The sequence below is a fragment of the Dromiciops gliroides genome, chromosome 2 (assembly GCF_019393635.1).
Source record: "Dromiciops gliroides isolate mDroGli1 chromosome 2, mDroGli1.pri, whole genome shotgun sequence".
NCBI classification, from domain to species: domain Eukaryota; kingdom Metazoa; phylum Chordata; class Mammalia; order Microbiotheria; family Microbiotheriidae; genus Dromiciops; species Dromiciops gliroides.
In genome coordinates, this window is record NC_057862.1 from 11,396,545 (window position 1) to 11,458,046 (window position 61,502).

General features: G+C 44.0%; 3 protein-coding genes and 1 pseudogene across 4 annotated transcripts; 2 read left to right on the plus strand and 2 right to left on the minus strand.

The window, feature by feature from the left end:
• The first annotated feature begins 13,383 nt into the window (after positions 1-13,383).
• Positions 13,384-26,688, plus strand: LOC122743162 (ornithine aminotransferase, mitochondrial-like). Of its 2 annotated transcripts, XM_043987926.1 has the most exons (11): positions 13,384-13,503; positions 15,216-15,273; positions 21,608-21,834; positions 22,798-23,022; positions 23,138-23,233; positions 23,399-23,526; positions 24,089-24,211; positions 24,851-24,979; positions 25,063-25,176; positions 25,561-25,705; positions 25,823-26,688. In XM_043987926.1, exons 3-11 carry the CDS (start codon positions 21,636-21,638, stop codon positions 25,981-25,983), a joined length of 1,320 nt encoding a protein of 439 aa, XP_043843861.1. In that variant the 5' UTR covers positions 13,384-13,503; positions 15,216-15,273; positions 21,608-21,635; the 3' UTR covers positions 25,984-26,688. The 2 variants fall into 2 exon arrangements, with proteins under 2 accessions (XP_043843861.1, XP_043843862.1); XM_043987927.1 differs by lacking the exon at positions 15,216-15,273 and having other exon boundaries at positions 13,396-13,503.
• Positions 26,689-41,920: 15,232 nt separating this feature from the next.
• Positions 41,921-45,858, minus strand: LOC122738166 (ornithine aminotransferase, mitochondrial-like). Its single transcript, XM_043980232.1, has 9 exons — positions 45,777-45,858; positions 44,602-44,826; positions 44,398-44,493; positions 44,107-44,234; positions 43,513-43,635; positions 42,762-42,890; positions 42,564-42,677; positions 42,221-42,365; positions 41,921-42,081 (listed from the first exon to the last, which is right to left on the minus strand). The coding sequence occupies exons 1-9, from the start codon at positions 45,856-45,858 to the stop codon at positions 41,921-41,923; spliced, it is 1,203 nt and encodes a 400-aa protein (XP_043836167.1).
• Positions 45,859-48,786: 2,928 nt separating this feature from the next.
• On the minus strand, positions 48,787-53,277 carry LOC122738167 (annotated as a pseudogene).
• A 2,362-nt stretch (positions 53,278-55,639) lies between these two features.
• On the plus strand, positions 55,640-58,311 carry LOC122738168 (interferon-induced protein with tetratricopeptide repeats 3-like). The gene is given in 6 exon segments (XM_043980234.1): positions 55,640-55,776; positions 56,676-56,785; positions 56,788-57,168; positions 57,171-57,918; positions 57,920-58,178; positions 58,180-58,311. Coding segments are annotated over 6 exon segments (1,767 nt in total).
• Positions 58,312-61,502: the final 3,191 nt, after the last annotated feature.

The window sequence follows — 61,502 nt, forward strand, 5'->3', positions numbered from 1 at the left end:
CTAATATAGGTTATATATGTACAATCACATTAAACATATTTCTGCATTAGTCATGTTGTGAAAGTAGTATCAGAACAAAATGGAAAAACCTCAAAAAAGAAAAAACAAAACTAAAAGTAGAAACAGTATGGTTCAATCTGCATTCAGAATCCACAATTCTTTTTTATGGATGTGGAGAACATTTTCCATCATGAGTTCTTTGGAATTGTCTTGGATCATTGCATTTCTGAGAAGAGCTAAGTCTATCACAATTGATCATCATACAATGTTGCTGTTGCTGTGTACAATGTTCTCTTGGTTCTGTTCACTTCACTCAGCATCAGTCCACTTAAGTCTTTCCAGGTTTTTCTGAAATCTGCTTGCTCATCATTTCTTATAGCACAATAGTATTCCATTACATTCGTAGACCACAACTTATTCAGCCATTCCCTTGATTTCCAATTATTTCCCACCACAAAGAGAGCTGCTATAAATATTTTTATGTGGGTCCTTTCCCTTTTCTATGATCTCTTTGGGATACAGACCTGGTAGTGGTATTACTGGGTCAAACAGTATACACAGACAGTCCCATAGCAATTTGGGCATAGTTCCAAATTGCTCTCCAGAACAGTTATATCAGTTCATAACTCCACCAACAATGCATTAGTGTTTCAATTTTTCCACAGCTTCTCCAACATTTATTATTTTCCTTTTTTGTCATATTAGCCAATCTGATAGGTGAGGTGGTACTTCAGAGTTGTTTTAATTTGCATTTCTCTGATCAATAGTGATTTAGAGCATTTTTTCATATGGCAATAGATATCTTTGATTTCTTCATCTGAAAACTGCCTGTTCATATCCTTTGACCATTTCTCAATTAGGAAATGACTTGCATTCTTATAAATGTGATTTAGTTCCCTATATATTTTAGAAATGAGACCTTTATCAGAAACACTGGCTATAAAAATTATTTCTCAGCTTTCTGCTTCCCTTCTAATTTTGGCTGAATTGCTTCTGTTTGTACAAAATCTTTTAAATTTAATGCAGTCAAAATCATCAATTTTGCATTTCATAATATTCTCTTTCTCTTGTTTGGTCATAAATTCTTCTGCTCTCCATAGATCTGAGAGGTAAACTATTCCTTCCTCTTCTAATTTACCTATGCTATCACCTAATCAAGTATTTTCTAGCCTTGTCCTGGGAATAAAGGAAAGAAGGAAAGAAGGAAGGAAGGAAGGAAAGAAAGAAAGAAAGAAAGAAAGAAAGAAAGAAAGAAAGAAAGAAAGAAAGAAAGAAAGAAAGAAAGAAAGAAAGAAAGAAGGATGGAAGAAAGGAAGGAGCAAAGGAGGGAAGGAAGGAAGGGAAGAAAGAAGGATGGAAGGAAGGAAAGAAAGAAGGATGGGAAGAAGGAGCGAAGGAGGGAAGGAAAGAAGGAAGGAAGGGACAGAGACAGAGAGAGAAAGAGACACAGAGAGAGAGAGACAGACAGACAGACAGAGGCAGAGACCAAGAAGAGAGAAAGAAAAGAAGAATACAATTTTAAAACACTGCTTCTCCCTGGTTCAAACGGTATTTCTTTGCTTGGAGGCTGAGGCTGAGCAATCACGAGTTTTGTCATTCCTGAACATTTGTGAAAGCCTTTGAGCAGATGAACATGAAAATCTTTATGACCTTTAGCCCTTCCTCGGGCCCTTTCAGCCTTCACTCAAGTCATGCCTCCAAACCAACTGCTCTGATTCCCGAAGTTGGGGCGTCTGCCCAGGCTGAGCGAGACTAAAAGACGACTGTTGGCCCAGAAGCCATAAAACATCGCCCCTCCTGCCCTTCTTGCTCAGTCCTGATAACAGAGGAAAGATTAGGCCACCACCTTCCTTCTTAGCAGCTTCTGGCTGCCAACAAAACTGTCTTCTCTGAGTTGAAAGGGCACCTCATCTGGGAGCCTCAAGGCATTTCCACTTGTTTTAATGTTCAACTTAATACCCCATTCTCTGGGACCTTGGCTACCCACTCATTCATTGCCCAGACACACCTGCCATAGCTAGGAATTTCTGCCTCCCTGACTGGTACAGCCTCACCTTGGAGGGCTCATACCTGCCCCAGTGACCAGACTAGGGTGGCCCCTTCTTCTCTGCTGCCTGGGCAATGAACCAAGTCTCGGGTTGTCCTGAGTATAGGCCCAGTGCTCTACCCACTGGGCTACTTCAGTTACTACAGGTTGTAGCCAATGTCATATCTCTTGGTTTTTTGTTTTGTTTTGTTTTGTTTTGTTTGTTTGTTTTTGGTTTTTTGGCAGGGCAATGAGGGTTAAGTGACTTGCCCAGGGTCACACAGCTAGTAAGTGTCAAGTGTCTGAGGCCAGATTTGAACTCAGGTCCTCCTGACTCCAGGGATGGTGCTTTATCCACTGTGCTGTCTAGCTGCCCCACCGATGTCATATCTGGATCCAGGTCCTCCCGACTCCAGACCCAGTGCCTGTCCACTGTGCCATGATGACATGCTGGGCACAACTAGAACAGGCACTTGGGTGGTTAGAGGAGCAGGCAGGGAGAGTGGGTGAAGGGTAGAGAGCAGGGGAGTGAACCTTTCCCTCCCTCCCCCTCCCTCCAGCTGGAGAGGAATGAAGAAAGGAAGGATGGCTGGGGACACAATGGTGCTTTGCACTGGAATTTCATAGTCTCACTAACTCCTGAAGCTGCTGAGTCTGGTGGGTCAGCTCTTAGCTCCAGAGCGTTTCCGTTGGCCCACACAGTTTTGTCTCCCTCCCCTTGTCATCTGAGCCGAGACATGTCTCATGTCAGGAGGAACGGGAAGCTAGTTGGGGCAGTCAGGAGGATGTGAGTTCAAATCTCACCTTAGCTTACTAGCTGTGTGACCTTGGGCAAGTCATTTAACCCCAGTTGCCTTAAACATCAGAGGCCATTTCTAGTCATCCTGATGTATATCTTCCTACTGGACACTAATGGCTCAGGAGGAGAGAGTGAGTTTGGAAACCTTGCATAGCCCTCTCACTTAAATCCAATTCACTGCAAGTCATGACATCACCCTGATGCCATGGACCTCAAGGAATGAAGAACAAACAACAACAACAACACAGAGGAATTGCCTGGTCTTCCCTTTTGCCTTGTCTTGGCCACAAAGTTTCTGAGTGGAAAGAACTTCTCCCAAGGTCAGAAGCCTATCTTGGAGAATTCTGGGTAAAATGTATCTAGCCCCATTAAATCTCCATTACAGTATCTCTGATAGAGAGGCCATCCCCTCATCAATAAAATGGATAATTGGACTTGATTACTAAGGCACCTTTCAAAATACATACTCAGTGATGATAATATGATACTAACATTACAATAACAAAAACATTCTCTCTGACCCAGTTCTTAATTCACACTGAAATTAAGCCTTTGCCTTACCTCATTAGCCTTGAACTAAGAGGTCCAAATTTTTAAAAGCATTGTGTTGGGGAAAGAGTAGGGAGAATAGGATGAGAGATGGTTGGAGCTGGAAGGACCTTTAGCATGTATAACAAGGTAGAAGCTGGGGGGAACCCAAGTTACCATCCAATCCAAAGTCTTCACATTTTGCATATGGGAAAATTGAGGCCCACAGAAATTCTTTTACTTTTGTGACAATCCTTGCCTTTGGTCCTAGATTTACCATCAAAGTGGTCTTGAAATCTACCAAGTCTCTCAACACCTTCCTGAATCTGGATTAGGTCTGATATCCCTTTGTTTAGATAGGAAGCTGAGCTTCTCATCAGCAGTATTCTTTCTTCTCTTGATGTCTGACCCCACAAAGTATGAGCATGCATACTACCTTTCCTTTTGCTGGATTGGAAAGATGCTAGAGCACATGGAGATGACTGGAAGTATTCTTCTCAAAGTATTTTGGTTTTTGATTTTACAATTGTCTCCCAATTACACGTAAAAATATTTTTTTGAGTTCCAAATTTTTTCTCCCACCATCTTTTCCCTTCCCCTTCCCAAGGCCAGCAAGCAATCTGATACATGTTATACATTACAATCATGTTAAACATATTTCCACATTAGTCATGTTGTAAGAGAAGAATCAGAACAAAAAGGAAAAAAATGCAAAAAAGAATAAACAAGAACAATAACAAAAAAGCAACAACAAAAGTGAAAATAGTCTGCTTCAATCTGCATTCAGATTCCACAGTTCTTTTTCTGGATGTGGAGAGTATTTTCCACCCTAAGTCTTTTGGTATTATCTTGGGTCATTGTATTGCTGAGAAGAGTTAAGTCTATCACAGTTGATCATCACACAATGTTGTTGATACTGTGTACAATATTCTCTTGGTTCTGCTCATTTCACTCAGCATCAATTCATGTATGCCTTTCTAGGTTTTTCTGAAATCCATCTACCTACCATTTCTTATAGCACAATAGTATTCCGTTACATTCATATACTGTAATGTGCTTAGTGTTAAAAATTAATGTGTAGGGGCAGCTAGATGGCGCAGTGGATAGAGCACCAGCTCTGGAGTCAGGAGGACTTGAGTTCAAATCCGGCCTCAGACACTTAACACTTACTAGCTGTGTGACCCTGGGCAAGTCACTTAACCCCAATTGCCTCACCAAAAAAAAAAAAAAAAATTAATGTGTAGTTTTCATACCTACCCTCCTAGGAAACAAATTGAACCAGAACTCACATAGACCAATCAGAGAAGGCAATCCCCACTTCTCCTATGACAGATGAGCACCTGAATACAACCAAATCAGAGAACATGATATATCTGCCTGTCTCCTAAGAACAGATCAGAGAAATAATGTTTAATTTCTCCTATGAAAACAAATCAGACACAGAAAAAACATAAATATCAATTTAATATTTTATTGTCTCAAGAAGAAAGTTAACAAACATGATCATGTGAAGACTTCCCTCTTAAGAGAGAAGCTCAGAGGACTGCCCATTTCTGAGGGTATATATGGTTTTAATCCACTGATTACAGGGATTGTCAGTTTCAATAGTATGACACCGAAATCAACCCAGAAACAAAAAGTATTTCAATTACAAGTATGGAGGAAATACAGAAGCATCATAATAAGACTATAGGATTCCAAAAAAGGGTTTGGCAAGGTTGAGGATCCCTAGATGTTACCATAAGATAGGTACTTACTATCCTGAGGGAAAAGAAGTCACTAGGTAGGGTCTTTTATCTGCTGGCTATCTGGGTTCAGGTTTGGAGTTCAGTTGAAGGACATTTTGCTCCTATTAATCCTATTAATCCAGGGTTTCATAAAACTCCCCTTGGATAATACGGTACCTCCATCAAATCCAGGTGATCCATATATTCCTTTTAACATTAGTCATTCCCCAATTGATGGGTATCCCCTGAATTTCCAGTTCTTTGCAACCACAAAAAGAGCAGCTATAAATATTTTTGTACATATGGGTCCTTTCTCCTTTTTAATGATCTCTTTGGGATATTGACCCAGTAGTGGTATTGCTGGGTCAAAAGGTATGCACAGTTTTTTTTTTAAGTAATAAATATTTTTATTTATAATTTTGGGTTCCAATTTTCATCTCTCCTTCCCTCCCTCCTCCCTGAGTCAGTAAGCAATCACATATGGATTATACATGTACAATTATATGCACACTTTTAAAGCCTTTTGGGCATGGTTTCGAATTGCTCCCCAGAATGCTTGGATCAGTTCACAACTCCACCAACAGAACATTAGTATTCCAATTTTCCTGCATCTTCTCCAACATTTATCACTTTCCTTTTTTGTTATATTAGCCAGTTAGGTGTGAGGTGGAAATTCAGAGTAGTTTTAATTCGCATTTCTCTAATCATTCTAATCAGTAGTAATTAGAACATTTTTTCACATGGCTGTAGATAGCTTTAATTTTGTCATCTCAAAACTGCCTGTTCCTATCCTTTGACCATTTCTCAACTGGGGAATGACTTGTATTCTTATATATTTGATTCAGTTTTCTATATATTTTAGAGATGAGGCCTTTATCAGAAGAAACACTGTCCGTAAAAGTTTTTCCCCAGCTTTCTGCTTTCCTTCTAATCTTGCTTACATTGCTTTTGTTTGTGCAAAAAACTTTTAATTTAATGTAGTCAAAATTATTTCCTCTGCACTTTGTATTGTTCTCCATCTCATCTTTGGTCAGAAATTCTTCCCCACTCCATAGAACTGACAAGTAAACTATTCCTTCCTTTTCTAATTTTTCTAATTTCACCCATTATGTTTAGATTTTGTACCCATTTTGACTTTACTTTGGTGTGTGATGTAAGATGTTGGTCTATGCTTAGTTTCTGCCATACTATCTTCCAGTTTTCCCAGAAGTTTTTGTCAAATAATGAGTTCTTATCCTGGAGGCTAGAGTCTTTGGGTTTATCAAACAGGAGATTACTATATTCATTTATTGCTGTGTTTTGTGTTTCACGGATCCACCCCTCTATTTCTTAGCCAATACCAAATATTGTTGATGATTACTGCTTTATAATATAGTTTTAAATCTGGTACAGCTAGGCTACCTTCTTTTGAATTATTATTTTTTTTTTTTGCGGGGCCATGGGGGTTAAGTGACTTACCCAGGGTCATACAGCTAGTAAGTGTCAAGTGTCTGAGGCCACATTTGAACTCAGGGACTCCTGAATCCAGGGCTGGTGCTTTATCCACTGCGCCACCCAAATTCTTTTTATTATTATTATTAATTCCCTTGATATTCTTGACCTTTGTTCTTCCGTAGGAATTTTATTATTTTTTTCTAGCTCTATGAAATAATTTTTCGGTAGTTTGGTGTGGCACTGAATAAGTAAATTAATTTAGGTAGAATTGTCATTTTTATCATGATTTTTCTTGATTTTTTCATTTTTTTATTATATTAGTTCTGCCTACCCATGAGCAATTAATATTTTCCATTTGTTTAGAACTGATTTTATTTGTGTGAAAAGTATTTTGTAATTGTATTCATATAGTTCTGAGTTTGCCTTGGCAGGTAGACTCCCAAGTATTTTATATTATCCACAGTTACTTTATTTTTTATTTTTTTTGGTGGGGCAATGAGGGTTAAATGACTTGCCCAAGGTCATGTAGCTAGTAAGTGTCAAGTGTCTGAGGCCACCTAGCTGCCCCCACAGACACTTTAAATGGGATTTCTCTATCTCTTGCTGCTGAGCTTTGTTGGTCATGTATAGAAATGCTGAAGATTTTTGTGGATTTATTTATTTTATATCCTGCAACTTTGCTAAAGTTTTTAACTGTTTCAAGTAGTTTTTTAAGTTGATTCTCTAAGTATATCATCACATCATCTGCAAAGTGATAGTTTTGTTTTCTTCTTGCCTATTCTAATTCCTTCAATTTCTTCTCTTATTGCTAAGGCTAGAATTTTTAGGCTATATTTAATAATAGTGGTGATAACGGATCCTTGTTTCACTCCTGGTCTTATTGGGAATGACTCTAAGTTATCCCCATTGCATATAATGGTTGCTGATGGTTTAAGATAGATACTGTTTATCATCTTAAGGAAAGATTCATTTATTCCTATGCTCTCTAGTGTTTGTTTTTGGTGAGGCAGTTGGGGTTAAGTGACTTGCCCAGGGTCACACAGCTAGTAAGTGTCAAGCATCCGAGGCCGGATTTGAACTCAGGTCCTCCTGAATGCAGGGCCAGTGTTCCATCCACTGTGCCATCTGGCTGCTGGGCTAGTTTTTTTTTTTTTTAATAGGAATGGGTGCTGTATTTTGTCAAAAGCTTTCTCTGCATCTTTTGAGATAATTATATGATTTTGGTTAGTTTTTTTATTGATGTGGTCAATTATGTTGACAGTTTTCCTAATACTAAACTCTCCCTGCATTCCTGGTATAAATCCCACCTGGTCACAGTGTATTATCCTGGTGATAAATTGCTGTAATCTCTTTGCTAATATTCTATTTAGAATGTTTGTATCAATATTCATTGGGGAGATTGGCCTATAATTTTCTTTCTTTTTTTGCTCTTTCTGGTTTAGGCATCAGCCTCATATTTGTCTCATAAAAGGAATTTGGCAGGCTTTCTTCTTAACCTATTTTTCCAAACAGTTTGTATAGTATTGGAATTAATTGTTCTTTAAATGTTTGAATGTTTATTTGTAAAACCATCTGGCCTTGGAGATTTTTTCTTAGGGAGTTCATTGATGGCTTGTTCCATTTCTTTTTCTGAAATGGGTTTATTTAAGGATTTTATTTCCTCTTCTGTTAATCTGGGCAGTTTATATTTTTGTACATATTCATCCATTTCATTTACATTGCCAAATTTATGCCATAGAGTTGGACAAAATAGGTCCTAATTATTGCTTTCATTTCCTCTTCGTTGGTGGTGAGATCACCCTTTTCATGTTTGATACTGGCAATTTGGTTTTCTTCTTTTTTTTTTTTAATCAAATTAACCAAAGGTTTATCTATTTTACTGTTTTTTTCCCATAGAACCAGCTCTTAGTTTCATTTATTAATTCTATAGTTTTCTTACTTTCAATTTTATTAATCTCTTCTTTAAGTTTCAGAATTTCCAATTTGTTGTTTGATTAGGGATTTTTGATTTTTTGTTTTTCTAGCTCTTTTAGTTACACACCCAATTTATTGATCTTCTCTTTATTTTATTCATGTATGCATTTAGAAATATAAAATTTCCCCAAAGAACTGCTTTGGCTGCATCCCTTAAGTTTTGGTATGTTGTCTCATTATTGTCATTCTCTTGGATGAAGATACTGATTGTATGTATGATTTGTTGTTTGACCCACTCATTTGTTTGTTTGTTTGTTTGTTTGTTTGTTTGTTTTGGGTTTTTTTGGGCAGGGCAATGAGGGTTAAGTGACTTGCCCTGGGTCACATAGATAGTGTCAAGTGTCTGAGGCTGGATTGGAACTCAGGTCCTCCTGAATCCAGGGCCAGTCCTTTATCCACTGAACCACCTAGCTGCCCCCTACCCACTCATTCTTTAGGATGAGATTATTTAGTTTCCAATTCATATTATACATAATTCTAATTGCATCATGATCTGAAAAGGATGCATTTATTATTTCTGCCTTTCTGCATATAATTGTGAAGTTTTTATGTCCTAATACATGGTCAATTTTTGTGTATGTGCCACATACTTCTGAGAAAAAGGTATATTCCTTTCTACCCCTATTAAATTTTCTCTAGAGTTCTATCATATCTAATTTTTCTAAAATTCTATTCACCTCCTTAACTCCTTATTAATTTTGTGGTTAGATTTATCTAGTTCTGAGAGGGGGAGGTTGAGGTCTCCCACTAATATGGTTCTGCTATCTATTTCTTACTGTAACTCACTTAACTTATTCTCTAAGAATCTGGATGCTGTACCACTTGGTGCATACATATTTAGCATTGATATTATTTCATTGTCTATGGTACCTTTTAGCAAGATGTAGTTTCCTACCTTATCTCTTTAGTTAGGTCAATTTTTGCTTTTGCTTTGTCTGAGATAAGGATTGCTACCCCTGCATAACATATTCTGATCCAGCCTTTTACCTTTACTATGTGTGTATCTCTCTGCTTCAAATGTGTTTTTTTTAAACAACATATTGTAGGATACTGGTTTTTGATCCACTCTGCTATCTGCTTCTGTTTTATAGAAGAGTTCATCCCATTCACATTCACAGTTATGATTACTGTGTATTTCCCTGCATCTTATTTTTCCCTTGTTTGTATATTTCTTTCTTCTCCCCTGTCTCTTTTCACTAGGTGTTTTCTTTCTGGCTTCCTCAGTCTACCCTCCCTTCTATCACCCCACCTCCTTTTGTCCTTTCCCTCTTCAGTTCCTAGTTTTGCCCTCCCTTCTATCAACCCCACCTCCTTTTTTGTTTTTTCCCCTTTCCCCTCCTAGTTTTCCCCTCCCTTCTATCAGCACCCCAACCTTTTCTTTCCCCTCTTACTTCCCTAGAGGGTAAGATGGAATTCTATACCCAATTAAGTCTGTATATTATTCCCTCTTTGAGCTAAATAAGATGAAATTAAGATCAAAACAAGGCTCACCCCTTCCTTCTTTCCCTCTATTGTAATAGATTTTTTGTGCCTCTTCATTTGATGTGATTTACCCCATTCTGCCTTCCCTTTCCTCTTCTAGTATAATCCTTTTTGTTTCCCCTTATAAGTTTTTTCTTTAATAACATCACATCAGAATACACTTATACCCACACTGTCTGTATGTACTCTTCCTATCTGCCTTTTATGTGTAATTTAAATTTCTAAATGTAGGTTCAAATCTGTCCCCCCAGTTTTGGGGGGAAACCGACTAAAATCACTAATAAACAAGTTTAAGTTTAAGGGTTTATTGAAAGATAGTAAAAGAAAGAGAAAGATTGAGAACAGAATTCCTACAATCTGGCAATCCTATCTTTCCTTAACTTCTCTGTGTAGTCCTCCTTCTGGTCCCCTCCCAGAAATGGGAAGTTCTTCAAGCTGGTTGGTTGACTGGGCTGGAAGTTCAAAGTTTTTAGCTTCTGAGAACCATGCTTTCTTAAGTACTCTCAAGTACTAGTCAGATATGCTTAGAATCTAGTCAACTAGTAATCCAGTCAAATGAGCCAGTAATCCACTCAGGTAGGGGGCAGCTAGGTGGTGCAGTGGATAGAGCACTGGCCCTGGAGTCAGGAAGAGTTCAAATCCGGCATCAGACACTTAACACTTATTAGCTGTGTGACCCTGGGCAAGTCACTTAACCCCAATTGCCTCACTAAAAAAAAAAAATCTACCTGCCCCACCCAACACAGATTTGAACTCAGGTTTTCCTGACTCCAGGGCCCATGCTCTATCCACTGTGCCACCTAGCTGTCCCTCCAATTTCTCTTTCCATTTTTTCCTCTACCTCTTACTTTATTTTCAAAGTCCTTTTTGAGCCCTTCTATGGCCTGAGACCAATTCGTATTTTTCTTGGAAGCCTTGGTTGTAGGAACTTTGACTTTGTTATCTTCTTCTGAGGGTGTATTTTGATCTTCCTTGTCACCATAGACATTTTCTATGCTCAGCATTTTTTTTCTGCTTGCTCATTTTCTCACCCTGTCTCTTTTTTTTTTTTTTTCAAGGGGGGAAACATCACTGAAAAACTTTAATAGTTTGCCAAATACATAGTTATTAGGATTATCTATGTCACTTAAATAAATAAAAAAATTGGTATAGATGATTCTATAAAATAATCAACACAAGTTACACATCAACAACCCCCTCACCCTATCTCTTGACTTTTACCTCTTTGTTACAGTGGGACACTGCTTCCAGGGTGGAGGGCACACCATCCCAAGCTTCAGGGGTTTTTCAGAGATACTTCTAGGTATTTGTATGTTTTTAGTTCTTCCTAGGTGGTATGATTTAAGGAGAGGTATGTTTACCATTCTCTTGGCCTGTGCTCTGGTCTGCAAGCAACCATAGGCCTGCTTTTCTGCCCTGGAACTATGAAGCTTTGCTCCACTATGGCTGCAAGCTCTTGTGTGTTTGTGGTCCTCCCCCACCTGGGACAACCACCCAAGACTGTGACCTGGATCCAGTATGAGCAAAACAACAGTCCTGCCTCAGTGCTAGCAAAGAGATCTCTGTAATGTCCTTCTGGCCAATTGTTTGACCCCCCCTTACTGTTTGTGGGATGAGTTCCAGAAGCAGTTGCTGCCATTGCTGATTCAGAAGTTCCTGAGGCCTGCTCCTGGTTTGCTGTGGCTGTGGCTGGGTCTGTGCTCCACTTGCACTGGTAAAACAGACCTTTCCTACTGATCTTCTAAATTGTCTTTGGCTGGCAAATTATTTCACCTTGTCCTTTTGTGGGTTCTGCTGCTTATGGCATTATCTGAAGGTATTTGGAGGGATCTTGGGGAGAGCTCAGGCAAGTTCCTGCCTTTCCTCCACCATCCTGTCTCTGCCCCCTGTGCCTCCCTTTTTTGTAGTGATTTTTTTTTTTTGGTGAGGCAATTGGGGTCAAGTGACTTGCCTAGGGTCATACAGCTTGTGTCTAGTGTCTGAGGCCGCATTTGAACTAAGGTACTCCTGATTCCAGGGTCGGTGCTCTATCCACTGCGCCCCCTAGCTGCCCCTATAGTGTTATGGAGTGAAGAGCATCATTCCTTTTTTAGAACTGAAGTAATGGAGTGGACACACCAGTGGGGGCTCACAAGCTACAGAGTTAGGACTGCAGACTCACAGGGTTTACTCCTTCCTGTCTTTTAGGGTAGCTGTCACCCTCTGGGGAGGGAACCATCAATTCCCATTTGTGGGAGCACTATCCTTGAATGAGCCCCTACAGTCCTAGTGGTCAGTAGTGTGGGGTCATGGCAAGGGCCTAGAGGCTGGGCATCTGGATAGACAGGTCTGTCAGGGTCCTTGGGCACCTTTCCCAGATGTGAAATTAGGTAGATGGACCAGAAGCTGCTTGCTGTTTGAGAGAGGATTCCTATCTCCATCTTCTGGCTCTAGATTCTCCTCCCCAATCCCAGCAGCATGTATTATGCACCTTCTGTGTGTAAAGCCCCCTGCTAGGTGCCAGAAGACTATCTTTGATTTCCGAAGTTCCCGGGCTCCAAGTGAGCCGGGTAATCCTCGCCTAAGAGGGGAGGCCTTTGATGCGAAGCTGACCTGCGATCCATTCCTTGGTATGTCTTTTGCTGCTTTGCCTACGCACGCCTTGAATGATGGAGCCCTGTTCGGATCTCTGTGACCCTGGGCAATCCCCTCACCTCCGCTTGCCTCAGTTTCCTTAACTGTCAAATAGGGATCCAGAGGGTTTCCGTCTTACAGACCGCTTGGCAAATAGTAGATGCTTAACAAGTACTCGTTTCCTTCCCCTCTCCCCACAGAAATGGGGACACCCGAGATTATTGGTCGGGGGCAACGTGTCCCCAGAGAAGGGCCCGCCCTGGGATCTGTCTCTCTCCCGGTCAAGAAGCAATTATTAAGCACCTGCTGTGTGCCAGGCACCCTCCCTGCTAGGAGGGGGAGATAACGTGTAGCCTTTGACAGTGAGACTGGAGGGGCACCCGCCCGAGGACCTTCCTTTGTCAGAGGAGGAAACTGAGGCCCGATCGGGGCACTGGTGGGGGGGGATGTTCTTCCTCCCGGCCAAGCCCCTTCCCCTTCCGTCAGACTCTCCCATTAGGTGTCCCCTGGTCAAAGGCCAAGGTGGGGTGGGGGTCTAGGGAGGGGAAGTGCCACAGGCTGTAGAACTCAAACTCAGGTCTCCCGGCCTAAGCATTCGGACCTCCCAGACCGCCCCGTTCCCGTCCACGCCAGGGAGCATCTGCTAGAATGGACGATAGGACCCAGGGGATGCTCACTAGGCGGCGGCCGCGGAGGCCTCCGGAGGGGCGGGGCGGGGGCGGGTCCTGCTTCGCGATTGGCGAAGATCCCGGACCAGAACCAATGGAAGGTGAGGGCGTGAGCCCGGGGGCGGGGCCGGACCCAGGCCGGGCCGGCGCTATAGGGCGGCTGTGACGTCGGCGCAGCCGCTCCGTCGTCTTCGCCGCCGTCGGTGCCGCGTGTCGCCTGCGCCTCCTCCGCCCATCAGACGCTACAGTCAGGTACGGGGGGGGGGCGGGGTTCTCGGGCGCGGCCTCCGTTTCCCCTTCTGTCCAAGCGCCGAAGCTCGAGCGGGGCCGGCTGCCGGCCCCGGGGCCTCGTCGCCCGTCGTGCCGAGGGAGAAACTGAGGCCGTGCCCGGCGGCCCCCCCCCCGGAGGCGCCCGCTGCAGGCCCGGCCCCCACGGGGCCGCCGCCTCCGCCCCTCCTTTCCAGGCTGTGGCCACGGGTGGGTCTCCCCTGTCCCCCATCCCGGCCCGGAGCCCCGGACTGTGTCCCCGGGGCCGCCCCGCCCCGGCCCAGCCCCCTCCCCGCTGGGCGCGGTCCAGTCCACAGTCCGCGCCCCCTTCCGGCGGGATTGGAATCCAGCTCCTTGGACTCCAGAACCCCGGCTCCAACGGTCGGCGGGGCGGGGCGGGGCGGGGCGCCTGATTGACGTAGCCGTGGATCCGACCCGCGGTGTGAGCGTCCCGGGTGCGGGGCCTGGGGAGGCAGCGAAGGAGAGACACAGACGGGGAGAGACACAGACGGGGAGACACAGACGGGGAGAGACACAGACGGGGGGAGACACAGACGGGGGGAGACACAGACGGGGGGAGACACAGACGGGGAGAGACAGACGGGGAGACACAGACGGGGGGAGACACAGACGGGGGGAGACACAGACGGGGGGAGACACAGACGGGGGGAGACACAGACGGGGAGAGACACAGACGGGGAGAGACACAGACGGGGAGACACAGACGGGGGGAGACACAGACGGGGAGAGACACAGACGGGGAGAGACAGACGGGGGGAGAGACAGACGGGGGGAGAGACAGACGGGGGGAGAGACAGACGGGGAGAGACACAGACGGGGGGAGAGACAGAGACGGGGGGAGAGACAGAGACGGGGGGAGAGACAGACGGGGGGAGAGACAGACGGGGGGAGAGACAGACGGGGAGAGACACAGACGGGGAGACAGAGACGGGGAGAGACACAGACGGGGGGGGGGAGACAGGGAGAGACACAGACGGGGAGAGACACAGACGGGGGTAGACACAGACGGGGAGAGACACAGACGGGGAGAGACACAGACGGGGGGGGGGGAGAGGAGACACAGACGGGGAGACACACAGACGGGGGGAGACACAGATGGGGAGAGACACAGACGGGGAGACACAGACGGGGGGAGAGACAGATGGGGAGAGACAGACGGGGGGAGACAGAGACGGGGAGAGACAGACGGGGGGAGAGACAGACGGGGGGAGAGACAGAGACGGGGAGAGACAGAGACGGGGAGAGACAGAGACGGGGAGAGACAGACGGGGGAAGAGACAGACGGGGGGAGAGACACAGACGGGGAGAGACACAGACGGGGAGACAGAGACGGGGAGAGACACAGACGGGGGGGGGGGGAGGAGACACAGACGGGGAGAGACACAGACGGGGAGAGACACAGACGGGGGGGGGGGGAGAGGAGACACAGACGGGGAGACACACAGACGGGGGGAGACACAGACCAGAGGGAGGCTTGGGCAGGAGCCTCTGGAGGGGGAGGGGAGCATTGCCGGGGGGGGGGGGGCGCAGGGGGATTCCGGAGGCGGAGGCGCCTTGTTTTGTGAAGGTTTGAGCTGCCTTGTGTTTGCGGGACCTGGGGCTTTCCACGTGTGTGCGCGCACACGCGTGTGCACTCTGGAGGCCCCGGCTCACTGGATGTTTCCCCCCTTGTCCAGGGAGCTACGAAGACGTTGGGGGGACTCTGCCCTTGAAACAGCTCCCTGAGGGTCACTGGTAAGTCCCACTTGGCCCATTACGGAGGCAGACGGTGACCTTTTCCCGGAGTCTGGGGGTCCTGGGGAGTCAAGTATAAGACCAACCCCAGCAATCCCAGGGTAGCTCATTTACCTCCCACTGACCCGGTGACCGTGGGAGAATTCTCTGTCTTGTGGGTCACACAGCAAGGGGCCGGACTCGTCGGGATCCGACCCTGGTCAGTCTTGTAACTTAAGTCCAGAGCCCAGGCCTTTCCACCAAGCCTTTCTTCTTGTACTCTCTCGACCCATTAAGGACAACTTACGTTTTTTGTTTGTTTGTTTGTTTGTTGGGGCAATGAGGGTTAAGTGACTTGCCCAAGGTCACACAGCTAGCAAGTGTCAAGTGTCTGAGGCCAGCTTTTGAACTTTGGTCCTCCTGACTCCAGGGCTGGTGCTTTATCCACTGCGCCATCTAGCTGCCTCAACTTACATTTTTAAAAAAAAAATGTGTTTTAGTTTTATTAAATAGTTGCTGTTACATGTACACAAATTCACATTCATTTAAACATTTTTTGAGTTTCACATTCTCTCCCACCCCATGACAAGGCAAGCAACATATTGATGATGTGTGTGAAGACATGCAAAGGATATGGAAATATTAGGCATGTTACAAAAGAATACCCCCCCTCCCCCCCAGAAAAACAATGTGGAAAAAGTGCCAAAAGTTAGCTTCAATGTGCTCAGAGTTGGTCAGTTCTCTCTGGAGGTGGGGAGCCTTGCCCATCTTGGGCATGCCTTTGGAATCATTTGGCTCCTGGAAGGACGACCTGTAAGAGGGAACTTTTCACAAAACAATTTCCTTATTTGTATTGAGGTAGGAGACCATGTGTCAGCAGTGAGGTCACGGCCATGGCCTTTCACAACCCTCTTTAAAAGTTGAAGGAACAGCAGGCCTTGGCAGCCACTTAAAAAAAATTTTTCATGACTTTAATTTTTATTTTCAAGATCACAATCAAATATTTTTTACAACTCCCAATTTCCCTTTCATTTTTAGCTCTATTCATTTTAAGTGGGTTTTTTTTTCGGGTAGCACTTTTTCTTGGATGAAGCTCTCTAATAGGTAAAGGTAGGATAACTATGACATGGTGACATGCATAGTTGTGTAATTATAAATCAGTTTCTTAACACTGGATTAAAAGATGTTGATACTGTGAATATAAGATAGAGAACGCCTTGTTGTGATTCCTAAAATTGAGAACACCTCCAAGTACCTACAGGTGTTCACTTTCCAGGTTCCCTTTCATTCTTAAATTAGATAGAAAACCCAATTTGGGTTTTTTTCATGGTTAGAATTTTTATTTTGTTTTTAATATTTATTTTATTTTTATTTTTTATTTTTCTCAATTAAATATAAAGATTTTTTGAGTTCGAAATTTTTCTCCCACCCTTTCTTCCCTCCCTGCTTCTGAGGCCAGCAATAAATTTAATATGGGTTATATATGTTAAACATGACAGTAATATTTCCACATTAATCAGGACAAAAGGAAAAAAATGCAAACAAGAAAAACAACAAAAGTGGAAATAGTATGCTTCGGTCTGCATTATAGTATGCTTCGGTCTGCATTCTCAGTCTATAGTTCTTTTTCTGAATGTGGAGAGCACTTTCTACCATAGGTCTTGGCATTGTCTTGGATCACTGTATTGCTGAAAAGAGTTAAGTCTATCAGAGTTGATCATTATTATACAGTGTTGTTGATACTGTGTACAGTGTTCTCTTGGTTCTGCTCATTTCACTAACATCAATTCATGTAAGTCCAGGTTTTTCTGAAATCTTCCTGCTTATCATTTCTTATAGTACAATAGTATTCCATCACATTCATATACCACAACTTGTTTAGCCATTCCCCAATTGATGGGTCTCCCCCTCAATTTCCAATTCTTTGCTACCACAAAAAGAGCAGCTATGAATATTTGTATATGTGGGTCCTTTTCCCTTTTTTATGATCTGTTTGGGATATAAACCTAGTAGTGGTATTGCTGGGTTAAAGGGTATGCACAGTTTTATAGCCTTTTGGGAATGGTTCCAAATTGCTCTCCAGAATGATTGGATTAGTTCACAGCTCCACCAGCAGTGCATTAGTGTTCCAATTTTTCCACATCTTCTCCAACATTTATCATTTTTCTTTTTTGTCATATTAGACAATTGAATAGGTGTGAGGTGGTACCTCAGAGTAGGGTTTTTTGGGTTTTTTTGGTGAGGCTATTGGGGTTAAGTGACTTGCCTAGGGCCACACAGCTAGTGTTATCAGAGTAGTTTTAATTTGCATTTTTCTAATCAGTAGTGATTGAGAACATTTTTTCATATGGCTGTAGATTGACCATTTCTCAATTGGGGAATGACCTGTATTATTGTATATTTGATTCAGTTCTCTATTTTAGATATGAGGCCTTTATCAGAAGCTCTATCTGTAAAAAATGTTTCCCAGCTTTCTGCTTTCTAATCTTGTTTGTATTGGCTTTGTGCAAAACCTTTTTAATTTAATACAGTCAAAATTTGTGCAAAACCTTTTTAATTTAATACAGTCAAAATGATCCACTCTGCATTTCATAATGTTCTCTATCTTATCTTTGGTCATAAATTCATCCCATTTTAGCTCTTGCTGCTGGGCTTTGTTGGTCATGTATAGTTGATTCTCTAGGATTCTCTCTCAGTGTACCATCATATCATCTGCAAAGAGGGATAGTTTTGCTTCCTCCTTGCCTATTCTAACTCCTTTAATTCCCTTAACATTTCTAGTATAATATTAAATCGTTGAGGTTATAATGGACAATAATGCAGATCATTCCCCAGCTGTGAAATGGTTAAAGGATATGATGAACAGGCAGTTTTCAGATGAAGAAATTAAAGCTATCTATTGCCATATTGAAAAAATGCTCTTGGGGCAGCTAGGTAGCGCAGTGGATAGAGCCCTGGCCCTGGAGTCAGGAGGACCTGAGTTCAAATCCAGCCTCAGACACTTAACACTTACTAGCTGTGTGACCCTGGGCGAGTCACTTAACCCCAATTGCCTCACCAAAAAAAAAAAAGAAGAAAAAGAAAAAATGCTCTCAATCACTATTGATTAGAGAGATGCAAATTAAAACAACTCTGACCTACCACTTCACACCTATCAGATTGACTAATATGATAAAAAAAAGAAAATGATAAATGTTGGAGAAGCTGTAGAAAAATTGGAACACTAATGCATTGTTGGTTGCATTGTGAACTAATACAACCATTCTGGAGAGCAATTTGGAACTTTGCCTTAAGGACTTTGGGACTGTGCATACTGTTTGACCCAGTAATACCACCACTAGGTCTGTATCCCAAAGAGATCATAGAAAAGGGGAAAGGACCCACGTATACAAAAATATTTATAGCAGCTCTCTTTGTGGTGGTAAGGAATTGGAAATTATGGGGATGCCCATCAAGTGGGGAATGGATAAACAAGTTGTGGTATAAGAATATGATGGAATACTATTGTGCTGTAAGAAATGATAAGCAGGCAGATTTCAGAAAAATCTGGAAAGACTTAAGTGGACTGATGTAGAGTGAAGTGAGCAGAACCAGGAGAACATTGTATATGGTAACAGCAACATTGTGTGATGGTCAATTCTGATAGACATGGCTCTTAGAAACACAATGAACCAAGACAATTCCAAAGGACTCATGATGGGAAATGTTCTCCACATCTAGAAAAAAGAAGTGTGGAATCTGGATACAGATTGAACCATACTGTCTCTACTTTTGTTTTTTGAGGTTTTTCCCTTTTGTTCTGATTCTTTTACAACATGACTAATGCAGAAATATGTTTAATGTGATTGTACATATTTAACCTATATCTGATTGCTTGCTGTCTTGGGGAAGGGGGAGGGAAGGGAGGGAGGGAGAAAAATTTGGAACTAGAAATCTTATAAAAACAAATGTTGAAAATGATCTCTGCATGTAACTGGAAAATAATATACTTTTATGATAAAAGAAATAAATTCTCCTCTCTATAGATCTGACAAATAAACTATTCCTTTTCTAATTTGCCTATGGTATCACCCGTTATGTCTAGATCTTGTACCAATTTTGACTTTACTTTGGTGTGTGGTTAAGATGTTAGTCTTTAGCGGGGGCAGCTAGGTGGCACAGTGGATGGAGCACTAGCCCTGGATTCAGGAGGATCTGAGTTCAAATCCAGTCTCAGACACTTGACACTTATTAGCTGTGTGACCCTGGGCAAGTCACTTATCTCCCATTGCCACCCCTCCCCCCCCTCCAAATGTTAGTCTATGCCTAGTTTCTGCCATACTTTTTTCCAGTTCTCACAGCAGTTTTTCTCAAATGGTGAGTTCTTATCCCAGAAATTTCAGTCTTTGGGTTTATCAAATAGGAGATTGCTATATTCATTTACTGTTGTGTTTTGTGTGCCTAACTTATCCACTGATTCTCCTCTCTATTTCTTAGCCAGTACCAAATAGTTTTGATGATTGCTACTTCCACCTTCCTTTGCCTTTTTTTCATAAATTCCCTTGATATTCTTGACCTTGTGTTCTTCCATATAAGTTTTGTTATTGTTTTTTCTAGCTCTATGAAATACTTTTTGGTAGAGTGATTGGTATGGCACTGAATAAGTAAATTAATTTGGGTAGAATTATTATTTTTATTATATTAGCAGGTCCTACTTATAAGCAATTTATATTTTTCCATTTGTTTAGATCTGATTTTATTTGTGTGAAAAGTGTTTGCTAGCAGCCACTTCTGGCTTCATTTGCTAGCTGCAGGAAGGTGAGCTTTCAAGCCAGCCTTCACACATGCTGGTTACTGGAGACTTCCATGCTTACACTGCTCATTGAAAGTACCCCAGAAATCAGAGACCTTGTTTTAGGTCAATATGGTATCTCCCCCCAGGGCAGGCACTGCTTTTGCCTCCCCCCTATACGGCAGCCCAGGGCCTCAGAGCTACTTATTGATAAATGTTGAGTTGGAATGGGAGCCTGGACTTTTGCTCGAACTTCTAGCCCAAAGGTTCCTCCTCTGTGTGGCAGGAAGCTCTCCACCTTTGTGTCTTTTCCCATTAGATTATCCCAGTTAATTTTTATGTAGGGATCTGGCCTCTCATAAGGTTTAAAAAATATGAAAAGGAATCACATTCCATGAGATAGATTGCATTCAGTATTGCTATGTTGAGATCAACCCGAGAGTCAGAAAAGATAGCAGCATTCCAGATGTAGACTGGACAGAGGCTCTCACCAGCTGTGGGGGTGTGGTGAGGGTGTTGGGGAGGCTGGATCCTTGCAGCCAATCACTTGGGAGTAGCAGCTGATGATTCTTGCCTGTATGATGCAGGGAGTTGAAGTTTACCTAGAATCTGGACTCCTGTTAAGAGAAGACCAGCCAGACCAGCCTTCGAGAGGTGGCCCCAAATAAGCTAATGTTGGACATAGAGAGGGGTAACCCAGGCCTCATGTGTTGGCAAAGGTTGATCTTTGCTTTAGAGTGATTTAAGGACCTTGGATTTGGTCTTCAAGCCTTTTTTTTTTGGCGGGGTAATGAGGGTTAAGTGCAAACCTTTTATAAGTTTTTGTGTCTACACTTCACAGTATGGAGATGAAGCTGGGGTCTCATTCCCTTGTTAGTGGAGCCCAAGGACTCAAAGGTGGCCAGGGTCAGGGTCATGTGCCCATTATGGGGGGTACAGGGGGAAAGGCTAGCTCATTTGGGAAAAGGGGATATTACCAGCAGTGGCTCCTAGGTCAACCAGAGCAACTCAAGAAAACTGCCTATTAACAGGTGTTGTTTAAGTGCTTATTTCCCTCCTCTTTTATGAGAGCTATAAATGAGTCTGTTGTTTGATCAGATAAGTTCCCCAATTTGCATGCCAACAATAATGTTGAATAGTAGAATAACCTTGACTTTAGACTCTGGTGAGATAATAGTTTATCAGAATAGGTGGGATGGGAATGTCAGCAAGCCATTCTTTGTGAAAGTGGCCCTGTTCTTGGATTTAGTGCAATCTGCCAAAAGCTTTTCCGGTTTGATGAATGTGTAGGTCTCTCTGCTCAGTGTGCTCCAGCCTGCTGTGTTTGTGCAGTGTAGTCGATTTTCATAGAGCAAGTTCCTTCTTTGTCATCGGAAGTTCTGGGGCTTCTCACCTGTGAGTGTCCCTATTTCTGCAGTTGGGAGCAGCGCTCCTTCCAGAGCTCTCCTCCAATGCACAAAGTTTGCCAAGATGACTGAAGGTGCAGTTGGGTCAGCACCACACAGCAGTAGTTAGGCCCATCACAAATTCCTCTGGTGGTAGCGGGGCGGTGGTTATTAATGTCCTCTTCTCTTTTCTCCATAGGGTAGGTCTGATTCTCTCAAAAGAGAAAATGTTTTCCAAACTATCGAACTTGCGAACCCTTTCTCAGTTTCATCGGAGTATTCACTCAACATTTACTTGGTCTTCATCATTTGCATCCCCCCAAACCTCCCAGGGTCCTCTGTCCTCAGAGGAGGTATATGCTCGAGAAACTAAGTATAGTGCCCACAACTACCATCCTATACCTGTAGCCCTGGAAAGAGGAAAAGGTGAGTTTCAGGTGATGCCTGGTCTCAGCACTGTGGCCTGCTCTGGGCGGGTGCAGCTCATGGAGGTAGAATTGAGGGGCTTCTTTCTGAAAAGGAGAACAGATTATTCTGGGGCATGGGGGGAAATGGCAGTGGGACTTTGCTCAGTTCATTCTAACCACCAGAGGTTCAACCTCTGGACTCTTAGCTGCAGGTTAAAAGCTGGCTTTTGCTCACCCCAACCCAGGTGACCCTGCTGTCTTTTTAGGTCAAAGTAGGATGTTAGTCAGAGGCTCCAGTTAGTGAATGAACCATTGACATGTTGTGTTTGTCCCATTGCTCCAGCTTGCTCCTTCTTAGGGTTGAGTTTAGCGCTTCCTCAGTTACCTTCCCTGTGCTCTAACATCCCCTCTGGCATCCCTCCTTTCCCTGTAGCCACAAAGGGCCCCCTTCACAACAGCCAGAATTCTGTGCTCAAACTCCCTGTTTGTCCCCCAAACCACCCTTGTGATGATGGAGCTTCTGCCTCTCCCTGGGAAAAGCCAGAGGGGAAGGATTATGACACAGCCCCTCAGCACATGAACTTTTTCTAATGAGATACCAGCATCCATTTCTGGCGTGTGTGTGTGTGTGTGTGTGTGTGTGTGTGTGTGTGTGTGTGTATGTGTGTGTGAGATGTGAAAAGAGAGGTGCATTTTTGTTTGGGTATCAGTGTGGCTGCTCTGCCCATAAGCTTGATGCTTTGTCATCTTATTAAGACTAAATCAGAAGGTGACATCAGTCATCTATGACATGTGCCCCCTGATTTATCTATCTTCCTTGTTGATCTGGGTATTTGAGTTCGCTAGATAAATTCCTCACATTCATTATTTTGGGTGCCAGAACCCATCTGAATGTCTGCTGTGAACCATGGCTGTGTGGTGCCATCCCTTGGAGAACTGCACACTCTCTGGTAACATCATAACATAATCTTTCCTATTCTAGGTGTATACGTATGGGACGTGGAAGGTAGACGCTATTTTGACTTCCTGAGTGCCTACAGTGCCGTAAACCAAGGGCACTGCCACCCCAAAATTGTGGAAGCCCTGACAAGGCAAGCCGATAAATTAACCTTAACTTCCAGAGCTTTCTATAACAACGTATTTGGTGAATATGCTGAGTATGTCACTAAGTTGTTCCAGTATGACAAAGTTCTTCCCATGAATACAGGTAAGATGATGAATCGAACAAATCTTTATGATGAGAAAGAATTCTTTTTCATTTTTGACTGGATTGATGGGGAACTTAATGAAAATCTTTTTTTTTTTTTAAACCTCCGAGAAAGGCGTGGAAGCTGGAGAAACTGCCTGCAAATTAGCTCGAAGATGGGCGTACACTGTCAAGGGAGTTCCCAGATATAAAGCTAAGATTGTTTTTGCGGGTGAGTCTCGCTGCTGGCTGTGTTACTGCCTTTTGGTACCAGGCTTCTTTTGTATTCATTGGAACCTTGGGCTTTAAAAATGTTTTTTACTTTTTTAGGGGAAAATTGACTTGTTGAACATTTGGATTTTGTTGAAATAATCGATTCTGTTTTTCTTCTCTGCAGTTGGGAACTTCTGGGGCCGAACATTAGCTGCCATCTCTAGTTCATCGGATCCAACCAGTTATGATGGCTTCGGCCCATTTATGCCAGGTTTTGAGCTCATCCCCTACAGTGACCTGCCTGCCCTTGAGGTGGTGTTTTTGCCTTTATAGTCTGACACACTGGGGTGGGGGTGGGGGTGGGGAAGGGCAGTTTCTCAGCCTCTTTTGGCAGGAGGTAGCTAGAGGCCCAGGGTGTTTGGGCTTTGAGCTCTGCCATGTCAAACTGCAATACAATGAGGCTCTTCTGTTACTGAGCTCATTGCAAGCCTGGGTTTGTGTATCTGGAGCTAATTTAGAACAATGGGCTGTGTTCTGTGTGTTGTGGACAGCACCTGTAACACAGACTGAGGGGCAGGGGTGGTGGGGGGGGGGGGGAGTCAGGCCTCCAGAGCTCCTGCTTGATTGAACTGGCAGATGAATCTGCATCAGTGACCCTGTAACATGTCTTCCCAGCCAAGTTTTCTGATGCACAGGGGCCCTGCACTGCAGCCTTCCAATCTGAATCTCAGAGAGGGAAAGGAGTGGGGAGAGCTCCATTTCTCTGAAACCCTTAGAGGCTTTAAACCATGGAGCAGCACTGGATTTGCAGACAGGCCTGCCACCATTGGTGGCACTGTAGTGATTCCCCTTTTCTCTTCCCAACTCGGCCTAGAGTGCCCTTCAGGATCCCAACGTGGCTGCTTTCATGGTGGAGCCGATACAAGGGGAAGCTGGGGTCATCGTCCCCGATCCTGGATACCTGTCGGGAGTCAGAGATCTGTGCACAAAGTATAATGTGAGTAATGCTGACTGGGGAACCAGCAGCCCTCCTGCTGGGGCCCAGAGCAGGTGGAGGTGCTCAGGAAAATCTAAAGGCATAGCTATCCTTACCTGAGGGCCTTGATTCTTAAATGATGCTCATACCCTTGAGCTACCATAAGCTGATGGATGATGCAATGAGTCACCTGTAGGCCCAGCCAGCTGCAGGCTGCTTTGATCCCAGGGGATCTTTGTCTGGTGTAGCCATTTGATCAGAATAATCCTGATCTTTGCTGATAATTTCTAACTCTTAGTTTGGGGAGGAATTCTCTGCTGCCACTTCCATTTTTAACAACATGGTGGCTAGGGGACAGACAGAGACAGCAGTCTTAAACAAGGATGAGAAGATGACGTGAGATGAAACAGGTCATTAGAACAGACAAAAGCAGTGAGGCTGCAGACCTGGGCCGTCTGGAACAGTTCTTTGGTTTTTAGAGACATTTAGGATTGATAGACATTTTTGATATTTAGGGACACTGCCCATCCACCTGGGCCTGGCCTCACCTTGTAAATCAGCAAAGGCTCTCCCCCTGAGAACCTCATTCCATTGATAAACTGGGATTGGGTTTGGTTCCTCAGGCTCTGTAACTAACCCAGAAATTTGTTTTCCTTCTAGGCTCTTTTTATTGCTGATGAAATACAAACTGGCCTGGGCAGAACTGGCAAGTGGCTGGCTGTTGACCATGAAAATGTCAGGCCTGACATTGTCCTCCTAGGAAAGGCCCTTTCTGGAGGCTTATACCCTGTAAGCTTTCACTCTCCTCCCTGTGTACTAAAATCACCCTGGCTTTGGAGAAGACACTTTGACAATGCCCTCTTTCCTTCTAGGTCTCAGCTGTATTATGTGATGATGAGATCATGTTGACCATTAAGCCAGGGGAGCATGGGTCAACTTATGGAGGCAATCCATTGGCCTGCAGAGTGGCCACTGCATCCTTGGAGGTATGAGTTCTGAGAGCTGGCATCTTCAAGTACATTTAATTGAGGTGGAACCATGTAAAAAGGCCCCAATAGACTGACTTTTGTCAGTGATGACAACACATAGTTTTTAAATTTAATTTAATTTTCTATTTTGAGGCAATTGGGGTTAAGTGACTTGCCTAGGGTCACACAGCTAGTGTTAAGTGTCTGAGGCCAGATTTGAACTCAGGTCCTCATGAATCCAGGGCCAGTGCTCTATCTACTGTGCCACCAGCTGTCCCTGACAACACATAGTCTTGAATTGGAGGGAGCCATTGTGCCCTAGTTCATTCTGCTGCCCTAAAAGGTCTTGGCCCCTAATTGATATATGTGGATTGTTTTTTTCTGTGTTTGTGTGTTTTAAAGGTTTTAGAAGAGGAAAGGTTGGCACAAAATGCGGACCAGATGGGTAATATTTTCAGAAATGAACTGATGAAACTGCCTTCTAACATCGTCTCTACAGTAAGAGGAAAAGGATTGCTGAATGCTGTTGTTATCAGAGAAACAAAAGGTACGGAGGCGTACATTTGTGGTGGACAACACTTGGGGTTGGTTAGGAAGATCTGACGTCTAGAGGGTGTTAGTACGTTACTTGATTCAGTACGCCTGCACCTCTTTTGCTCTCTAGAATATACCGCTTGGGAGGTGTGTCTTCGTCTTCGGGACAATGGTCTTCTGGCCAAGCCCACTCATGGCAATATTATTCGCCTGGCGCCACCCCTCGTCATCAAGGAAGATGAGATCCGAGAGGCCGTGGAAATCATCAGCAAGACCATTTTGTCTTTCTGAGGATTGTCTGTCTTTCTTAGTGTAGAAGAGCTGGCTACACAATTTTGTTTTTCTGAAGATTCTTCATTTTGCATTGTGTGATTGGTATTTGGCTCGAAGCAGGCTACAGTATATTTATGTGCTGAAAGCCTCTGTTCAGGGTGATCATGATTCACTCCCACATATCTTAAAGAACTTTTTGTTTTTATTAGTTCACTTAGATTAGAACAAAAATGTAATAATTGCAGTTTGCTATTTTATTGTAAGAATTACCTGATCATCTTTCTAAGCTAAAAGGCTGACACCATGTATGTGTGTCCAACGTCTTTCAAATGACAGAAGTATTAGGCCGCTGAACCTGAAACTGGGTAACATGTGTGTTGTGCGTGTGCATTTTTAACTTTGCCTTGGCTAGAAGGAAGGCACAAACTTTTGTCTTTGAAACCTTGATTATCAAGTGGAAAATCTGCTTAACTTCAAGTGAGAATCAAGAAAGTCCAGAAGTGTGGCCAATTGGGGGAGATGTTTAGTTCATGCACTTGTTCATTCAGTGCCTAAGACAGGAAGTCAGAAGCCGACCTGAAGCTCACCAATGCCAGTAGCTGGGGTTTTGGGGAGGGGTCTTTATTTGTGTGGGACTGGCCTGCCATTGGCTGCCGTTCTGCAGCCTTTTCTGTTGCTTTGAAATTCTGTTTACAACTAAAAATAAAGCCTAAAAGCCTTTAAGATGTCTGTTGTTATGAGTCATTAGTGATTTCCTGACCCTTCCAGAATGTTGTTTAAGGGGGGAATATGGGAAAGGGGGAAGTCTTTGTAATTGTAGGTTGGAAGAAAGCCCTGTGCCCAATGAGCCCCAAGCGTCTTGGAATGGACAGGAAGTTGGGTGTGTGTGGCAGGGAGGGGTAAGTCAGTTAGATGTGACCAATTTTCTTTTTTTTGGTGGGGCAACGATGGTTAAGTGACTTGCTGAAGGTCACACAGCAAGTAAGCAAGTGTCAGGCCGGATTTAAACTCAGGTCCTCCTGGATCCAGGGCCAGTGCTTTATCCACTGTGCCTCCTAGCTGTTCCAATTGTTTTATGAAAAGTATTTCATTATTTTGCAGTTACACGTGAAGATAGTTTTCAACATTTGTTTTCATAAAATTTTTATTTCTAAAATTTGTCCCTCCCCAAGACAGCAATCTGATGTAGGTTATATATGTATAATCTCATTAAACATATTTCTGCAGTAGTCCTGTTGTGAAAGAAGAATCGGAACACAAGGGAAAAACCTCAAAAAACAAAAACCCACAACCAAAAAGTAGAAGCAGTCTGGTTCAATCTGCATTCAGAATCCACAGTTCTTTTTTCTGGATGTGGAGAACATTTTCCATCCCGAGTTCTTTGGAATTGTGTTGATCATTGCACTGCTGAGAAGAGCCAAATCTATCACAGTTGATCATCACACGATGTTGCTTTACTGTGTACAGTGTTCTGGTTCTGCTCACTTCACTCAGCATTAGTTCACTTAAGTCTTTCCAGGTTTTTCTGAAATCTGCTTGCTCATCATTTCTTACAGCACAATATTACATTCATAGACCACAACTTGTTCAGGCATTCCCCAAAAGATGGGCATCCCCTCAATTTCCAATTCCTTGCCACCACAAAAAGCAGCTATAAATATTTTTGTACATGTGGGTCCTTTTCCCTTTTCTATGATCTCTTTGGGATACAGACCTAGTGGTGGTATTACTGGGTCAGAGGGTATGCACAGCCCCATAGCCCTTGGGGCATGGTTCGAAATTGTTCTCCAGAATGGGGTTGAATCAGTTCACAGCTCCAGCAACAATGCATGAGTGCTCCAATTTTTTCCACAACTTCTCCAACATTATGTGATGTCTCCACATTATTCATTCTCCTTCATTTCTTTTGGCCCTGAGTTCTTTGGGTAGCAGGAACTGAATTCACCCTCAGAGAAGACAGGATTGGGCCCTGGAGTCTAGAGATGATGAACCTGTTGTTCTAGATAGAGTACCCTTGGCTTGGATGAGTCCATTTCCCAGGGTTCTCAGCCTGAAGGTCGGCTCCCCTGAACTGAACAGCATCTCCCAGATCCCTCCTAAGCTGCAAGTATTCCAGGGAGCTCATGCAGTCCTGAGCCAGGCTGCTGAGGGCTTGGCTCTCATTAGAGCCCCTGAACCCCCACCCTCTGCTGCCCTCTGCTGCTCATTCATGGTCTATCACTTCCTTCACCAAAGCATCCAAACCAGGGAGTCCTAATCTTTTCTGTTTCCTACCCCTTTTCCCAGCCTGGTGAATACCTGGGAACCCTGTTCTGAATCGGGATTTTAAGTGCATAAAATAAAATGCGTAGGATCACAAAGGAAACCAAAGGTTAGTGAAATTTAGAAATATGTATTATGCAAGATGGCAGAGGAGAGCCTGCGACTCCCACAAGCTTCAGATAAACCCATCCACTCCCAGATAATGCCATAAAAATAGGTATTATGTGTATATGTGAAAATACACACATATATGGAGATAATTTCCCATCCAAGTTCCCAGACCACCAGAAATCTATCTCTGGGTCTCTAGGGGCCCAGACTAGGAACCCCCTTCTAGAGGATTAAAGATCTAGCCCTGGATGCTGCCTCAGTGACCATCTCAGGAACCCCATTCGTTTTAGGGAGGAGAAAGCTGAGACCAACAGAGGGGAAGGAGTCTACCCAAGGCCACATGATAATTCCTTATTGACTTGGTTTGACTTGGAAAGTCTGAAACTACAGGGAGCTGTCTGGACAGTGAAGAGCTGAGGTGTAGATGAAATGGATGTATAGCAATACCACAAAGTGTTTCATGCTTTGATGTTTTAAGTTTCAATTTCCTAAGAAAGGGAGTGGAACAAGAATTACGAATGGCTTTGTCATGGGTTGGGGCTGTTTTCAAAAAATTCAATTGGCTTTTTCCACTGGTGCCCAGAGGAAGGACTCAAAGCTTGCAGGTCCTCTAGCAGGTGGTCAGCAGAGATCTTGGATGGTTGTGTAGGGTTCAGTGCTAGAAAGGCCCTTAGAGATCACCAACGCCCTCTCTGTGTTTTATGGAGAAGGAAAGCAAGGCCTAGAAAGAAGTGATTGATTCCAGGTCACTCAAGCAGCAAGAGCCGGAGCCTGGACTTGAAGCCAGGACCTCGGACTTCCTGGGTCAAGTGCTTTTCCCACTGTACCACGTTAAAGTGCCTTACTTGGCCAGCCCTGATCCCTATTTATAAAGCTACTGAAAATTTCTGGATGAATGAATGAATCAATAGCATTTGTTGAGAGTTTAATGTGTGCCAGCATTGTGGTAAGTGCAGGGAATATAAAGAAAATGTTGAGATAGACCTATTCTCAAGGAGCTCACATTCTATTAGGGAAGGGCAACAAAAGAGATGCCACATGGGGGAGCATGCATTTGTGGGACAGATAGATGGTAAGGTCCAGTGGTCCAGAGAGCGAATAGTACAATTTGGCTTGGAGTGTAGAGGGGAAGATAACTTTGCATCATAACACCTCTTTGTTCTTCTAGCGTTATTTCCATTAATAAAAGCAAATTGTTGATCCAATCGACAAATCATGAGTGGGCATTAATGATGAGGAATCAGCTGCTAGGTCTAGTCTCTAAATGGTGTTGAAATGACATTTCTTCATTTGGGCTTTTGACCTTGATTAACCAGGCAAAACTTGGGACAAAGAGAATTAAAAGGGGTTTGTTTGTTATAAGCACATCTAGGTAATAACACATTGATGGGACGGTTTTAAAGTGGTGTCAGCTTTTATTGGAAACCATTTGAATAGGTCCACCTGAGCAAAAGAGGCTGGGCCTAAAACCATCTCAGTTCCTCCCCAAAGGGGCAAGTACATGTGCCATGGATTGTGTGACAAATGGCAGGCAATACAAAAGCTGTAGAATAGGTGACATTCCCCCCAACACTGATGGGAAAGCAGGGATGGGAACAATGGGTCACTGAGTCACAGAGCTTTCAACAATGGGTTGCTCATCTGATCCTCACTGTAACCTGTGAGACAGGCACGAGAGATGTATGATCTCCCTGTACAGGTGAGGAAACTAAGACTGAGTAATTGATTTGTCAGTGATTTCTCCAGGGTAGTAAGTTGAAAAGAGATGGCACTCCGATTTGAAAAAAGCCTTTGCAAAGCATAACCAACTGAATGTAATCATTCATCAATTGAATAAACCCCTATGGCAAATTTGTGGCACAGACAAAGCCAGTGCTAAAGAACTCCACATTTTCCATCATAACGATCATTATGACAGCATTAGAAGAACCAATTATAATTCAGAAAACCCTGCCCCTTTGGCATGCAGAAAATTAGGGAACCAGTTTAAAAAATGTGGTGTACCCCCAATTCTAGCAATATAAACTCTTATCTTAAATAAGCTTTTCCTTCTACAGGTGAAGAACTTCTCCACCAAAACCACATGGCTCTAACTTCTAGAAAGGGTTATTGAACCTTATTGCTCAGTTTGTAAGGCAATCTATGAACATATTGAGTCTTGCTGATGTTTTATTTCCTCTCGATAAATTGTTTATCACTTCAAGTATTTGTTGTTATTATACTAGATAGAGAATTCATGGACAAGATGGTGTGGTTTACTTGCTTAATGAAGATTCTATAATAATGTTTAATATCATCAGCCATTTACATTTATATGTCATTGTGACTATGTATACTCTGGGCATGGTTTGGGTTTTTTGCCTTTATTACAAGTATATCCTGAGTTATGTAGCATAACACACATTTTTACCATCATGTTGTCTTTGGTGAAATTAATATGAGATTTATGAATTGTGGAAACTTACCATTTCAGCTCTTACACTGAGCTTAACAGAGATGGCTCAACTCTATGATGCAGGCCCTAGAGAGAATATATGTACAACAGAAGGAGAGACAGGTACACATAATATGCCCTGATAGAGGCTGAGAGAACAGCCATGGCTGAGAAGAACAGCCATTCAGCGAAACCTGGGGGCAGGCTTCCCTTAGTCCAAATACATTCAGGAAGTCCATAGTTTGCTGATGATAGCAGCTATGTAGAGCACAATCGCTGGACATAGTTCAGTTTCTTTCTCTCTCCCTCCAAAAATGGCCTGGTGTCATGGTAACTCATGTACCTGTTAACTTAACTTGGCTTTCTTTACTCAGTCTGGTGGCATGGTCAGAATCCATCCACCTGAGGCCTAGCATAATTACTGGATGTCTATGGAACCATGAGATACGGTGTAGTAACCTTCCCATAATATTTTCAGATGTTATCACGGACACATTACTAAATTTGGCCTTGATCCGGACATATGATGGTAAAAAGTGTTAATGATATCATAACTGCCTCAGCTCTGTATTGCATATGAGTATAAGTATCCTCTGCAGGGGGGAATGTAATATGTTATATGTATCAAGTTTAAATTTGTTCTCTATGAGTTATATTTTGGAGCACTCTCACTGTTTAATTTGATCATTGACAATGCTATACTAAAGATTAATGGAAATCCAGCAGTTCAACAGCTAAAGAAGTAGAAGTATCCAGAGACAACCAGAATCCAGATTCCCTGATGGCATCTTAACACTCAGCAAAGACAAGATTTCAAGGACTTTAAATGAACATTTTAATTGTTTCTTTCTGTTACTATATACACCATCTGAAATATGTATTTTCTGCAGAGGCCTTCCCTCTGTAGACATTGTCAAAATGCAAGTCCATGAGGGACTGCCCCTCTGGACAAAATTTTCCTTTTCTTCCTTTCCTATATTGTTATTGGCATATTGTCTGTTAGAATAGGTTATTATATTCTGTTATTTTTTTACTGCGTCATCAAAGAAAAACCCCGTGTTTCTTAATGAAGCAAAAGGGAGGGGCGGCTAGGTGGCACAGTGGATAAGGCACCGGCCCTGGATTCAGGAGTACCTGAGTTCAAATCTGGCCTCAGACACTTGACACTTACTAGCTGTGTGACCCTGGGCAAGTCACTTGACAAAAAAAAAAAAATTTAAAAAAATGAAGCAAAGGGGGGAATGTAAGGAATTAATTGTGATTTGGGGTTTTCATAACCCTATCTTTGCTTCATTATGGTCAGACTAAAAAAAAATGTAGCTTGAAAAGCCCAAGAGAAGATGGGTATATACTTTGGGAGCTAATTGAACAAACAAGAGGAACACTCTGACCACAGGGAACTGTGAGATTTAAAATTGGATATTAGATCATAAATCTCCCCTACTTAACCCTTCCCTTAACTCATCTCCCAGACTAGTAAATGGAAGAAGCTTCTGGTTTTCTAGATAGAGCCTTTATTGTATATAAGGTGTTGTTGATTAGAAGGATAGGAAAACAGAAATACAGTACAAATCGTCTTAAATCTAGGCTTAGTCTATATTCCTTATAAAAACTCACCAAACCGATTTAGGCCACCTTTGGAGTGAGTCAGACCGTCTGTGCCGCGCCGCCCGGCGTCCCGCCAAGCCGGCAAAAAAAGGCTACTCTCCTTCTCTCCACCCCGGAAGTCCCAAAAAACCCGGCAGGCAGTCTGACATGCGCAGCAGGCGCACTGTACCTGGCAGGCAGTCTGACATGCGCAGCAGGCGGACTACCCGGCAGGCAGTCTGACATGCGCAGCAGGCAGACTGTTCATCTCCTCCCCAAAAGGGTGGTCCTTGAAAAACTGGCGTCTTTCAGTTATCCTAACCGACTGTTAAAAACTTTCATATTTTACCACATTTCCCCCCTTTGCTTCCTCAAGAAACGGAATGTTTCCTTGATGGAACAGTAAAAAGAACATAATAACTTTTGCTGACTAATAATATGCGAACAACAATACAGAAAAGGAAGAGAGGAAAGTTTTTGTCCAGAGGGGCGATTTTTTTTTTTTTTCCTCATGAACCGACGCTTTGACATTAGTCTTGCAAAGGGAGAGCCTCTGCAGAGAGTACATGTTACAGATAGTATATAACAGAAAGGAGATAGTAAAAGCTAATAAAGCAAAACAGTTCATATAAAGTCTCTGAGTTCTCTTGTCTTCTTGAAGTGGTAAGATGTCATCAGGAGGAAACTGGATTCTGGTCTGGAAAACTGGATTCTGGACTCTGGTCTGGAAAGCTGGATTATCTTCTTTAACTGTTTGAATTGCTGTATTTTTAAAACCTTAGCATAGCATTGTCAATGATCAAATTAATAAATTCCATTACATTCCCTCCTTTATATGGTTAGACTTGTAATAGAGGGTTGAGGTAGTTATGCAATGTGTAACACTTTTTACCACCATGTGTCTGGATCAAAGCCAAATTTAGTATGTGTTCATGACACCTGAAAATGTTATGGAAAGGTTATCATACCATATCTCATGGTTCTGAGACAGCCAGTGATTGTGCTAGGCCACAGGTGAATTCAACTGAGATAAAAAGATAAATAAGTTCAGTTAAATTAGGTTAAATTAGGAGGGAGAGAGGATGAATACTGGACTGTGCCTAGTAATTGTGCTCTACATAGTCACCATCATAAGCAAACCATGGACTTACGTATACCTGTCTCTCCTTTTGTTGCACATATATTCTCTCCAGGGCCTGCATCAGAGTTCACAGCAAGTTAGTCTCTGAAATGATAAGTTTCCATATTTCTGAAATCTCATTAATTTCACCAAAGACAATATGATGGTAAAAATGTGTGCTATGCTGCATAACTGAGAATATATTAGTGATATATACAATAATTCCAAACCATACCCAGAGTATAATGACATATAAATAATAAACGAATGTAAATAGCTGATTATATTAGACATTGTTACATAATCTTCTTTTAGACATTATTACATAATCTTCTTTTAGCAATTAGACCACATCATCTTATACATGAATTCTCTAGTATAACAGTAGCAGATACTTAAAGTGGTGATTAATTCATCAAAAAGAAATAAGACTTCAATAAGCAAGATTCAATATTCAATAGCATATACTTAAAATGCCTTTGAAAAGTCACTTAGTTTACAAAATCGGGTTTTTAAAGAAAAGCAAAAGAAACAAAAGTAAAAAAAAAAACAAAGCAAAACCAAAAACCAAAAATAAAAGGCAAAAGATTCGGTAAGCACCCTTTTGTGCTCTTAAAGAATTTAAAGGTGTGGTGAATTCCAGGTCTTTTCAGTGCCTTTCAAAAGTCAAAACAAAACAAAAAGCAAAAAGGATAAAATAAAAAAAAAAATAGGTATAGGGTAGGGAAAAGGGTGGGAGAAATTGAGGTGGGCCAGAAAACTAGGCCATGTGCTTCAGTGCTTTTGCCTGTGGAAGGAAATGCTTGTTAAATTTTAAGGTATTTAAGCTGCTAGAGTTTGGGGTATGCCACATTGTTTTAACTGGTTCCCCAATTCTCTGCATGCCAAAGTGGCAGGGGTTTCTGAATTGTCATTGATCTTTCTAATGCTGTCATAATGTTCTTTATGGTAGAAAATGTGGAGTTCTCTAGCATCAGTTTTGTCTGTGCCACTGATTTTCAATAAAGGCTGATTTAATTGATGAACCACAACATTCAGCTGATGCTGCTTAGCAAATGCTACAATTGAATCATTTCCTCCCCACTTTCCAAATTTCTTTAATTCATCAACATATTCTTCAAAAGGGGAGTCATTTACTATAAAAGACTCAAACTCTTGTCTATGGTTAATCATATAAGAAGCAGCTTCTTGTCTGTGTCTGAGATGATTTCTACAGTGACCTTCTAGCTGGTCTGCTAAAGCCCTAAAAAGGCAATTTCCGTCTCCTGATACTTTACGAAGACTGAGTCCCAAAGCATTTAACTGATCAGTGGGATTATTAAATGGGAACTGCCTTTTTCCTCTGAACTCTCTTTGCTCTTTAACAGTTGCTATCTTTAGGGTTTTTACCTCTTTAGCGTCTACCTCAGGTCTATCTGAAATCTCTTCACCTATGAATGGTGCAGGCTTTATATGAGAGCAATGAATCCATGAGTCTTTTTCACCAATTTTAATGGCAGTAGGAGTTGTCAATAATACCTGAAAAGGTCCTTCCCAGGCAGGTTGAGTTCCACTGGTTTTCTGAAAATTCTTTACATATATTTTATCTCCTGGGTTGAAGTTATGCAATGAAAAGTCTAATGGTCCTGCCTGGACCACAGCTCCTGCCTCATGGAGTTCACGTAGCCTGGTCTGTAATTCCTGTATATAGGAAGCAACAGAAGTATCACCTCCCACCAGTGATGTATAAACTGGGGAAAAAGTTTTAGCTTGGATAGGAGGGTGACCAAAAAGCATTTCATAAGGAGATATATGAAGTTCTCCTCTTGGTCTACTTCGTAGATAGAATAATGCCAATGGTAGAACATCAGGCCATTTCAAATGGGTTTCAGTACATAATTTGCCAATCATACTCTTAAGCTCTTTATTCATACGTTCGACTTGGCCTGAACTTTGTGGATGGTAGGGCGTGTGGAATTTTGGAGTCACTCCCAAGAAAGAATAGATTTGGGATAAAATCGAATCAGTGAAATGTGTGCCTTTGTCAGAATCGATGCGGGCTGGTGGGCCAAAACGAGGTACTATCTCTTTAAGAAGAATTTTGGCAACAAAGGCAGCTGTGGCTCGGGGGCTGGGAAAGGCCTCCACCCACCGAGTGAGCTGATCAACTATAACAAGGCAAAATTTATAATGTCCTGCTTTTGGCATAGTAATATAATCAATTTGTAAGTGCTCAAAAGGTGTATATGCTAGAGGACGCCCTCCATAAGCTTTGGCCTTAAAAGCATACTGATTATAAGACTGACATGTGGAGCAGCCCGAGCAGATTCGAGATGCTGTATTAGTCACACCTGGTGCTATCCAGGTTCTCTTAATAGAGTCTACAATGCCTTGTGTACCAAAATGGCCTTTTCTGTGAACAGAGAGGCATACCTGGTGGTAGAATTTCCGGGGAAGAAATGGCTTACCTTCCGGAGACACCCAGATGCCATTGATCTGTTTCGCCTTAAATTTCTTTTTCCACTTTTCTACTTCAGAATCGTCATAGGTTAGGTTGGAAGGAATATCCTCAGAAGGTGAAAGGTTAAATACATGTTCAGGAGCTTCTAATGCAGCTAGCTTGGCTGCAGAATCGGCTCGTGCATTTCCCTTTGAAACAGGATCACTATTCCCTGTGTGGGCAGGGCAATGTACAACGGCTAGGGAAGAAGGCAGTTTTAGGGCATCTAAGAGGTCCTTGATAAGGTCCCCATTGGCAATAGCCTTGCCCGAGGATGTTAGAAAGCCTCGTTGACGCCAAATCATACCAATAAAGTGGCATATGCCAAAGCCATATTTCGAGTCAGTAAAAATGGTGGCACTCTTATCTTTAGCTATATTACAGGCCTGTGTAAGAGCCACAAGTTCAGCAGCCTGTGCACTAAAATGGGAAGGCAGAGAAGCTGCCCAGAGGGTGTCATAATCAGAAACTACAGCAGCTCCAGTAAAACGGGTTCCCTCTCTCATAAATGAGGAACCATCTGTATAGAGGACAAGATCAGGATTTTCTAAAGGTGTATCAAAAAGATCATCACGGGGTTTTTCAGCCATATCAACTAAAGAAGCACAGTCATGCAACGGTTCCCCCGAGAATGGTAAATTAGGGAGTAGTGTTGCTGGATTAAGAACTGTGCAGCGTTTTAAAGTGATATTCTCATTACCTAACAGGGTTATTTCATACTTAGCCAGCCTTTGATCTGAAAAGGCTTGTGTCCTGTGACGTAGTAAGAGAGCCTCCACTTCGTGAGGGCATTGCACAGTTAGAGGGTTACCTAGGACCAAATCAGAGGCTTTTTCTACCAAAAGCGCTGTGGCCGCCACTGCTCTAAGGCAAGGTGGCGCTCCAGCCGCTACAGGGTCCAGCTGAATTGAATAGTAGGCTATAGGACGTTGGTTAGGCCCCAGTGACTGAGTCAGGACTCCAGAAGCCACCCCCCTTTGTTCATGCACAAAGAGAGTGAAAGGCTTACTATAATCTGGCAGTCCTAGGGCAGGTGCTGATAACAAGGCCCGTTTTAATTCTTTTATGGCTGAGAGATGCTGGGGATCCAACTGTAAACTGTCTGGAACAGAACTTTTTGTAAGAGCTATGAGGGGTTTAGTAATTTCACCAAAAGAGGGTATCCATTGTCTACAGTACCCAGCTGCTCCCAGAATGGCTCTCAACTGCCTCTTAGTAGTGGGGGCAGAGAGTTGTTGAATGGCCTGGACTCTTTTAGAAGAGACAGAGCGAGTTCCAGCAGCCAAAATAAATCCTAAATATTCTACCTGGGGCAAACACCATTGTACCTTTGTCTTGGAAACCTTGTGTCCTCTCTTGTGCAGCTCCAGCAGTAAGTGACGGCTATCTTCCTGACAAATTTCAGCATTAGGAGAGGCCAAAAGTAAGTCATCAACATACTGTACTAGTATGGAGCCCTTAAAGGTAATAGAGGCCAGATCCTGCTGTAAAATTTGGGAAAATAATGTGGGACTGTCTACAAATCCCTGTGGGAGTCTAGTCCAGGTCCACTGTCTATTTTTCCAGGTAAAAGCAAATAAATATTGGAAGTCCTCATGTACTGGTATGGAGAAAAAGGCAGAGCAAAGGTCTACCACTGTGAAACATGTAGATTCATAGGGAATCGATGAAATTATCGTAGCCGGGTTTGGAACTATGGAATGTCTAGGAATAACATAATTATTAATCGCTCTAAGATCTTGCACAAAACGATAAACAGGTTTACCATCTGGCCCAGGCTTGGGTTTTTTAACTGGCAAAATGGGAGTATTGCATGGAGAGTGATGACATGGAATAATAATACCCTGGCTTTTCAAAGCCTCAATTATAGGGGTGATCCCTTCTATTGCTTCCCTAGACAATGGATACTGTGGAATGGAGGGGGGTGGTCCCCCCTTAACTTTAAAGGTAACAGGCATGGCAGACTTAAGGAGCCCCACCTCATTAGGGGATGAGGCCCATAAAGACTCAGGAATGTCAGAGGGGATTTTGGATACCTCCCCTGCTGTTCCTTGAGCTTCTGTAAGTAAAATTGGTAATAAATGAACAGTATCCTCTGGCAATTGTAAGGAGACAGCCCCATCTGGAGCACAAGATATGGTTGCTCTAAGCTTGCAAAGGAGATCACGACCTAATAAATTTACAGGGGCATCAGGCATGAGTAAAAATGAATGTTCCACTGTTAAGGGCCCCATAGATACCATGCGAGGATTCAATTTTGCCACTCTCTGGCTCTTTCCTGAGACTCCCACTACATTCAAAAATCCTACAGGTCTACACCCAGCATCTGGTTTGCTTACTAATACTGATTTAGAGGCTCCTGTGTCTAGCAGACAATCATAATAAGTCTCCCCCACTTTTAAGGTGACATGTGGTTCATTACTCTGGGGAGGTGAATGGACTGGCACAAGTGCATTCAAAAAATCCGGATCTGGGAATATATGGCTTTCATTATCTATGTTCCATTCCTCCCCAAGACACCATCATTCCTGTGTCCTCTTCTGAGGGGGGTCTTGGTTACCATTATTCTGGTACTGCCTTTCTGTATTCCTCCAAAAAGATCTATTTCTATTTTGATTTCGCCTGTAATTAGAATTAGAATTTCTTCTCCAAGTCCTACACTCTCTCAATTCATGCCCCTCCTTACGACAGTAACAACACACCTTAGTGTCCTTGTTCCAGTGTCCACATGGCTGACTAGGAATCGCTGGTGCCAGAATGCTCTGTTTAGGGTGATCTGGATCTTCCTCACGTGAGTCAAAGACATAATTTGCAAGTTCCTTAATTCTATCTACTGAGAGATTTCTCCAGTCTGGACATTGTTTCAGAAAGTATCTGCGTATTTCTGGCAGTGAATTATAAACAAATGTGTTGAGAATGATACAGGAATCTCTTAAATCTACTGGATCCAATCTGGTGTACTGTCTAGCGGCCTCACAAAGTCTATCATAAAATCTGTTTGGTCTTTCATTAGCCTCCTGAGGTAGGCTTAAAAATTTCTGCCAGTTTTCCGGTTTTCTAGAGCAAGATTCCATTCCCTTCAGAAGTGTTTCTCTAGCATCTTTTAATCTTTGGAAATCCCTATCATCATTATAATTCCACTCTGGATCCTTTAGAGGCCATTCCACATCGGCCTTACCTTTCGCAACAAGGGCATTTCCTGCTGAGATAATATCTGTAATCTCAGTTGGGGACAGTAAAGTTTCCAAAAGGCAAGTAACATCAGCCCAACTGGGTTGATATGCATTAAATATAGTCCTTAACTGTGAAATTACAGTGTTTGGATTTTTCTCAAAACTAGGGATGATTGATTTCCATGCGCTCAAGTCACTTGGTCTAAAGGGGCTATATTTTCTGACTTGAATTGGCACTCCCTTCTTACTATGTTCTATAGCTTCCTGCAGAGGGAGTAGTTTCTGCTGATCTGATTCTGAACTTGGATCATCTCTAGTAGAAACAGCCATTTTGAGGTCTCTCTCCATATGTGAGAGTTTCCCCCACATCATAACAATGATAATAACAAAAACAATGATAATAACAAAAACAAAAAAAAAACAACAAAAAAAAATAAAATCCTTAGTCGTATGAACTATGGATGTGGTATTAAAAGGTATTTCAATTGCAGGCATAAAATTTCTACTTATATTAAACGTATTTTCCCAAAGATTCTCACGTATACTATTATACAAAAAACCTTTTGCTGCCTGAATGAGGAAAAAACCAATAATGTTATGAAGGACCATTGAGTAAACTATTCCTCTAAGTCGGGATGTTATGCTGTCCCAATACATTCCGATGAGAAAAATCAAAGGGATGGTAGAATATTCTAGCATCTTGCCCTTTAAACTGGGCTGGCTTTTCTGTTTAAAGCAAGACTTTTAGAGGCTTAAAGTCTTTAAGGGAGATTAGACAAAGGGAAAGTCCGCGGGGGGGGGGGGGGGGTATTTGGAAAATCCACCGAATTAGCCGGCTTATGGCCAAACTAGGGAGGGTGGGAGGGTCCTTAAGGTCCCTTCGGGGTCGCCAAACTGTGAGATTTAAAATTGGATATTAGATCATAAATCTCCCCTACTTAACCCTTCCCTTAACTCATCTCCCAGACTAGTAAATGGAAGAAGCTTCTGGTTTTCTAGATAGAGCCTTTATTGTATATAAGGTGTTGTTGATTAGAAGGATAGGAAAACAGAAATACAGTACAAATCGTCTTAAATCTAGGCTTAGTCTATATTCCTTATAAAAACTCACCAAACCGATTTAGGCCACCTTTGGAGTGAGTCAGACCGTCTGTGCCGCGCCGCCCGGCGTCCCGCCAAGCCGGCAAAAAAAAGGCTACTCTCCTTCTCTCCACCCCGGAAGTCCCAAAAAACCCGGCAGGCAGTCTGACATGCGCAGCAGGCGCACTGTACCTGGCAGGCAGTCTGACATGCGCAGCAGGCGGACTACCCGGCAGGCAGTCTGACATGCGCAGCAGGCAGACTGTTCATCTCCTCCCCAAAAGGGTGGTCCTTGAAAAACTGGCGTCTTTCAGTTATCCTAACCGACTGTTAAAAACTTTCATATTTTACCACAGAACATTTATTGAAACTAACTAAAAACCTCCCCATATAGCTCCCCACATGAGTTCACATGGGTGTGGCCAGATTATAATGGAGACAGCCCACGTGGGTGCGCTGAGCCGACTGGAGACTCAGCATGACTAAGAAGTACCCTGCCCCCTTCCTGTGGAAGGGAGAATTAGAGACAGAGGCAGCTAGAGGAATAGGGCGAGGGGAGTTTTCCTGAGGAGAGTTTTGGGGAAGGAAGGTAGACAGTTAGAGGAGCTGTTGGTGTTTTGACCTTCAGACAAGAACAGAGGAAACTGCAAGCTAATTCTCCTCGGAACTACAGATTTCAGTGGTGGCGAGTTTGTGTTTTTGAGGCAAAGCTAGCTCTTTGGAGCTGGCCAGGCTGGAGGCAGATTCGGGGTGCCTGGGGCCTTTTTACCCCAGAGATTTATATATTGTTCCTAGCTCTATGAACCTCACTTGTGTTTTAAATTTGTTCCCATTAATAAATGTTTTGTGTTTTTGAAAGAGATTGTTAATTTCTTTTCTTACCCCAATATTAAGGCGAGCCGGCCCAATTAATCTTCCCATACTAAATTTGGCCCCTTACAGTCAAGAAATCACTAGTGAACAGACATCTTAAATAAAGACACTTTGAGACTTTATTTTTAGTTGTAAACAGAATTTCAAAGTGTAAGAAAAGGCTGCAGAGTTTAGAACAGCAGCTGATGGTGGGGCCGGCCCCACAAAAATAAAGACCCTCCCCCACCCCCAGGCACTGGTGTTGGTGAGCTTCAGGTCGGCTTCTGACTTTCTCTTCCTAGGTGTTGGATGAACAAGTTCATGAACCAAACATCCGCCCCTGGACTTTCCTGATTCTCACTTGAAGTGAAGCAAATCTTCCGTTTAATAATAAAAGTTTCAAAATACAAGTTTTTGTGCCTTTCTTATTCTACAAGGTGGCAAAAGTTGATAAAAATGTATAAACAGAACATACAACATTACATGTTTCAGGCTCGGTGGCCTAATACTTTCGTCATTTTAAAGATGTTAGGCACATACATGGTGTCAGCCCATTTAATAGATTAGAAAAGATCAGTTACTTCAGTACGATCTTCTCAGTTAAAAAACAGCAAAGTGCAACATGATTCCTTTTTTTTTTTGAAAAGTTAGAACAAAAATAAAACTCTTTAAGATGTTGTTGTAAGTGCACTGATCATCATGCCGCTCACCCTGAGCAGGGGCTTTCAGCCACATAAATATACCTCCTGCTTCCACCCAGCTACCTATTTATACTGTGGAAAACAAACAATCCTCTGAAAAACAAAATGGTCTAGCCAGCTGCCAATTATGATAGTATTTTATGTAATAAACCATCTTTAGAAAGAAGAAATAGTCTTCTTGATAATTTCTGCAGCCTCTCGGATTTCATGTTCCTTGATCACAAGGGGTGGCAACAGCCGGATGATATTGCCATGGGTAGGTTTGGCCAGAAGCCCATTGGCACAGAGGCGAAGACACACAGTCCAAGCGGTGAAATCTAAAGAGAAAAGTAAAAGTACAGTTTTATGAGAGACACCACCATCTGTTAATCAAATCAAGCCCTCTAAATTTTAGATCTTCCTAAACCCCACTTCCCCCTTAAGTGGAATTTCCATCACAAGTGTATGCCTCCATACCTTTGGTCTCCTTGATAATCATAGCATTGAGCAAACCTTTCCCTCTGATTTCTGACACAATGCTAGAGGGCAGGTTCTCAAGTTCTCTTCTAAAAATATTGCCCATCTTGTGGGCATTTTCTGGCAATCTCTCCTCCTCCAAAACCTTTAACACACAAACACACACATCAATTAGGGCCCAACACTTTTTAAGGCAGATTAATATGAATGAGGATATAATGGCCCCCTCCAGGTCAAGGCTGTGGCGGGGGGGCTCATATAAGTCAGCCGACTGGGACCTTTTTACATGTTCCACCCTCAATTAAATGTACTTGAAGATGCCAGCTCTCAGAGCATGTCATACCTTTAGGGATGCTATGGCCACTCTGCAGGCCACAGGAAAACCACCAAAAGTTGATCCATGCTCCCCTGGCTTCAGGGTTGACATGATTTCGCTATTACATAATACAGCTGATACCTAGAAAGAAAGAGGGCATTGTCAAAGTGTCTTCTCCAAAGCCAGGATTGACTTTAGTACACAGGGAGGAGGGTGAAAGCTTACAGGGCATACACCTCCGGAAAGAGATTTCCCTAGTAAGAGAATGTCAGGCTTCACATTTTCATGATTAACAGCTAGCCACTTTCCAGTTCTGCCCAGGCCACTTTGTATTTCATCAGCAATCAACAAAACCTAAAAGGAAAACAAATTTCTGGGTTAGTTACAGAGCCTGAGGAACCAAACCCAATCCCAGTTTATCAGTGGAATGAGGTTCTCAGGGGGAGAGCCTTTGCTGATTTACAAGGTGAGGCCTGGCCCAGGTGGATGGGCAGTGTCCCTAAATATCAAAAATGTCTCTAAAAACCAAAGAACTGTCCCAGACAGCCCAGTTCTGCAGCCTCACTGCTTTTGTCTGTTCTAATGACCTGTTTCATCTCACGTCATCTTCTCATCCTTGTTTAAGACTGCTGTCTCTGTCTGTCCCCTAGCCACCATGTTGTTAAAAATGGAAGTGGCAGCAGAGAATTCCTCCCCAAACTAAGAGTTAGAAATTATCAGCAAAGATCAGGATTATTCTGATCAAATGGCTACACCAGACAAAGATCCCCTGGGATCAAAGCAGCCTGCAGCTGGCTGGGCCTACAGGTGACTCACTGCATCATCCATCAGCTTATGGTAGCTCAAGGGCATGAGCATCATTTAAGAATCAAGGCCCTCAGGTAAGGATAGCTATGCCTTTAGATTTTCCTGAGCACCTCCACCTGCTCTGGGCCCCAGCAGGAGGGCTGCTGGTTCCCCAGTCAGCATTACTCACATTATACTTTGTGCACAGATCTCTGACTCCCGACAGGTATCCAGGATCGGGGACGATGACCCCAGCTTCCCCTTGTATCGGCTCCACCATGAAAGCAGCCACGTTGGGATCCTGAAGGGCACTCTAGGCCGAGTTGGGAAGAGAAAAGGGGAATCACTACAGTGCCACCCCACTCCTTTCCCTCTCTGAGATTCAGATTGGAAGGCTGCAGTGCAGGGCCCCTGTGCATCAGAAAACTTGGCTGGGAAGACATGTTACAGGGTCACTGATGCAGATTCATCTGCCAGTTCAATCAAGCAGGAGCTCTGGAGGCCTGACTCCCCCCCCACCACCACCCCTGCCCCTCAGTTAGTCTGTGTTACAGGTGCTGTCCACAACACACAGACCACAGCCCATTGTTCTAAATTAGCTCCAGATACACAAACCCAGGCTTGCAATGAGCTCAGTAACAGAAGAGCCTCATTGTATTGCAGTTTGACATGGCAGAGCTCAAAGCCCAAACACCCTGGGCCTCTAGCTACCTCCTGCCAAAAGAGGCTGAGAAACTGCCCTTCCCCACTCCAGTGTGTCAGACTATAAAGGCAAAAACACCACCTCAAGAGCACTCAAGTCATTGTAGGGGATGATGTCAAAACCCGGCATAAAAGGCCCAAAATCCTCGTAACACTTTGAATCTGATGAACTCGAAATGGCAGCTAATGATCGGCCCCAGAAGTTCCCAACTGCAGAGAAGAAAAACAGAATCGATTATTTCAACAAAATCCAAACATTCAAAAACAAGACAATTTCCCCCTAAAAAGTAAAAAAAAAAGCCCAAGGTTCCAATGAATAAAAAAGAAATATTGTACCAAAAGACAATAATACACACCCAGCAACTAGACATACCCGGGAAAATAATTTTTGCTTGATGTTTAAGAACTCCCTTGACAGAGTATGCCCATTTTCTTGCTAATTTACATGCGGTGTCTCCAGCCTCAACACCTTTTTCATGGGTTTAAAAAAAAAAGATTTTCATTAAGTTCCCCATCAATCCAGTCAAAAATGAAAAAATTATTTCTCATCATAAAGATGTTAGATTCATCATCTTACCTGAGTTCATAGGAAGAACTTTATCATAACAGAACATAGATGTCACATATTGGGCAAAATCACCCACTTCTGTATTATACAAAGCTCTGGTCGTCATGGACAATGTTGAGGCTTGCCTTATCAGGGCCTCCACAATTTTAGGGTGGCAGTGCCCTTGGTTTAAAGCACCAAAACCACTAATAAAATCAAAATAGCGTTTGCCTTCGACGTCCCATACGTATACACCTAGAATAGGAAAGATTATGTTATGATGTTACCAGAGAGTGTGCAGTTCTCCAAGGGATGGCACCACACAGCCATGGTTCACAGCAGACATTCAGATGGGTTCTGGCACCCAAAATAATGAATGTGAGGAATTTATCTAGCGAACTCAAATACCCAGATCAACAAGGAAGATAGATAAATCAGGGGGCACATGTCATAGATGACTGATGTCACCTTCTGATTTAGTCTTAATAAATTGACAAAGCATCAAGCTTATGGACAGAGCAGCCACACTGATACCCAAACAAAAATGCACCTCTCTTTTCACATCACACACACACACACACACACACACACACACACACACACACACATGCCAGAAATGGATGCTGGTATCTCATTAGAAAAAGTTCATGTGCTGAGGGGCTGTGTCATAATCCTTCCCCTCTGGCTTTTCCCAGGGAGAGGCAGAAGCTTCATCATCACAAGGGTGGTTTTGGGGACAAACAGGGAGTTTGAGCACAGAATTCTGGCTGTTGTGAAGGGGGCCCTTTGTGGCTACAGGGAAAGGAGGGATGCCAGAGGGGATGTTAGAGCACAGGGAAGGTAACTGAGGAAGCGCTAAACTCAACCCTAAGAAGGAGCAAGCTGGAGCAATGGGACAAACACAATATCACTGGGATGTTCATTCACTAATTGGGGCTCCCTGGCATCCCAATTTTGACCTAAAAAGACTACAGGGTCAACTGGGTTGGGTTGAGCAAAGCCAGCTTTTAACCTGCAGCTAAGAGTCCAGAGGTTGAACCCTCTAGTGGTTAGAATGAACTGAGCAAAGTCCCACCGCAATTTCCCCCCACATCTCCAGAATAATCTGTTCTCCTTGTCAGAAGTCCCTCAATTCTACCTCCATGAACTCCTCACCCACCCAGAGCAGGCCACAGTGTCGAGAACAGGGTTCACTTGAAACTCACCTTTTCCTTTTTCCAGGACAACCGGAATAGGACGTGCAAGAGGGATGCAGAATTTTGCTTCTCTAGCAAAAATATATTCCATGTACAGAGAACCAGAGGAGTCGGGGCAGGCAAACAATGGAGTTCCTGAGTGAAAATCTCGTCTAAATAAATTCGATGATAGTTTTGAAAACAACATTTTCTCTTTCGAGAAAATTGGACTTAACCTATGGAGAAAAGAGAAGGGGACATTAACAACCACTGCCCCACACTACCACCATATACCTAGGAATCTGTGATGGGACTAACTACTGTTGTGTGGTGCTGACACAACTGCAGCTGCAGTCATCTTGGCAAACCTCATGCCAACTTGGAAGGAGGGACACAGAGGTAAGAAGCCCCAGAACTTCAGATGACAAAGAAGGAACCTGCTCTATGAAAATCTACTAAACTGCACCAAACACAGATGGCTGGAGCACAAAGAGACCTACATATTCATCAAGCTGGAAAAGCTTTTGGAAGATTGCACTAAATGCAAGAAGCCATCATACCTTGTTGGGTCTGATGAACTATATGTATCAGATGTTCGACCCCTGTAGTTCTGAGCTGCAATGAAGAAAAACAGAATCAATTATTACAACAAAATCTAAACATTTAACAACACAATTTTCCCCTAAAAAAGTAAAAAAAAGCCAAATGTACAATGGATAAAAAGGAAACCTAGTAAAAAAGACTAAGTAATATACACCCAACAGCTTGACATACCTGGAGAAATAATCTTATCTTCATGTTCAAGATCTCCCTTGACAGTGTTCCCCCACCTTCCAGATAATTTGCAGGCTGTTTCTCCAGCTTCCATGACTTTTTCATGGGTTTAAAAAAAAATTTTCATTAAGTTCCCCATCAATCCGGTCAGAATTCTTTTTCATCATGAAGATTTGTTATTAGATTCATCATCTTACCTGAATTCATAGGAAGAATCTTGTGACATTGGAATATAGATGTCACATATTGGGCATAATCATGCAATTCCTTATAACAGAAAGCTCTGGTAGTCATGGACAACGTAAAGGCCTGCCTTGTTAGAACTCTTCCAATTTTTGGGTGGTGGTATCCTTGGTTTAGAGTACCGAAGGCAATTGAAAAATCAAAATAGCGTCTCCCTTCCCCATCCCATACGGAAATGCCTAGAAGGAAAGATTATTTTATGAGGTTACCAGAGAGTGTGCAGTTTTCCAAGTGATGGCACGGCGCAGCCAATTCAAACAAGTTCTAGCACCCAAAATAATGTGAGAGGAACAACAACAAGGAAGATATATAAATCAGGGGGCACATGTCATGGATGACTGATGTCATTTTCTGATTTAGTGTTAATAAGGTGACAAAGAAAGTCAAGCTAGGTGGCACAGTGGATAAAGCATGGGCCCTGGATTCAGGAGGACCTGAGTTCAAATTTGACCTCAGACACTTGATACTTACTAGCTGTGTGACCCTGGGCAAGTCACTTAACCCTCATTGCCCCGCCCCCCCAAATAAAAGATGATAACAAAGCATCAAGTTTATGGACAGAGCACCCACACTGATACAAAACAAAAACACATCTCTCTTTTCACATAACACACACACATACCAGAAATGAATGCTGGTATCTTCATCAGAAAAAATTAATGTGCTGTGTCATAATCCTTACCCTCTGGCTTTTTCCAGGAAGGGGCAGAGGCTCCATCACAAGGATGGTTTTGTGGGGACAAACGGAGTTTGAGCACAGAATGTTGGCTACTGGGAAAGGAGGGATGCCACAGGGGATGTCAGAGCACAAGGAAGGAAACTGAGGAAGCGCTAAACTCAACCCAAGAGGGAGCAAGCTGGAGCAATGGGACAAACACAACATGTCGATGGTTCATTCACTAACTGGAGCCCCTGGCTAACATCCTACTTTGACCTAAAAAGACAAGCAGGGTTGCCTGGGTTGGGGTGAGCAAAAGCCAGCTTTTAACCTGCAGCTAAGAGTCCAGAGGTTGAACCTCTGGTGGTTAGAATGAATTGAGCAAGGTCCCACTGCCATTTCCTCCCACATCTCCAGAATAATCTCTCCTTTTCAGAAGCCCCTCAATTCTACCTCCATGAACTGCTCACCCAGCCAGAGCAGGCCACACTGCTGAGACCAGGGATCACCTGAAACTCACCTCTTTCCTGGACAATCTGAACAGGACGCGTGATGTGGGCGTGGAATTTTGCATCTCTAGCAAAATTATGTTCCATGGATGGAGGACCATAGGAGGTGGGGAATACAAACGAGGGTGTGAATGAACAAAAACCTTGTCGAAATAAGTTCGATGATAGTTTTGAAAACAACATTTTTTCTTTCAAGAAAATCAGACCTACCCTATGGAGAAAAGAGAAGGGGACATTAACAACCACTGCCCCCACTACCACCATATACCTAGGAATCTGTGATGGGACTAACTACTGTTGTGTGGTACTGACACGTGTAACGATTGGAATAACACCACCTGCTGGATACTAACTGTAGAAGAGTTCTGCCCATGAAGCGAAGGTCTTTGAGTGATTGGCTGCAAGGAGCCAGCCTCCCCAACACCCTCACCACACCCCCACAGCTGCTCTGTCCAGTCTACATCTGGAATACTGCTATCTTCTGACTCTCCAGTTGATCTCAACAGAGTGATACAGAACGCAACCTATCTCACGGAATGTGATTCCTTTTTGTCTTTTTTTAAACCTTAAGAGAGGCCAGATCTCCACATAAAAATTAAGTGGGATAACCTAATGGGAAAAGACACAAAGGTGGAGAGCTGCCTACCACACAGAGAAGGAAGCTTTGGGCTAAAATGCTAGACGTTCTAGCAAAGTCCAGGCTCCCATTCCAACTCAACATTTATCAATTAAGCAGAGCTCTGAGGCCCTGTGCTGTCACATAGGGAGGAGGCAAAAGCAACTCCTGCCCTGGGGGGCTGTATGATATTGACCTAAAATTTACCTAAAAAACAAGGTTTCTGTTTTCCGGGTACGGTCAATGAACAGTGTAGTAATGGAAATCTCCAGTAACCAGCACGTGAAGGTTGGCTTGAAAGCTCACCTTCCTGCAGCTAGCAGTTGAAGCCAGAAGTGGCTGCCAGGCCTACCGCTCCTCCAACTTTTAAAGGGTTGTGAAAAGGCGTGGTCATGACCTCACTGCTGACACACAGAGCTGAGGTCTTGGTCTCCTACCTCAACACAATAGGTGATGCCCTAAAGCAAAGCCTTGAAGACCAAATAAGGAAATTGTTTTGTGAAAGGTTCCCTCTTACAGGTTCCAAAGGCATGCCCATGATGGACAAGGCCCCCCACCTCCAGAGAGAACTGATGAACTCTGAGCAGATTGAAACCAACTTTTGGTACTTTTTTCATTTTGTTTTTCTTGGGGGGGCAGGAAGGGAGTGCCTGTCTTTTGTAAGATGCCTAATATGGAAATATAACTTCACACACATCATCAATATCATGTTGCTTGCCTTGTCAAGGGGTGGGCAAGAATTTGAAACTCAAAAAATGTTTAAATGAATGTGAATTTTTTACATGTAACAGAAACTATTTAATACAACAAATATATTTTTAAAAAATGTAAGTTGTCTTTAATGGGTCAAGAGAGTACAAGAAGAAAGCCTTGGTGCCTCTATAATGGGCCAAATGGGACTTACCAGTGACCCTCAGGCACTACAAAAGGGAAAACATCCAGTGACCCGGGGCTTCCAGAGTGCACATGTGTGCACACACACATATACAGACGTATGTGTGCATACCGATGCCCATGCACACACCTGTAAAGCCCCAAGGTTCTGCAAACATAAGGCAGCAGCTCAAACCTTCACACAAATAAGGCCCCTTCCTCTGACTTCAGGAATCCCCCTTCACCCCTCTGGCAATGCTCCTCCTCCCCCTCTAGAGCCTCCCCTGACCAACCCTCCCTCTTCTCTCTCTCTCTCCTCCCTCTCTTTCTGTCACTGGCTCCCCAGGCCCTGCACGCTGGATGCTCACACAATGGACACCTGAAACACGTGTACATCAATTAGGGACTTCCTGGCTCGCACTTCCAGGCTGAAGCATGGGTTTGAGTGCCCAAGGAGCTGGTTTCCAATCCCACCCTGTTGGTGCCCATTTCTCCCAGAACATGAGTATGGGCTGTGGACAGGGACCCCTACCCTGCAGGGAGGGGGTGAAGATCACTAGCATCCTCAAGTTGGCTGAGCCAGGGCCAGTGTGGGGTGTCCCGAAGGTGACCCTGGGGACACAGCCAAAGACTCTGGGTCGGGCTGGGCAATGGGGTGCTGGGGGAACCAGACTGGCTTGGGGTGAGGGGCAGGGGAAGGACCTGGGCCTCTTCCCCAGGCTCAGGGACCATCCATCTGGCACAGCTTGGAAGGGAGTAATGGGAGGATGAGAAAGAGGAAGGCAGAGTACCCTTTGACCCTGCAATACTACTATTAGGTCTTTTCCCCAAAGAGATCATAAAAAAGGGAAAAGGACCTACATGTACAAAAATATTTATAGCTGCTCTTTTTGTGGTGGCAAGTAATTGGAAATTAAGGGGATGCCCATCAATTGGGGAATGACTAAACAAATTGTGGTATATAAATGTAATGGAATACTATTATGCTGTAAGAAACGATGAGCAGGCAGATTTCAGAGAAACCTGGAAGGACTTACATGAACTGATGCTGAGTGAGATGAGCAGAACCAGGAGAATATTGTACACAGTACAATTGTGTGTTGATCAGCTGTGATAGACTTGACTCTTCTCAGCAAAACAGTGGTCCAAGATAGTTCCAAAGGACTGATGATGGAAAATGCTCTCCAAATCCAGAAAAAAAGAACTCTGGAATATATATGTAGATTGAACCATACTATTTCTATTTTTTTTTGTTGTTTTTCTCTTTTTCTCTGATTCTTCTTTCATAGAATGACTAATGCAGAAATATGTTTAATGTGATGGTACATATGACTTGGGGAGGGGGAGGGAGGGGAGGGAGGGAGAAAAATTTGAAACTAGAAATCTTATAAAAACAAATGTTGAAAACTATCTCTACATGAAACTGGAAAATAATAAAATACTTTTATGAAAAAAAAGAGGAAGGCAGAGGAGGAGGTCACGAGGACTTGGGGAGGACTCAGTGGGAGGCAGAGGTCTGGGAAGTTTTAAAAATGCCAAATGGGTTAATAGCGTCATCTCTCTGAGCCTCAGCTTCCCCATCTTTAATGGGAGGAAATCTGACCCCATGAGCTATACTACCTTTGCTGCATCTCAAGGTCTGGGATTCTGAGGGATCTGAACAGGGCTCCCTTCCCTGAGACACAGCCTTGCCATCCCCAGGCAGGCTCAAAGGTCACGTGGACAAGATAAAGTGGTATGCTGTAGGCCAGAGTCAGAATGAGTCAGAGACCTTATCCTACAAAATGCTTGGGGAAGGGGAAAATCGATTAGAAAAAACAAAATGATAGCCATTGGCTGAGGGCCATTCAGCCAATGGTCTGAGCTACTACTCCCCCTGGGGGAGGCTTCATTCATACTTTTTCATCAGGTCCAGGATCTTATTATAGAGTCTCCCTGGAGTATCAATACTGCAGATGAAATATTTTTTTCTTTTTTTGGGGGGGGGGCAATGAGGGTTAGGTGACTTGCCCAGGGTCATACAGGTAGTAAGTGTCAAATGTCTGAGGCAGAATTTGATCTCAGGTCCTCCTGAATCCAAGGCTGGTGATCCATCCACTGAGCCACCTACCTGTCCCCCACCCCCCAGATGCAACCCAAGTGCTTCCCACTCTGGAATATTCTTGTATACATGAGATTGGGGATCTGAGTCAGCAAGAGGCCCATGTCCTTGGCGTCTGTCAATGAGTCTTGGCTCCCACTTCAAAGGGCTGTTGGGACCAGCATGTCCTGAACTCTATAGAAGGGATGCTCAGTCTGGGGACTGGCGGGGAAAGGCCCAGGAAAACCCATGTTTAAGTCACCAATTTTTACAAAGCCACAATAAACCAAGAACCACAAGCCTTAAATCTAATTTGGTTAAAATAGATGGAGACCAATCTTCAGTTAAAAATGGGGGCCTGCTGGCTTAAGCCCCCAACACCTGACCATCCTTGTCTGGACCACTAACACTGACTGGCATAAGCTTTTCTTTCTACACATGGGCACATACACATGTACACACACACACACACACACACACACACACACACACACACACACAGAAGGGCAAAGCTATGATCAGAGAAGGATGTTCTCAGCCTGAAGCTCCGATGACAAAGACCACCATTAAGAACCCAGACTGTTCATGACCTACCAATGGTGGTGCCTTGGGAATGGCCAACATAATACACTTGCTCTTGACCAGTCTTGTTCAGGATAAAGTCGATCACAGCAGGCAGGTCGTTTTTTGCCATCTCATCAAAGCTGCAAAGCAAAACCAGAATGTCCCAAAGGAATTCAGTCAGTCCCTGCCTCTCCTGGAAGAGAAGGTAGGAGCCAGAGCTGGGAGGGCCCCCTAGTCATCAAGTCCAGCTCACTGTTCAGAACAGGAAACTGAAGCCTAGAGTGGTTGAGTGAAATTGAGCCATGGTCACTGGGCTCCTAGGAACTAGAGGTGAAGCAGAGCCTGACTCCAAGCCCAGGCTCCTTATGATATATGTGAACAGTCAATTCACACTTCACATTTGTTAAGGATCTATTCTGTGCCAGGAGAAACTATGCCAGAAACCAGGGCTATGGCAACTATTACTACCACCACCACTGCTAAAGAAGAATGACAATAATAATATTAGTAAGAAGAAGAACAACAGCAACAGTAATAATAATAACTCAAAAGGTTTGCAAAACACTTTAACAATAATAACAGCTAACATTTACGTAGCACTCACTATGTGCCAGGCATTATGCTAAGCACTATACACATATTTTCTCATTTGCTCCTCACAACAACCCTGGGAAGGTAAGTGTAGTTATTATCCCTACATTACAAATGAGGAAACTGAGGCAAGCAGAGGTCAAGTGACTTGCCCAAGGTCACACAGCTATTGAGTATCTGAGGGAGGATTTGGCCTTAGATCTTCCAGACTCCACGTTTAACACTTTTTCCCATAATAACACCTCCTCCCCTCAGGGGTCTTAGACTCTACTAGAAAGAGGTGACAGTTATTATGCTTTGTAGACATTGTTTCAATGGAGCCTTCCAACCCTCCTATATGGTAGGATATGTCCAAGGTAAGGTCACAGAACTGGGAACTGTTTGAGCAAGATTCAAACCCATGTCTCTCCTAATGCCAAATGCTGGCACAGAGACTGCACTTTGGAAACACTTGCCCCTCACTGCTTCACCCTGAACTACCTGAAAGCCCAGAATTCGTCCTGGAAAACAGAAAGTGTCTTGTGTTTGCGGGACCAGGTGTTCCCTCGGCTGTTCCCCAGCCACATGTCGTAACCAGCATCAGCAAAGATGAAGCCCAGGCTGCTGTTGTCCAGAGATACCATAAGCAAATTAGGGGAGCATGGGGAAATGTGCCTGTCGGATCTCTGGAAAAGGAAAGAGTTTATGACCAAATAAGAGATAAAGAGGATCACAAGAAATGGAATGGATCATTTGTATTATATTAAATTAAAAAAGGTTTTGCAAAAACTAAACTAAAACAGCTAAGATTAGAAAGAAAGAAACTAGGGGAAACATATTACATCAAGTTTCTCTGACAAAAGCCTCATTTCCCAAATAGATAGAGAACTGAGTCAAATTTATAAGAATACAAGTCATTTCCCAATTGATAAATGGTCAAAGGATATGAATAGACAGTTTTCAAACAAAGAAATTAAAGCTAGGGGCAGCTAGATGGCGCAGTGGATAGAGCACCAGCCCTGGAGTTGGGAGTATCTGAGTTCAAATCTGGCCTCAGACACTTGACACTTGCTAGCTGTGTGACTCTGGGCAAGTCACTTAACCCCAATTGCCTCACTAAAAAAAAAAAAAAGAAATCAAAGCTATCTATAGTCATGAAAAAATGCTCTAATCACTATTGATTAGAGGAATGAAAATTAAAACAACTCGGAGATACCACCTCATACCTATCAAATTGGTTAACATGATAGAAAAGGAAAATGACAAATGCTGGAGGGGAGGTAGGAAAGCAGGAACACTAATGTACTGTTGCTAAAGTCATGAAGTGCTCCAGCCATTCTGGAGAGCAATTTGGAACTAAGCCCAAAGGAATATACAACTGTGAATACTTTTTGATCCAGAAATACCACTACTAGGTCTCTACCCCTAAAAGGGAAAATAACCTATTGTACAAAAATATTTATGCCAGATCTTTTTGTGGTGGCAAAGAATTGGAAATTGAGGAGTGCCCATGAATAGGCAAACAGCTGAACAAGTTGTGGTATATGATTGTCATGGGATACTATTGAGCTAGTCTAAGAAATGACAAGCAGGATGGTTTCAGAAAAACCTAAGAAGTCTATACAAAGTGATACAAAGTGAAGTGAGCAGAAATACTGTAACAATGATCAGTTGTGAAAAACTGAGCAACTCTGATCAAGGCAATGATCCAAGACAACTCCAAAGGACCCATGATGAAAAATGCCATCTACCTCCAGAGAAAGAACTGATGAACTCTGAGTGCATACATTGTGAGTATGTGTGTTTTATTTTGAAAGTGTGTAAGGTGGTTTAAAAATGTAGCTTCAACACATTGATGAGTCAACTACCAGGTATTTGCTGTATGTCTGACGCCCCAGAATATGGGTAGTTTCAATTTATAAGTAAAGGATAAATGAAATGCTGTTAGGGAAACATTAGGAAAGATATTCGAGTCTAAGTCGTGGTTAGTGAAATTTTGCTATTTAAGGTCACAATTCCTGTGACTGTAACTTACTGTCATTTTGAGCTTTGATTGCAGGAATAGTTGTCCGTATTGTCATGAAGCCAATAATCAAAAATAGCATGTGCTGCAGTCTGGGAACTGCTAAAGCTGGATGTCTGTGCCTGGGAAAAGTTTTGAGGATGACTTTGCCCTGACCCAAGGTAGGATCCTCATAACTCTATCTCCCCATTGTGCTATTTCCTTTCTGAAAAGGAGAAGTCCTACCTGTTTGATCCTGAGACTGGCTTTTAATGCCTTGTGAATATTGGCTATCAGATATGACTCATGCCTAGAATCAAACAGAGCTAAGGGAATTTTCCCCCTGTTGTGATAGGACATTGTTATAACTATGTCACTCTTTTTCTTTTTATAGCAAATTTCAGTAACACTAAATCTGTTAAGTAATAGATTGATCCTGGAACATCTCTGAGTTACTATTATTAGATGAAAATATGAACATTTTACAGTTTTAATCTGTATTTGTGGTCAAGGTGTAATATGGGTTATTTCCACTCATTCTGTGCCACCCGGGCTGGGGGCTCTGATCGGCCCTAGTGCTGGGTGTGAAAGATGATACTTGGTCCCAGCCCGGCAGCCCAGCAGGGGAGAGCTCTGTATAACATGGCTTAGGCAGGATAAAGAAAGGAGGCCGTGGTATGGGGTGGGTTGAGGACAGACTTCTGGCAGGAGGGACGTTTTGGGTGGGACTTGAAGGAAGCCAGGGGTGAAGTCCAGCCCGGGAGGGGGGAGCACCGTGAGAGTGGGATTGTCTTTGGTTTCTTGTATTCCCAGATCTCAGCCCAGTGCAGGGCCTAGACCAGGTGCTTAGTAAGTGTTTATTGACTAATCCCTTGGCAGGCAGTCAAAATGCCCAGAGTGTCTTGTGAGAGGAGGAAGGAGGTTGGAGTCACAGGGTTGCAGAGGGTTGAGGGTAGGGGTTAAAGAAAGGAGAGGACTGGGGTTGCTGTTGGAGCCGAGCAGGGATGGGGCCAAGGGACCATGTGGGCAGGGGCCTCCTTGTCAGAGGCTGTGGGAAAGGGAGAGAGAATGGAGGGGAGATGCCCACGGGGTTCGAAATGTGTAGAGATCCCTTGGTCAACCTGACTGGAGCTATAGAAATGTCAGCAATTATCACGTGACCTTGGGTAGACCCCCTTTCCCTGTTGGCCTCAGCTTTCTCCTCCATAAAATGAAGGGGGTGTCTGGGGTAGCCACTGAGGTAGCATCCAGGGCTCGACCTATAATCCTCTAGAGTAGGGGGTTCCTAGTCTGGGGTCCATGGGCCTCCAGGGACTCAGGGCTGGATTTTCAGTGGTCTGTGAACTTGGATGGGAATATATATATATTTATGTGAATGTGAATATGTGCATGTATATGTATATGAATGTGAATGTGCATATAAATATAATAGATGCACACGCATACATATATGTACACACATGTGTGCATACATGTGTACAACATGCACACACATGTACACATAATACTTATTCTCTATCTCTATTTCTCTATCTATTTATCTCTATCTCTATCTCTATCTCTATCTCTATCTCTATCTCTATCTATCTCTTTATTTCCCTCACTTTGGGTTTGCATTGTAACCACGTGTGTGTCTTATTTTATGCACCTAAAAACCTTATTGAGAAAAGGGTACCAGGGGATTAGCCTGTCTGCCAAAGGGGCACCCAGAAGAGATTAAGAACCCCCAGGTTGAATGCTTTAGTGCAGGAAGTCCTCGCCAATGAGCAGCACTTAGCTAGAAATGGACAAAGCTGGACACAAACCCAGGTCTTCCTGACTCAGTTTTCTCATTTGGAAAAAAAGGGTTAATAACAGCACCTACCGTGAGAACCAGATGAGGTGGCATCTAAGGGCCAGAGAAGTGCTGCCGCTTGTTCTTAAGACTATTCCAGGAGAGGAGAGAGTGGGTGGGGGAGTCGGGAAGCGGGGCAGTTAAGCCAGGACTGACTGCAGGGCTCTCCTGGAGAGTGCTCACCCTCTTTTTTCCGCCCCCTGCAGTGAGGTGACCAGAGAGTCCCTGGAAGTCGCCTTGAAGCAGCTGAGCTGTCCCTTTCCATGGCACTTATCCAAGGAAGAGAGAAGCCTTGAGAACTTAGAGGAGAAGATCACCTGCGCATTGGGTTTCTCTGCCCAGAATCCAAAGTGTCTGAGCAGCATGTCCTGGCCTACCTGAAACACCTGCAGAGCCATCACGAGGAAGCCCTGAGCTGCCTCAAGCGATCCGAAGAGCTCACCCGGATGGAGCATGGCGGCCAGGTGGACGTCAGGAACCTGGTCACGTGGGGCAACTACGCCCGGTTGTGCTACCACATGGGCCGGCTGGAGGAGTCCCTCACCTACCTGGACAAGGTCGAGCAGACGTGCAGGAAGCTCGCAAACCTGCACAGGATCGACTGCCCAGAGATGGACTGTGAGGAAGGCTGGGCCAGGCTCAAGTGCAGCCACTGCTACGCAGACCGGGCCAAGGCCTGCCTGGAGAGGGCTCTGGAGAGGGGCCCTCCAGCCGGGAGCTTCTTGTGGGCTTGGCCATTGCCAGCTGTGGTCAGGACGGGGTCGGCAGATGCTGGAGGCAACCATCTCTCACCCTACTGAGGCAGACCATTGAGCTGGATCCTGACAATGGTTTCCTTAAGGTGGTCCTGGCCTTGAAACTGCAGAAAATGAGAGCTGAAGCCTTGGGGGAAAAGTTCGTGGAAGAAGCCCTGGAAAAAGCCCAATCTCTAGAGATCTTCCGGCTAGCTGCCAAATTCTACCGGAACCAGGGCTCCTTGGAAAAGGCCCTCGGCCTGTTTGAGAAGGCCTTGGAATGTCAGCCCGCTGCCACCAGCTTGCTCTACCACCAGGTTGGGTGTTGTTACCAGACCCTGGCCAGGCAACTCCTGCACAGAGATGAGGTGGAGAATCTGTGGGACCCTGTGACCTGAAAGAGGGTGCATGAGCTATGGGCCCGGGCCAAGGAGTATCTGGAAAAAGCCATGGAGAAGGATGTCTGCTACCCTAATATGTATTCTGACCTGGCTTCCGTGTATGCCATGCTGGGCGACCATAAGAAGGCTGAAGCCACCTATCAAAAAGTGTGGGTTGTGGGGCAGCTCATGGACCAGGAGCAGCAGCAGGTCCACCTGTGCTATGGCAACTTCCAAGAGTATTTCTGCAGGGAGGAAGACGTCACCATTCGCCATTATCTAGAAGGTGTGAACATACAAAAGTGTGAGAAAATGAAGTCCAGACTGCAAAAACTAGCGGGAATACCAACAGCCATCCTTGCAGGACTTGAGGCTGCTGGGGTTCTTGGCCAAGAAGAATGAAGACCAGTCCCTGGCCACGGACTACTATGAGAAGGCTTTGGGCACCCTGCTCCAACCCTCCACCTCAGGCATTGGAAGTCTCTTCCTCTCTCCTTGCTCTCCAGAGCCAGAGAGAGATGGGTGCCAAGGGCCCCATGATGGGGTTGCCTCTGTGCTCAGCGGGGAGAACAAAACCCAGCAAGAAAGACCGGAGGCCACGGCTGACTGTGAAGATGGGTGGGTGTCTAGGGAGAGCCAGCCCTCTCCTCCAAGGGCCTAGGAACGGTGCCTCTTTTGCACTTCCTTGGGGTGAAGAATATGGAGCAAGGACTGGTGGTTCAGGATGACTGAAGAGATGGGCGTGTTGGGGATGTGGCCTGTGATGGCCTGACCCGGATGCTGATTGTTCCCTGGCAACCTTCCTGTGGTCACAGCAACACGCTTGTACCCTTTTTAGATATCATGGCCAAAAGGACCCATAGTGACCCGAGGAAACGGTTTGACTTTGGCCCAAGAGACACGGATCTCTTCTGTGTCCACACTGACAGCATCGTTGCATGGATCCCCATTGCCCCCAGCTCATGTCTAGATTCAGCCCAGCATTGGAGGAACTTCAGGGCCTGGCTGTCATTCATTCCTCTGGGCCCCTCCCTGGACCTTCTCCCAGGAGCCCTCTCCCCTTGGTCTGGACTGTTCTCAAAGCCTGCTGATCCTGCTCATCTCTGAGCCCCCTGCTCATGATGTCTCCCAGGCTGGAAATCACCTTTCACCTGCCCCCACCTTCCATTTCTAGCTGTGGCAATCCCAGCCCCCCCCCCCCCTTTAACAGGCATCTCCAATGTATCATTTCCTCTGTGAATCATGTCCTTATCTCTAGCAGCTGGGAATCACTCCTCTCCCCAAAGTCTTGGTCGGCCCTTCTCCGCAGCTCTCTCGTCCATGCTGGATGGTCAGTGTGCTCATGTAGAGTTCATCTCCCCTCCTGTTCCTCCTTTGACTCTGGAAAATGCTGTCCTTAGGACAGTGCCTAGCACACAGCAGATGACGAATGCTTCTTGACTGACAGACAGTGTCCTGGTCACCCCAGCATCTAGCACATAGCAGACTATATTTTGAAGACTGTATTTCCACATCATTGTTTCTTTTGTGATCAGATGTGTTTTATTTTAGGCATTTAGGCATCTTATTCAGAGCAGGGATCCATTGACTTCCCCAGAATGCCCAGGAGTCCAGGACCCAGGAAAGGTTAAGAGTGAGCCTTATCCTTGGCTCTTACAGCTGTCATCCCCAAGACAAAGCAGATGGGGCTGGCCTCCTCCTGGTACACACTCCCTGCTCTGTTTCTGCCTGCTTTCCTGGGGATCACCCTTCCGTCTCTAGCCCTCAGTGCTGGCTGTTCCCCTCATCAGTTTTACCCCTTTCATGATATCTCTTTTCAGGCTGCCCTGTCACGTTCCCTTTTCTATCCCATCCCAAATGGGGTGATTGGGAGAATGGGTTCAGCATAACTTGCTCTCGGTCCTATGTCCCCCTAAGGGTGTCCCTGAACCTGAGAGAAGGCAGCTCAAGTTGGCAGTGAAGCTTCAGACACATTCTAGGGCACATCTGGCCAGGCAGTTTTGGGGGTGATCACATTCAAGGGGAGATTCTGAGGGTTGGATCAAACTGCTTTGAGATAATTGAACAGAACCAACTGTAACGATTGGAGTGACGCCACCTGCTGGAGTTACTGTTGGAAAGCTCCGCCATGAGGAGAAGGTGTCTAAGGGCAAGCCATGCAGTCAGTTCCTTGGTGTCAGGAAGTGATGTTTGCTTGTGGGTGCTGTCTATCAAAGCTGCCAGCCAATTAGCTTGGAGCTGTGCCTGTGGGGGCGATGTTCCCAGTTTCACAGGAGGCTTGTGGGAGGAAGACGGAAGCGTTGGGGCCTTTTGGTTCCTGACCTCACCATGGTGGGTTGGATGATGGGATCTCTTAGAAATAGTTAGATTTTTACCTTTCTCTCTGATCATTAGATCCAAATGTTCTTTAATAAATATTTAAAATTCTAAACTCTTGCTAAAGTTCCTAATTTATTGGCAACCACTCATTAGTTTTATTTTTGTTTTTGTTCTTTTTTTGTGGGGCAACAAGGGTTAAATGACTTGCCCAGGGTGACACAGCTAGTAAGTGTCAAGTGTCTGAGGCTGGATTTGAACTCGGGTCTTCCTGAATCCAGGGCCAGTGCTTTATCCACTGCGCCACCTAGCTGCCCCTACTCATTAGTTTTAGACAGTATAGCTAGATAGCAACTTTACAGGACCCATAGCTCAGAAGACCTAGAGCTAGCTGGGAGGGTCTTCTTCAGGGAAGCCACTTGCTCTGGCCTCCCTTTGCACTTTGAAACAATGGGAACATTGGACCAGATGATCGTGGAGTCCCCTCTGGTTTTCAATCAGACCCTACTTTACCAGTAGGAAGACTGAGGTACAGAGAGAGAGAGAAAATGAATCATCCATTGGTGACAAATGAATGAAGACCAGAGCTGGGGCCCACACCTGGATTTCTGACTCTTGACATCTTCTGTTCTTAATCTCTCTCCACCAAATATGTGGTCTTCTTGCTATGACCTAGCTTGGCCAGAAAACAAAACATCCCCCGAAGAGGCAGGCTGTTTGCAGGAGGCGGGTGGGAGGGAAGAAGGCAGTCATAAATGATCAAATAAGCCTTAAACGCCTCGGTGTTGTGGCTCTTCCTCCAAAGATGTCTGAGAGGGCAGCTGGTTCTCTGTGTCAAGTGCCCTTGGTGCCACAGTGGCAGAGATTTCTTGGCAAGGCTCAGAGGCAGTGGTGGGCATCTGGGCAGACCTAGATCAGCCCTCAGACCTCTTCCATCTCTATAACCTGAACCCCACCCCCACCCCAAGCTACAGCCAAGAGGGAAGGGGCAGTGGAGAAAGCACCGGCCATGGATTCAGGAGGACCTGAGTTCAAATCCGGATCAGACACTTGATACTTACTAGCTGTGTGACCCTGGCAAGTCACTTAACCCTCATTGCCCCTCAAAAAAAAAAAAAAAAAAAGGTCGGTGCATGGGTTCCTTTCATGTCCACTAGATGGTGATGTTGGACCTCAGGTTGCCCGCCTCCAGCTCCAGGCGTGGGAGCCAGAGCTCAGGTAGAGAAGCATCTCCCTCCTAGGCCTTGCAGACCAGGCATGTTAGGCTGAGGTTTATCAGAAGGGCCACCTGTATTGAACTTAAAGGAAGTTTTATTTCCAGCTTCATTTTGCCATCACAGTCATTCCTAGGTAAAATGGGCCCCTGGTCCCCACTTGAAGCCTTCCTTGAAGCCTGTGACAAAGGAAAACAGCAAAGCAAAAAAAGTCACTATTTGTGATCGTGTATGTAGGATCCTGTCAATTGAACCAGAATCACCCTCTAACCTGTAGATTGCCGGCACTGAACAGAGTGGCTAGAGACAGGAGAGTCAGGAATCAAAGAGAAGTTTAATTGTAAAGTGAGAGAAATGTCCTGCAAGCAAAGAGGGGCTGTAAACACTGC

Bases quoted from the DNA above. Each gene is read 5' to 3' on its own strand.
- LOC122743162 (XM_043987926.1), top strand. From the start codon at position 21,636: ATGTTTTCCAAACTATCGAACTTGCGAACCCTTTCTCAGTTTCATCGG. The intron at 23,527-24,088 runs GTGGTGTTTTTG...AACTCGGCCTAG, and splicing joins GTGACCTGCCTGCCCTTGAG to AGTGCCCTTCAGGATCCCAA. The intron at 25,177-25,560 runs GTATGAGTTCTG...TGTGTTTTAAAG, and splicing joins TGGCCACTGCATCCTTGGAG to GTTTTAGAAGAGGAAAGGTT.
- LOC122738166 (XM_043980232.1), bottom strand. From the start codon at position 45,858: ATGGAATATATTTTTGCTAGAGAAGCAAAATTCTGCATCCCTCTTGCA. The intron at 42,891-43,512 runs GTGAGTAATGCT...TTTTCCTTTTAG, and splicing joins ATCTGTGCACAAAGTATAAT to GTTTTGTTGATTGCTGATGA. The intron at 42,082-42,220 runs GTATGGAGGCAT...TTTTCTCTTTAG, and splicing joins GATTATCAAGGAGACCAAAG to ATTTCACCGCTTGGACTGTG.